At 36.6% G+C, this 72,089-nt stretch overlaps 3 protein-coding genes and 1 long non-coding RNA gene across 6 annotated transcripts in view; 3 read left to right on the top strand and 1 right to left on the bottom strand.

The window, feature by feature from the left end:
* Nucleotides 1-16,751: 16,751 nt before the first annotated feature.
* On the bottom strand, nucleotides 16,752-17,438 carry LOC104097430 (uncharacterized). The gene has a single exon (XM_009603984.1). The coding sequence runs from the start codon at nucleotides 17,436-17,438 to the stop codon at nucleotides 16,752-16,754; it is 687 nt and encodes a 228-aa protein (XP_009602279.1).
* Nucleotides 17,439-37,410: 19,972 nt separating this feature from the next.
* Nucleotides 37,411-41,271, top strand: LOC104103931 (ABC transporter G family member 1). The gene is made up of 8 exons (XM_009611899.4): nucleotides 37,411-37,757; nucleotides 37,972-38,051; nucleotides 39,056-39,514; nucleotides 39,602-39,688; nucleotides 39,771-39,896; nucleotides 40,009-40,200; nucleotides 40,300-40,386; nucleotides 40,483-41,271. The coding sequence occupies exons 1-8, from the start codon at nucleotides 37,541-37,543 to the stop codon at nucleotides 41,158-41,160; spliced, it is 1,926 nt and encodes a 641-aa protein (XP_009610194.1). The 5' UTR covers nucleotides 37,411-37,540; the 3' UTR covers nucleotides 41,161-41,271.
* Nucleotides 41,272-62,156: 20,885 nt separating this feature from the next.
* On the top strand, nucleotides 62,157-65,217 carry LOC104105082 (ABC transporter G family member 1-like). 3 transcript variants are annotated; one of them, XM_009613319.4, is made up of 8 exons: nucleotides 62,157-62,458; nucleotides 62,626-62,705; nucleotides 62,857-63,315; nucleotides 63,432-63,518; nucleotides 63,592-63,717; nucleotides 63,812-64,003; nucleotides 64,131-64,217; nucleotides 64,310-65,217. In XM_009613319.4, exons 1-8 carry the CDS (start codon nucleotides 62,185-62,187, stop codon nucleotides 64,985-64,987), a joined length of 1,983 nt encoding a protein of 660 aa, XP_009611614.1. In that variant the 5' UTR covers nucleotides 62,157-62,184; the 3' UTR covers nucleotides 64,988-65,217. The 3 variants fall into 3 exon arrangements, with proteins under 3 accessions (XP_009611614.1, XP_033514288.1, XP_070033706.1); XM_033658397.2 differs by lacking the exon at nucleotides 63,592-63,717; XM_070177605.1 differs by lacking the exon at nucleotides 63,432-63,518.
* Nucleotides 65,218-69,040: 3,823 nt separating this feature from the next.
* The window catches only part of LOC138893377 (uncharacterized), a 5,702-nt gene continuing 2,653 nt past the window's right edge, over nucleotides 69,041-72,089 (top strand). Inside the window, exons 1-3 of the long non-coding RNA XR_011408759.1 lie at nucleotides 69,041-69,143; nucleotides 69,743-69,795; nucleotides 70,398-72,089. The exon at nucleotides 70,398-72,089 is cut by the window's right edge and continues 2,653 nt beyond it. This is a non-coding gene — a long non-coding RNA (uncharacterized lncRNA). The remainder of the gene's footprint in view (nucleotides 69,144-69,742; nucleotides 69,796-70,397) is intronic.

A 72,089-nucleotide genomic window follows, 5' to 3' on the forward strand; every position in this document is an offset into this window, starting at 1 on the left:
GAGAAAGGTTGCACCGTACTCCCTTAGAATCACAAAATCTCACGTTGCTTAAAATGCTAAGAAATCTCGTTCAATTGCCATGAAATCATGTTGAATTTGTTGAAGATGTTAAAGTTCCCATGTTACCAGGATAGAGAAATCTTATAAGTGAGTTGAATTTTGAAGATTAACGTTACTGTTGAATGACTTCTTAAGTTTTAAGAAGTCTTATGATGTGGGCCCCACTTTAGGAATGATTTGGCCGCCAAATTCCTTAATGTGACACCTATTTTAAATGACTAAAGAGTCATTGCTTGGGCTTTCACGTTAGGCACCTCAAGCTTATCCAAAAGTTTTCTTTAATTAAGCATTAATCTCTTGATTAACTTAACAATCTTTCACTAACCAATAATTAACTAATTACCCACATAATTAAGAATTATCTCAAATTACTTAAAATACTACTCACTTTTAACACACTGTGTACACCTTACTATTATGGTCATGTGGTACCTTATATGACACTAGTCCATAAATATCGGGTATTATAGCTTGGACCGTATTTTATCCCCAAATTGCCAAACTTCGACGGAATTTATTTTCTTCGATTCGCTTAGCCTCTCACCTTCACAGATTTACTTATCACTTTTTTTGAAATAGTATAAATGCTTATAACCTCAAAATAATCTCATTCCCGAGTGTGCGTCGATCAACTTACGACGAAACTTCAACGTCCGAAAATGCGGGATATAACATCTCATTTCCGAGCATATATCGATTTACTTATGGCATACTTTTATGTACGAAAACATGGGGTGTAACAAAATTAATACCCTCTTTGGTAGATTTGGTTCATTTGTTACATCTATTAATTCCCCAATATCATGTAATTCATATATTTGTGAAGGAAATCTCAAGAATACTTCAAGAACTCAAATCTTCAAAATTCTAGGGTTTGACAAAGAGGTAATCTATTCACTTCAATCTTATGTACTATATTCTATGGGCGTAATAGAGTATATTTATGAAGATAAATTTGTATTTAAATATCTATTCATGAAACCCTAGAAGCTAGTCTTGAAATCAAAAAGTTGGTTGATAGGGATGATGAATAGTGTTGGGTCTTACTTGAACGATATTATTTTGAGTTTCTAGTGGAACGACTAGATCTATTCACAAGTTTAATGAATGAGTTGAAGTTAAAATTCAAGGATTGACCTTCAAATGATGAATTGAGGATTTTTGATAAACTTATGAAGTTGGACTTAAGTGCTAGACATTTAGTTGGCTTAGTTAGTATTGTTGTTTATGCGTTATTGAATTATGTGAGTTCATATATGTAGATTGTGACTCATTGGAATTATTGGATCATTTGGGGTAAGGTTGGAAGCGATTTAGGTACGTTGAAACTTACTACCCTTAGAGCTTTTCTCCAAACTCGTATTAAAACACGATTAAATAGAAATTCTAAATGTGAATCCTAACTTATGGGGACGAGCGAGTTGGGATTGTACTACTTCTTACATATAAAAGATTTAAGTGCTATGAAAATTATTTTATTGAAATGTATTATTTTAAATTTTAAAATTTAATGAAGGAATATAGCACTTGTAGTTTTTCTTAAATGAAAATGCATGAGTAGTGAAATATCTTAGATTTATCTATTCTCAAATATTTGATTTGGATGTGAACATCATCATTGATAAATGTAAAAGTTTTGGGAGTTACTTAAGTTCACCGAGATTGACCTTGAATACTTTTCCTCATTAAGTCATGAAACTACACGTGCCGGTGTAGGCGTAGAACCTACCTTACGGTTGGGAACTACGGTAGAGTACTTCCCATAGGGGGGGGGGTTACTATTGTGCTACTTTATTAGTATGGCTGAGTTGTTTCGTGCGGCACAACGATTAGACGACCTGAGCAAGTAGGGTATATGATACTTGCCGCTAGGTACATAACCTAGTTGACTTTCTTTCGTGTCGGTGATGGTATAGTGCTCCCCGTAAATAAAAAATCTAACATGATTTTGTAAAGATTATGCTAAAGGAAGACTTTATTTTGAAATATGTTTTACCTTATTTTATTTTCTAAATTATTAATTGATATAAATGCTTCTTTCTTATATCAATTGTTATTGTATATCTTATATCTTCTTAAGTCTTGTCCTATTTCTTTTTGGGAAGAGGTTCATGATTCGTACTAGGCATGTGGAGCGTAGGCCTTTTGGCCACATTTCCATTTCTGTTTCCAGGGACTGGACCCGACCAGTTTGGGCTGCGTGGTTAGGACATCTCTACATTTTCAGTTGACACTTTTTGGTGAGACTCTACACTTGTACTCGTGGAGGACTTTATTGTATTATTATTCTTTTGAGCCACCAGGTCATGCCCTTGGTTGACTATTTTATTCCGTATCATAGAGATTTCATAAACAATAGTAGTATTTAGTTTTGGGTTGTAATCCTATGATTACTCATACGGCATGCATGGATGAAACTTTTTTTTATCGTTATGAAGTTTTCTTTTAAATAAAAATAGTTACTTAAAGGCATTATTCATGTTTTGTTTTATATCTTAAAATGATTATATTTGAAGAGGCTTTTGCATCCCCCTATTAAGCATATAGATGAAAATTAATTTATGGGATGGTTCACTCGGGTCGGTAGAGTACCGATTGCCGGTCACGTGATTTTAGGGTGTGACAGTCGAGGTCTTTGTAGGGTTTAGTTTTCTTGATCATATAAGTCCTCAAATCAGCATCCTCTGGTCGGCGTCATCATCGTGGTCGGCATCAGAATCGTCGTCGGCTTCAGAATCGTCAACGTCATCATCCACTATTGGCTCATCCTCTTAGGCGAACAGATCTGGCCATGGCTACGTCGGAGAAAATTTGAGGGCAGGGTTTTTGTTCGTCTCCATTTTAGTTTTAATACAATGTATACAGTATTTTGCTTGGCCGGAAAATACCATCTCCGACGAACTTTCTTCTCTTCTTTGCTATTTAATCACATACAATGATACAAATACATTGTATTCTGTACAAATACACTCAAATATATTATATTTTTGTATAAATATATTATTTTTTGCCTATATTTATGTATTCCAAAAGTCTGTACTTTTTGAATACAGCTAAATATCACTATGTTTTGTGATTTTTTGTTGTTCGAATACAATCGAATTGAATACAGTGAATTGAATATAATGTATACGGTGAATTGAATACATTGTATACATGCGGATGGCCGCACTGTATTTATAAATACATTCACGCGAATATATGGAGTGCATAATGAAACAACTGTAATCCCTATTTTTTAGGCGGATTACCTCATAATATTTATAAATACAGTCGCGCGAATACATGGAATACATCACAGTAGCAGCAAAATTTATGTAGAACTGTGTAACGACCCGGCCAGTCGTTTTGAATATTATAATTCCGTTTCCCCATTTACTGCACAATTTATGTCTTGCAATTGATTTATGACTTATCGGATTAGTTGGTTCGGGTCCGGAAGGAACTCGGAGTGAAATGAGACACTTAGTCTCATAATTTAAAAATTTACGTTAGAAAAGTAGACCGAATATGGATCTATGTGTAAACAGTCTCGAATTTGAATTTTGATGGTTCCGTTAGCTCCGTTAGGTGATTTTGGACTTAGGAGTGCATCCAGAATGTGATTTGGAGGTCCGTGCTAAAATTAGCTTGAATTGGTGAAATTGAAAATTTGGCAATTTCGGTCGGCAGTGGAAAATTTGATATCGTGGTTGGAATGAAATTCTGGAAGTTGGAGTAGGTTCGTAGTGTCATTTGTGATGTGTGTGCAAAATTTGAGGTCTTTCGGACGTGGTTTGGTTGGTTTCGGCATCGGTTGCCGAATTTGGAAATTTAGAAGTTCTTAGGCTTGAATCCGAGGGTAATTTGATGATTTGATGTTGTTTTGAGTGATTCGAAGGTTCGACTAAGTTGGCATGTTGATATATGACTTGTTGGTATTTTTGGTTGAGGTCCCGAGGGGCTCGGGATGATTTCGGATGGGTATCGGGGAGTTTGGAAGTTGGAAAATGCAGCTGGAAGCTGTTGGTGTAAGGCTACTGGTGTGGCCGCACCTGCGGATGGTGAGCCGTAGGTGCGATGATCGCAGGTGCGGATGGCATATCGCGGATGCGAAAAATGGAGGCCTGACATTGAGAGCAGGTGCGGAAGAGAGGATCGCATCTGCGAGCCCGCAGGTGCGAAGCTTGGCGTCTAAGTGACTTTCGTAGATGCGCATCTAGGACCGCAGATGCGAGTTCGCAGGTGCGGAATCCCTGGGGAAGATCCTATATATCACACTTCGTGAATTGTGGTGCATTCTTTACCATTTCTATCCGGTTTTGGAGCTTTTGGGAGAGATTTGAAGAGGGAATCGGTTTCGTTGAGGTAAGTTACTTGAGCCCTAATACTTGTATATATGGTGATTTTCCGTTGTTTAATCATGGTAATTAGTGAAAATGAGGGGTTAGGGCTTGAAATATTTGGAGAGTAATTTAAGGATTTGAAGGACCAAACGATGTCGGATTTTTATGAATTTGGTATGGTTAGACTCGGGAGAGGTCAAGGTTTATTATTCTGTCATTTTTGACTGATTTCGAGACATGGGCCCGGGGGTCGGGGTTTTGGTCGATTTCGAATTTTTGGCATAATTTGATAGTTTTTCTTGTGGAATTCATTCCATTAGTGTATATTGATGGTATTGTACTGATTGTGAATAGATTCAGGGCATTTGGAGACCGAGTCCAGAGACGAGGGCATCCCGGAGTAGGATCTTTATGTTGTTAAGGTAAGTAACAGTTTTAACTCTGGCTTTGAGGGTATAAACCCGGAGATTTGACATCACGTGATGGTTTAGAAGTGATACCCACGCTAGGTGACGAGCGTGTGGGTGTATACCTCGAGGGATTGAGACTTGGTCCGTCCCATGAGGCCTCATGGCCATTATCTGTGTTTACGTAGTTACTTGTTGTTGAACTTGTCTGCCTTCATGTTAGAGATCATGCTTAGGCTTTATTCATGCTCATATTATTTGTACTCAGTCAAAGAAATTATTGTACATATTTACCTCAGTCTCTATTATTTGCTAATATGCCGTGATACTTGATGTGGGATGTGTTGCCTTATTTGTTGATGATGGTAAGGCTAGTGAGGTACATGATTGAGTGAGGCCGAGGGCCTGGTTGTGAGGATATTAATACCATAGCGCGTGAGTTATCCGCGTAGCACATGAGTATGCGGGTCCAGGTATTGATACCATAGCGCGTGAGTTGTCCGCGTAGCACCTGAGGTGACCGTGCGGATCCAGGTATTGATATTATGGCACGTGAGTTGTATGTGCTTAGCGCTTGGGCTTTGGGTGCCCCTCCGGAGTCTGTACACACCCCCAGTGAGCGCAGAGTATTGAGTGTTTTGAGTATTGATTGCTGAGTGTGAGTGATGAGTGATAGAGTGGCACTGCTGTGAGGTTGTATTTATTTGTGTTGTTGCTGCATTTATCTATTTAACTTCTTTGTGGCATTTGCTGAGTTATGGAATTTATCTGTTTATTTCTGTATATATTTTAAATTGTGAAAAATAAATAATTGGACTGTTTTACTTAGTTCGTCACTATTGCTCAGTTCCTTAGTTATTTCTGTTACTTGCTGAGGTGGTTGTACTCATGCTACACCCTGCACTTTATGTGCAGATTCAGGTGAGTTACAACGCGACGATCGTTGAGTTCAGGCCGGCTATCTGTGGAGATTGCAAGGTAGCTGCTAGCATCCGCAGGACCTTGTCACCCCTTTTATCATTTCTTCTTCTTAGATTGTATTGACAGTTAGACAGTTTCATTTCTTAGTTCATGGATTTAGACGCTCATGACTTAGTGACACTCCGATGTTTGGGGCTCGTTTCCGTATTTTCTATATTATATTTAGAGTTGATTTAGTTTATGAGAAATTCAAATATTGGTATTATTTTATTAAATTCTTATAATCGATTTAGTAGTAATATTTTGGGAAATAGGCTTGCCTTGTAACACGATAAGCGCCATCACGACCATGGTTAGATTTTGGGTCATAACAAGTTGGTATCAGAGCCTAGGTTACATAGGTCTCACGAGTCATGAGCGGGTTTAGTAGAGTCTTGTGGATCGGTACAGAGACGTCTGTACTTATCTTCGAGAGGTTGCAGAACCTTTAGGAAAAATTTCACATTCTTGGATTCTTATCATGCATTCTGTGTATTCTAGTAACTAAACATCTGTATTTTATTCTCTCACAGATGGTGAGGACTCGTGCTACCGGTCAAGAGGGTCAGCCACCAGTTCGGGCCGCAAGAGGCCAAGGCCGCGGTAGAGGCCGTGGTAGGGGCAGAGGTACAGCCCGTACAGCAGCTGGGACAGTACCTGCAGATCCACCGGTTGTCCTAGAACAGGACCAGATTACAGTTGTTGATGCACCAGCTCAGGCACCACCTGTGCCTATTGTGATTACAGGCCTTCAGGAGGCCCTAGCTTAGATTCTGACAGCATGTACCGGCCTTGCTCTGGCGGTTTATATTTCGACGGCCGCAACCACTTCTCAAGCTGGGAGAGGCACTCAGACTCCCGTCGCTCGCACACCCAAGCAGGTTGTTCAAGGACTTCAGACACTAGAGGCACCACCATCCCAGTCGGTTGTAGCTACACAGGATTATGTGGTTCTTGCTATGCCTGAGGATGATCAGCATAGGTTGGAGAGGTTTGAGAGACTCCAGTCGCCACCTTTCAGTGGCACAGAGAGAGAGGACGCTCAGGACTTCTTGGACAGGTGTCAGAGGATACTCCGTACTGCTGGTATTCTGGAGACTTATGGGGTCTCATTCACTACCTTTCAGTTTTCTGGGGCTGCACTCAGATGGTGGGAGACTTACGAGAGGCGTAGGCCTATTGGCACAACACCCCTTACTTGGCAGCAATTCTCTGTTCTCTTTCTGGAGAAATTTGTACCTGAGTCCCGTAGAGAGGAGCTGTGCAGGCAGTTTGAGCAGCTTCGCCAGAGTGAGATGTTTGTTACACAGTATGAGATGCGGTTCTTCGAGTTAGCTCGTCATGTAGTCTGGTTGGTTCCCACAGACCGAGAGAGGATTAGGAGGTTTATAGATGGCCTCGGTTTTCAACTTTGATTGCTTATGACTAGAGAGAGAGTATCTGGGGTTACGTTTGATGAGGTTGTCGACATTGCTCGACAGATTGAGATGCTTCGAGGTCAGGAGAGGACTGAGAGGGAGGCTAAGAGGCCTCGTGGTCAGGGTGGTTCCAGTGGTGCTCCTCAGGGAGGCCAGTTTCAGCAGAGTCAGTCATCATTCAGTGCATTGCCAGCACAAGGTTCTCATTATGTCCCGTCCACTCAGGTATCGTCGGGTAATTCTTTTGGGCATCAGGAGCAGCAGTTTCGTCAGAGGAGGGGTTGTTTCGAGTGCGGGGATTTTGGTCACATTGCGAGATATTGCCCTAGGATGTTGGGTGGGACTCCGCAGCGGAGTAATCAGCCTCTGACTACAGCACCAGTTACCTCGCCACCCGCCCAGCCAGCTAGGGGTGGAGTTCAGCCAGCTAGGGGCAGAGCCCAGTCAGCTATGGGTCGCCCGAGAGGGGGAGGCAGATCAGGGGGTGGACAGTCCCATTTCTATGCCCTCCCAGCCAGGCCAGACGCTATTGCTTCAGATGCTGTGATTTCAGGTATGTTCTTCTGTTAGACTCGTTCGAGGACGAACGTTTGTTTAGGAGGGGGAGAATATAACGACCCGGCCAGTCGTTTTGAATATTATAACCTCATTTCCCCATTTACTGCACAATTTATGTCTTGCAATTGATTTATGACTTATCGGGTTAGTTGGTTCGGGTCCGGAAGGAACTCGGAATGAAATGAGACACTTAGTCTCATAATTTAAAAATTTACGTTAGAAAAGTGAACCGGATATGGATCTATGTGTAAATGACCTCGGATTTGAATTTTGATGGTTCCGTTAGCTCCGTTAGGTGATTTTGGACTTAGGAGTGTGTCCGAAATGTGATTTGAAGGTCCGTGGTAGAATTAGGCTTGAATTGATGAAATTGAAAATTTGGCAATTTCGGTCGGCAGTGAAAAATTTGATATCGGGGTCAGAATGGAATTCCGGAAGTTGGAGTAGGTTCATAGTGTCATTTTTGATGTGTGTGCAAAATTTGAGGTCTTTCGGACGTGGATTGGTTGGTTTCGGCATCGGTTGCCGAATTTGGAAATTTAAAAGTTCTTAGGCTTGAATCCGAGGGTAATTTGATGATTTGATGTTGTTTTGAGTGATTCGAAGGTTCGACTAAGTTGGTATGTTGATATATGACTTGTTGGTATTTTTGGTTGAGGTCTCGAGGAGCTCGGGATGATTTCGGATGGGTATCGGGGAGTTTGAAAGTTGGAAAATGCAGCTGGAAGCTGCTGGTGTAAGGCTACTGGTGTGGCCGCACCTGCAGATGGTGAGCCGCATGTGCGATGTTCGCAGGTGCGGATGGCATGTCGCGGATGCGGAAAATGGAGGCCTGGCATTGAGCGCAGGTGCGGAAGAGAGGATCGCACCTGCGAGCCCACATGTGCGAAGGGGCAGCCGCAGGTGCGAAGCTTGGCGTCTAAGTGACTTTCCCAGATGCGCACCTAGGAACGCAGGTGCAATAAAAGGTCCGCAGGTGCGGAATCCGTAGGGCAGATCCTATATATCACACTTCGCGAATTGTGGTGCATTCCTCACCATTTCTATCCGGTTTTGGAGCTTTTGGGAGAGATTTGAAGAGGGAATCAAGGGGGTTTCGTTGAGGTAAGTTACTTGAGCCCTAATATTTGTATATATGGTGATTTTCTGTTGTTTAATCATGGTAATTAGCGAAAATAAGGGGTTAGGGCTTGTAATTTTCGGAGAGTAATTTAAGGATTTGAAGGACCAAACGATGTCAGATTTTGATGAATTTGGTATGGTTAGACTTGGGAGAGGTCAATGTTTATTATTCTGTCATTTTTGACTGATTTCAAGACGTGGGCCCAGGGGTCGGGTTTTGGTCGGTTTCGTTTTTTTTGCATAATTTGATAGTTTTTCTTGTGGAATTCATTCCATTAGCGTATATTGATGGTATTGTACTGATTGTGAATAGATTCAGAGCATTTGGAGATCGAGTCCAGAGACGAGGGCATCCCGGAGTAGGATCTTTACGCTGTTAAGGTAAGTAACAGTTTTAACTCTTGCTTTGAGGGTATAAACCCAGAGATTTGACATCACGTGATGGTTTGGAAGTGATACCCACGCTAGGTGACGAGCATGTGGGTGTATACCTCGAGGGATTGAGACTTGGTTCGTCCCGTGAGGCCTCATGGCCATCATCTGTGTTTACGTAGTTACTTGTTGTTGAACTTGTCTGCCTTCATGTTAGAGATCATGCTTAGGCTTTATTCATGCTCACATTATTTGTACATACTCAAAGAAATTATTGTACATGTTTACCTCAGTCTCTATTATTTGCTAATATGCTGTGATACTTGATGTGGGATGTGTTCCCTTATTTGTTGATGATGGTGAGGCTAGTGAGGTACATGATTTAGTGAGGCTGAGGGCCTGGTTGTGAGGATATTAATACCATAGCGCAAAAGTTGTCCGCGTAGCACGTGAATTGACCGTGCGTGTTCAGGTATTGATACCATAGTATGTGAGTTGTCCACGTAGCACGTGAGCTGACCGTGCGGATTCAGGTATTGATATTATGGCACGTTCGCTATCCGTGCTTAGCGCTTGGGCTTTGGGAGCCCCTCCGGAGTCTGTACACACCCCCAGTGAGCGCAGAGTGTTGAGTGTTTTGAGTATTGATTGCTTAGTGCGAGTGATGAGTGATGGAGTGGCACTGCTGTGAGGTTGTATTTAAACTTCTTTGTGGCATTTGCTGAGTTATGAAATTTACCTGTTTATTTCTGTATATATTTTAAATTGTGAAAAATAAATAATTAGACTGTTTTACTTAGCTCGTCACTATTGCTCAGTTCCTTAATTATTTCTGTTACTTGCTGAGGTGGTTGTACTCATGCTACACCCTGCACTTTATGTGCAGATTCAGGTGAGTTACAGTGCAGCGATCGTTGAGTTTAGGCCGGCTATCTGTGGAGATTGTAAGGTAGCTGCTAGCGTCCGCAGGACCTTGTCACCCCTTTTATCATTTCTTCTTCTTGGATTGTATTGACAGTTAGACAGTTTTATTTCTTAATTCATAGATTTAGACGCTCATGACTTAGTGACACCCCGATGTTTGGGGCTCGTTTTCGTATTTTCTGTATTATATTTAGAGTTGATTTAGTTTATGAGAAATTCAAATGTTGGTATTGTTTTATTAAATTCTTATAATCGATTTAGTAGTAATATTTTAGGAAATAGGCTTACCTTGTAACACGATAGGCGCCATCACGACCATGGTTAGATTTTGGGTCGTGACAAATTGATTTTATTGAGTTAAATTAGGAGCGATACATGCTAATTGATCCTCTATCCGTTAATAAATAGGTGGATTCTCCTATTTTTTAAGCGAATTTCGTTACTGTATTTATGAATACAGTAGCGCGAATATAGCGAACACAGTCGCATAGCTGGACTCCCCTATTTTTTAGGCGAATTCCGCTATTGTATTCATGAATACAGTAGCACGAATACATCGAATACAACCGTATAACAGCTAAATAGTAGCTATAGAAAGTAATTATATATTTGGAAACTATAGGAAATTAATACTTAATAGCCTCTTTAATTTAATAGTATTTGTTTTCAAGTTTTAATTTGAGCTAACCCATAAATATCAAGTGCGTTCTTCGTTTCCTAGGGATTGGCTTAGTGGAAGCATTTACTAATTCGCGTGAAGAACATCATGAGAAGAAGAAGTAGCGAATCGTTGTGAAAAAGGTGGATCTCTACCGCTCAAATCAGGAAGTAATTATATTTGTACTAATTTTTAAATTGATTATTGTTTAAGCAACACCATCGAAAGTAGCTATTTATGTAAATTGCCCTTTTTATTTTAATATTTGTTTTTCTGCTTTCAATTTTGGGCATACCCGTAAATATCAATAGTTATTTTCGTTGCTCCTTTCTTATTTTTGGTGGGAAATGCAAAACTAAGAGCATATTTGGTCAAACTTCTAAGAAATATATTTGTTTAAATAGCTTTTTAATTTAAGAAATATATTTGTTAAAATAGCTTTTTAAAGAAATATGTTTGAAGAGAAACAATTTGTATTTTCTCATTTTATTTGAGGAAGTCATATTTTTTAGTATTTGATAAACAAATTATGTTTGACCAATTTTTTTCCAAAATTGTTTGAGTATCAAATTATGAAAATGGATAATACTAAGGTTCAGTTTACAACAGAAATACTTTAGTAAAGTTTTTACTTTAATTATATATATATATATAATCAATATAAATATAGTCAAAACAAAAATTGAGAAAGGAGAAGAGGGTGGTATTTATATTTGAGATATATATAGGTAACTAACTAAATGAGAGGTAGTTAGTAAATTACGGAGTATAAATTTTTGGCAAAGATAATTTTGGCTTGAATTTTTTTTTTGGTAACTAAATTTTTTGTATTAATCACCAAGTAAATATTTACATGTCACGACCCAAATTCTAACCTGCCGTGATGGCACCTATCTCGAAACTAGGCAAGCCGAAAATCTCAGTAAATCACAATTTCTTTTAAGTTTGAAAATATAATATTTAAATAAAATTCACAAATCCTACAAATACCGATACAACCATTCCCAAAACCTGGTGTCACTGAGTACATGAGCATCTAATATGATTACAAATCTGGAAAATACGATCCATAATAGTCTGAGACCAAATACAATAAACAAGGAGATAGGGAAGGAGAGGCAAGGTCTGCGAAACACGGCAGCTACCTCAGAATCTCCGTAAAATTAGCTGTGCGAAAGAATCAACACCCGCTATGTCCGGGAACACCTGGATCTGCACACAAAGTGTAGGGTGTAGTATGAGTACAACCAACTTAGCAAGAAACAATAATAAATAAAGAACTGAAGATACTGACGAGCTACACAATTATAGTTAACTTTCAGTAATTCCAACAAAGAATAGACATGCTTTGTAATCCGACAGTTTAAGTCAAATCAATTTTATACAGTTCAAATTCATGTAATCCGGATATAAATCCTTCAGTGATTTCACAACAATGACAGATAGCAACCAAGTGCAACAACAAATGCAAAGCAAGTACAACCTCTCAGGTAACAGTCACTTAACTCATCACAACAGCCCAACCACTCAGCTCTCGGCCCTCAGCACTCACACTCAATGGGTACCCGCGCTCACTGGGAGTGTACAGACTCCGGAGTGGCTCCTACAGCCCAAGCGCTATAATCTGCACGGACAACTCACGTGTTATAGTATAAATATCTGGATCAGCACGGACAACTCACGTGCTATAGTATAATACAAGGATTCGCACGGATAACTCACGCGCTGCACGGACAACTCACGTGCTATAATATCCCGCACGGACAACTCACGTGCTATAATATAATATCTCACAATCAGGCCCTCGGCCTCACTCAGTCACAAATCTCTCCAGTCTCTCGGGCTCTCAATAATCAAGAAATCAGCCCAAACAACAATGATATGATTCATCAATAATGAACAATAGATACTGAGATAAAATAAACAAGTAAATTATGACTGAGTACAAAATAACAATTACGCAGGTGGTTCAACATGTACACGACCTCTGTGGGTCCCAACAGTACCAACATATAGCCTAAACATGATTTATAACATAATTTTCAGTCAAATCTCTATAACACAGAGAGAGCATATAGCTAGTAATAAGTTATACAATTTTACAGTTTCACGGAATGGACCAAGTCTCAATTCCTACGGTGCACGCCCACACACCCGTCACCTAGCATGTGCGTCACCTCCAGAATACTCACAAAATCCAATAATTCGGGGTTTTATACCTTCAGGATCAGATTTAAAACTGTTACTTACCTCAAATCGTGAAATTCTTTATTCTGCAATGGCTTTTCCTCGTGAATTGGCCTCCAAACGCCTCGAATCTAGCCACAAATAATTCAATTCAGTCAATAAAATTTATTGGAATTAATTCCATAAGAAAATTCTAATTTTCCATAAAAATCCTAAATTTAGCTCAAATATCGCCCGTGTGGCCCACGTTTCGGAACCCTATAAAAGTTACAAAATATAAATGCCCATTCAACCAAGAGTCTAACCATACCAAAATTACTAAATTCCGATAACAATTCGGCCCTCAAATCCTCAAAATTATCCAAGAGGGTTTTCAAACTTTTCCAACTTAATTCACCAATTAAATGATAAAAACAACCATGGATTCGGATAATTTAACCAATATTGAGTTAAGAACACTTACCCTGTTGTTTCCTCTGAAATTCTCCCCAAAATCGCCTCAATCCGAGCTCCAAATCATTAAAAATGGAAAAATGGGACGAACTTAAACTTTCTATCCAGACCTCTCTTCTTCAGGAACGTGATAGGTCCCTCGCGTTCACGAAGCACAACTCGACTGCCCAGAATTTAACCATTCGCAAACATGACCATGGCTTCGCGAACGCGAAGCTTTACTAGCTCAGACCTTCGCGAACGCGACCACAACCTCGCGAACGCATAGAACAAGGACCTGGGGTCTCCAATTGCCTCCCTCCTCTTTGCGAACGCGACACCACTCCTACGTTCACGATGCACACACAGACCATACCTTCGCGTTCGCGTCATCCCCTTCGCGGACGCGAAGAACAAAATCTCACCACTTCGAAAAATCTCTTCGCGAATAGAGGGCCCACTCGCGAACGCGAAAGAGGAAATCAGAAAAATGCAGCAGCAGATATCAGCAATCTCACCAAGGCCAAAAATGATCTGTTAACCCCCCAGAACTCACTCAAGCCCCCCGGGGGCCCAACCAAATATACCATCAAGTCCTAAAACATCATACAAACTTAGTCGAACCCTCAAATCACCTCAAACAATGCTAAAATCGCGAATCATACCCCAATTCAAGCCTAATGAACTTTAAAATTTCAAGTTTTCACAAACGACGCCGGAACCTATCAAATCAAGTATGATTGACCTCAAATTTTGCACACAAGTCATAAATGACATAACAGAGGTATTCCAATTTTCATAATCGGATTCCGACCCCGGTATCAAAAAGTCAACCCCCGGTAAAACTTTCCATAAATTCAACTTTCGCCATTTCAAGCCTAATTCCACTATGGACCTCCAAATAATTTTTCGGACACGATCCTAAGTCCCAAATCACCATACGGAGCTATTGGAATCATCAAAATTCAAATCCGAGGTCGTTTATACATAAGTTCACATCCGGTCACTTTTCTAACTTAATTTTTAATTATGAGGCTAAGTGTCTCAGTTCACTCCGAATTCTTTCCGGACCCGAACTAACTAACCCGGTAAGTCATAAAATAACTGTAACGTATAAATTGAGTAGTAAATGGGGGAACATAGTTAAAATATTCAAAACAACTGTAATTTGAGTTTCACAGTAGAGGGGATTGAGAGAAGAAAAATGTGGTCTTTCTTGGTAAGTTGCGTGTGAAGATGAATACTTGGATTTGTTTTTTGGGTCTTTTGCTGAAATGTTTTTGATTTTTTTTTAATAGCCACATCATCGCATTTTACTCTACCTTGGATAGCCCTAACAGAAGAGGGATATATTTGAACTATTGACTAACGTTAGGATTATTTTTGTACAGATAGTATAACAGAGGGTAAATATAGACTATATTCGATAGTACATGGGTATATTTGACCCTTTTCCCAATAAAAAAACTTGAACTAACACATAGCTAATAACAACAACAACGAACCCAGTGTATTCCCATAAATGGGGTCTGAGAAGAGTAGTGTGTATGAAGACCTTACCCCTACCTTATAAAGATAGAGAGACTGTTTCCGATAAACCCTCGGCTCAAGGAACAGTGGAGATAAGGCAACAAGTAACAAATAATAGTAACAACAATATATTAAGGTAACAAACACGAATGACACAACATGTAATAGTAAAAAATCATGAATAACAATAACAACAACAACAACAACAACAACAACAATAACAAACCCAATAGTTTCACAAGTGGGGTCTGGAGAGGGTAAGATGTACGCAGCCTTACCCCTACCTCTAGAAGGGTAGAGAGGTTGTTTCCGATAGACCCTCGGCTAGAGAACGACTCAAAAAAAAAAGGTAATTGCAACAAGTAGGAATAACGGCAAGATGAAATAAGTTTGAATCCAAGAATACAGTCAAACTCTAGGTAGTAATAGCCATCTATGAAAAAACGACCTAACTCCAATACTAGCGAACTGAGTAAGACAAAGAGAAATGCTCGACTACCTACGAACCTTCTACCCTAATCTCTGACCTTCACACCCTCCTGTCTAGGGCCATGTCCTCAGTCAGCTCCAGCTGCGCCATGTCCCGCCTAATAACCTCTTCCCAAGACTTCTTAGGCCTACCTCTGCCTGTCCTGCTACCCACCGAGGCTAATCGCTCACACCTCCTAACTGGGGCTTCTATACTTCTCCTCTTAACATGCCCGAACCATCTCAACCTTGCCTCCCACATCTTATCCTCCACAGGGGCCACTCCCACCTTTTTCTGAATAACTTCATTCCTAATCTAATCCAACAGGGTATGCTCACACATCCACCTCAACATCCTCATCTCAACTACTTTTAGCTTCTAGGTATGAGAGTTCTTGACCGGCCAACACTCTGCTCCATACAACATAGTCGATCTAACTACAACCTTGTAAAACTTACCTTTAAGTCTCATCGGCACATTCTTATCACACAAGACACCGGAAGCGAGCCTCCACTTCATCCATCCTGCTTCGATACGATGTGTGACATATTTATCAATCTCCCCGTTACCTTGTATTATAGATCCAAGATACTTGAAACTATCTCTCTTGGGGATGACTTACGTATCAAGCCTCACCTCTATATCCCCTTCCTGGGTACCGTTGCTGAACTTGCACTCCAAGTATTCTGTCTTGGTCCTGCTCAACTTGACACCCTTAAACTCTAGGGTCTTCCTCCAAACCTCCAGCCTCTCGTTAACACCACCCCGCGTCTCGTCAATTAAAAATATGTCATTAATAAATAACATACACCATGGCACCTCACCTTGAATGGGTCTCGTCAAAGCGTCCATCACCAAGGAAAAAAGGAATGGACTAAGAGTTGATCCCTAGTGCAACCCCATCATAACTGAAAAGTGTTCCGAGTTTCTTCCCGCTGCCCTAACCTGAGTCTTAGCTCCATCATACATATCCTTAATAACCCTAATGTAGGCTACTGGGACCCCTTTAGCCTCCAAGCATCGCCAGAGCACCTCTCTCGGGACTTTGTCATATGCTTTCTCTAGGTCAATGAATACCATGTGCAAGTCCTTCTTCATCTCCATGTACCGCTCCACCAATCTCCTCACAATATGAATGGCTTCCATAGTCGAACGCCCCGACATTAATCCGAACTGGTTCTTAGAAATGGACACACTGGTCCTCACCCTTACTTCAACCACCCTATCCTAAACTTCCATAGTATGGCTTAGAAGCTTAATCCCCTTATAATTATTGCAACTTTGGATATCGCCCTTGTTTTTATACAAAGGAATCATCGTACTCCAACTCTATTCATCGGGCATCTTCTTCGTCCTAAAAATGACTTTGAACAGCCTAGTGAGCCACTCCAAACCTGTCTTACCCGCATTCTTCCAAAATTCCACAGGTATTTCATATGGCCCGGTAGCTCTACCCCTGTGCATCTTACGCATAGCCCCCTCGATCTCCCATACACTTATGTGCCTACAATACCCAAAATCCCTGCGCATCTGGGAGTGCTCTAAGTCGCCCAGCACAATGTCCCTATCACCCTCTTCATTCAGGAATTTATGGAAATATGTCTGCCATCTTCGTCTAATATGAGCCTCTTCCATCAAAACTCTACCTTCCTCATCTTTGATACACTTAACTTGATCCAGATCACGGGCCTTCCTCTCGCTTACCTTGGCCAGCCTGTATAACTTCTTGTCCCCGCCTTTAGCCCCAAGCTCCTCATACAAACGCCCAAACGCCGCAGTCTTAGTCGCAGTAACCGCTAACTTCGCCTCCTTCTTAGCCCTCCCATACCCCTCCATGTTCATCCTCTTCGCCTCTTCATCCATGCTCTCTATAAGCGTCAAGTACGCCGCTTGCTTGGCTTTCACTTTCTCTTGTACCTCCTCACTCCACCACCAATCACCTTTGTGTCTGCCAGAGAAGCCCTTCGAGACCCCTAACACTTCACTCGCAACTACTCTGATACACTTCGTTGTCATGGTCTATATACAGCTCGCGTCCCCATTGCTCCTCCATGCTCCCATAGCCAACAACTTTCCCCCCAACTCCTGCGCTTTGTCACTAGTCAAAGCACCCTACCTGATTCTGGGCTGACCATACACGACCCTCTTCCTCCTCTTCCTCACGATCTCTAAGTCCATCATCAATAATCTATGCTGAGTCGTGACATTCTCGCTTGGTATAACCTTGCAATCCATGCACAGACTCCTATCGCATAAACTCCTGGGTTGGCATATGCACAGAAAGAATCATGAATAAGATAACACAAAAATAGTCCTAGTACTACTGGTAAGCCTATATGTCAACCTACAACTCTAATGTGCGAATTTATAATTTAAGTCTATGAACAACATTCTTTCTTCTAGGGGAATCTCTAACACTAAAAACTATTACAATCTCCCTTGCGATGCTCTCCCAACTTTTGCTTTGTTTCTCAAAAATTCTAGGATTCCTTTCTATCCATATGCCATGTACAAATTCAACATATAAACGTTTAAAAATCTATGTAGCTACAATGATATTGTGAATGTACCGATCCCATCCAGCAACAATCTGATCTTGCCTCTGTGCCCACATCATCAACTTGGACCATACTCTTTGTGCAAATTCACATTGTCTGAATAAATGATCAACTGTTTCATTACAGGTCTGACATAATACACATTTAGTTTCCACTTTTAAGCCCCATCTGGTTAGTCTATCAGTGGTTAAGAGCCTTTGTACTTGGAGTCACATTGTGAATTTCGCTTTTGGTCTGGCATCATTCTTAAACATGAGGCATTTCTTTTCTACTTTGATTTGAAAAATTTATTTTTCAAGAGCCTACGTCTCCTATTTAGAACTTCTCACCAACAGTAGAAAACACTTTCCATTTCTTGCCAAATACCTCAAATCTCCGCCCACAAAAGTGCGTTTAGCTTTCTAAAAACTTGATCAAACAGGTTATAAGCAAATAAGGAGGCATGACTTCATATGAAGAGTTTCTTGTTTAACAGTTGACCTATTGCCTCTGGTTTTCAATATTATTGCAGCCTAGAGTCTAGGCTCATGTCTGGGTCTTCACTTTAGAGATTAGACATGAAGGTGAGGCAATTCTTTGACATGTCATTACTTGATTCAATCAAAAATCTCTCCCAGATAGAAGATCAAATGACAGCTTTATCTAACGGAATTAACTAAGTCATACAACAAATAACATTTAAGAACGTTACTCTTTTATTATTAAATCTATAATTTCACCCCTACACCCAGTTGTGCATACCATATTTTCAAAAAGATTGTCCTAATTGTTATCTAATTATTGTCTACATTTTCAAATATGAAACATTTTCATTCACATTTCATTGTATTCTTAGACTACACATAGTAGCTTACTATTTTTATACTAATAAAAATATAAAAATAAATAATTAGACTACATCAAGAAGTAATTAAGGAAAATATTAAAATCACTAGATTATTTATTAAAACTTAAATTAATAGAAAATATATTTTTATAAATTTTCTTTTTCTTTTGTAAGTAAAAACAAAATTTATATCTAAAATATGAATTTACTTTTTTGAATATTTTTTTCACAATAAACATTCGCTAAAAATATTATAAACATTAAATTATTAAATTTAAGGTTAAGTATTTTTTTAAAAGAATGGACTAGTCCTCTATGATACCCTGACAATATATAATATATATCATGTGAGTATCATAAAGGACTAATGAGTATTTTTGAAGGGATAAATCAGTCCTCTATGATACCATGTCAGTATATAATATATACCAGTTTGCTATCATAGAGGACTGAGCTCTTTTTTAAAGAAATAAATCAGTCCTCTATGATAACCTATCAGTACATGATGTATTGTCACGACCCAATTTCACTTATAGGTCGTGATGGCGCCCAACACTACAGCTAGGCAAGCCAACTTAATAAATTAAGTATATATTGACAAAATTTAAAACCAAAAAAATAATAAAATACCAAATTCTACTAATGTGTATGCCAAGACCTGGTATCACAAGTGTATGAGCATCTAGTAGATTATACAAAACCTCAAATACTGTCTGAAATAAAAATAGACAGAATGAAAAATACAAGGAGAGACACTAGTAGTTGCAGAACGGCTCAGAAAGGCAGCTCACCACTATGTCCCTGGATAACGTGGGTGTAAGACGATAGGTCCCCCACTAGTACTTGCCTCAGGTCCTGCACAAAAAGTGCAACAAATGTAGTATGGGTACGTAAACAACGTGTACCCAGTAATTATCAAGCCTAATCTCGAAGTGGTAGAGACGAGATTGCCGACTTTGACACTCACTATGGTTCAATAATAATAATTGAAATACAACTAGGATATCTAAATCAGCATGATTCACAGAATTTACAATAATTTATTTAACCACCAGAAATAATCAAATTCCTTCAAATGCAACAATTCTCAATATATTAATTACATTCCTTCAATTCAAATAATTTTTAATTTATCAATTAATCTCATTCACAGGAATAACAATTAATTACTTAACAAGCAGGAATAATAATTCATTAAATTTCAAGGGTTCTCAAATTTATCAATTAACTTCACAAGCTGAAATAACTATTAAAGTATCGTGTAATTATTATTATTAAACACAATTTCTGCCGAGGACGTACGACCCGATCCAGAGTGTCGTGTACATTGCCGAGGGACGTGCGGTGCGATCCATAGATGCATCTATCTTGCCAAGACGTTCGGCCCGCTCCACAAGAAAGGATGACATTTTCTTATGTACCTTCGGAAGGAGAGTATATTTATTATAAGATAAATTCGGGAGGAAGAACAATTTTTTTTAATAATTAATTAATTAAAATAAAAAATAAGCATATGAGATTTTCATCTTTTAATATCTTTATCTAACAATTCACAATATATTCATATATATATATATATAAAATCACAATATATATATATATATATATATATATATATCAATTAATATTAGTTAAACAAAGAATATAATTTACACAAGTAATTCATGCTTTGAGTCCTAAACTACACGGATTATAGCATTAATAGTAGCTACGCACAGACTCTCGTCACCTCGTGCGTACGTAGCCCCCGCAATTAGCAATAATTATTCAATTTAATCCCTATGGGGTAATTCTCCCCTCACAAGATTAGACAAGAGACTTACCTCGTCTCAAAGTCCACTTTTTGATTACCACGTCGCGTTGAATTCTCGATTCGACGACGAAAATCAAATATTATACAAAATAATTAATATATGCTAAATGATTCGAAATTTATCTATTAAATAAATTACCTTATCCAAAATAGTAATTTTTTTAAAATTCACCCGAGACCCACGTGCTCGAATTCTGGAAATTTTTCGGATGAAAACGTTACCCATAATCTCAAGAACTTAAATATATAATTTCTACCCAATTCCATAACTATTTTCGTGGTTAAAATCTCATTTGTTTTATAAAAATCTAGATTTTTTACCTAAACCCTTGATTTCTAAGATTTACTAGTTATTATCTACCTATAATCTATGTATTTAACTAAAGGGGTGTGGAATTAACTTACCTTCCAATTGCTAGTTGAAATCCCCCTCTCAAAAGCTCTGAAATCGCTCGGAAATGGAGGAAAAATGGGCTCAAACTGTCTGAGCTCTGACTTTTTAACCATTCTGCCCAACAGGCATTTGTGCACCTGCGGACAGTGTACTGCACCTGCGGCTTTCGCACCTGCGGAAAATCCTTGCAGGTGCGAGTTTCACTCGCCTGGGCCAAGGTCGCTTCTGCGCACCCTTCTTCGCACCTGCGCGTTCGCAGGTGCGCAAATTCTCCGCATCTGTGGTCCACTGCCCCTCCCCCTTTTCCGCTTCTGCGCACAAGGACTCGCATCTGCGAGGTTCGCTCCTGCGAGCTACTGTCGCACCTGCGAATGTCGCACATGCGGCTGGCAAAGCGCAGGTGCGATTCTGACAATAGCTGGGAGCTTCAGTTTTGGCTCCCAACTTCTAACTTGGTCTGAGCCTCGTCCGATTAACACTCGGGACCCCCGGGGCCTCGCCCAAATATACCAACAGGTTTGTAATCATAAAACGGACTCGCTCGAACTCTCAGAATGCGTAAAACAACATCAAATTTAAGAATCATACTGTAAACCAAATTGATTCAAACTTAAGAATTTCAAGTTCTTCAATTTACTTTCAATGCGCCAAAATATACTTAAACTACTCGGAATGACACGAAAGTTTGCGTGCAAGTCTTAAATCACTATACGGAACTATTCCCAAACTCCAAATTCCAAACGGACTTCAATTACTCAAAATCCTTTTCCAAACCAAATTTTAAAAAGTTTAAACCTTTAAATAGTTGATATTTTTACTATTAAGCGCCAAAATACTCCCGGGTTATTCAAAACCCGATTCGGACATACGCATAAGTCCAAAATTATCATACGAACCTATTGGAATCGTCAAATCCCGATTCCGAGGTCGTTTTGACCGAAGTCATACTTGTCCATTTAAAGCTAACTTAAGGAACCAAGTGTTCTGATTTCAACTCACACACTTCCAAATCCTGAACCAACCATCCCCACGAGTCATAAATTAATAAAAGCATGTTCGGGGAGTTTTATTTTAGGGGATGGATTTTTAAAAGTTAAAATGACCGGTTGGATCATTACATGTATACCATACGAGTATTATGGCGTATTGATGAGTATTTTTCTTTTAAGGAATGAACCAGTCGTCTATGATACTTTATCGGTATATTATATATACCATGTGGGTATCATAAAGGAGTGATGAGTATTTTTGGGAGGAATGAATATGCCCTCTATGATACCCTATCATTATATGATATATACCATATTGGTTGAGAGGACTGATGAGTATTTTTAGGAGGAATGAATCTGCCCTCTATTGGTATATGACATATACCTAATTGGTATCATAAAGGATTGAGTATTTTCCCGGAAGAAATGAACCAGACTTTTATGATACTCTATTCGTATATGACATATACCATATGGGTATCATAGAGGACTCATGAGTATTTTTGAGAGAAATGAATATGCCCTCTATGATACCCTATCAGTATATGATATATACTATATTGGTATCATAGAGGGCTGAGTATTTTGCTTGGAAAGAATGAACCAGGCCTCTATGATACCCTATCTGTATATGATATATACTATCTTACTGATATATTATATAGTTTACTACTATATTATAATTTAGTATACATACAATAGTATTTCTACAATAATATACAATATACTATAATAGTATATAATATAATGCAATAATATATTGTATAGTATATAATATACTACAATAGTATGTAATATGCTGCAATAGTATATCGTTATAATTGGACCATTTTTTAGATTTTTAAAATTTTCTGGTCCTTGTTGAAATTTTAGACGATGTTTTCATGGTGGAGATTTTGCAGTAAATATTTTAAATTTGGGTTAAAACTGAGTTGAACTGGAGAAGAAGAATTTATACTGTATACCAAAATGATATATTATATACCATTTTGGTATACAGTTTATTCCAATGAACAATATACTATTACAATTTGGTCCTTTTTGAATTTTTCAAATTTTTATTGAGTTCTTTTTCAACTTTTCAATGGAATTCTCATGTTTTATCAATTGTTTTATTCAACCAAAATATTTAGTTTTAAATATTTGATTGAAAGTTGTGGCTAAAGTTTGAGTCAATTTGGTAGAAACTCTAGAGTAGATTTTTGAAATTGAGTTGAACTAGCGAAGAAGACTAATTTGTACTATATACCAAAATAACATACTATATACCATTTTGGTATATAATATTTAATTTCATAGTGTATAATTTATTACAACCGTATACTATTACTGTATATGATATAATATAACAATATAATTAATAGCTAGTCAGTATATGATATGCCCAGTCAGTATATGATATATATCATGTGGGTATCATAATATGCTGCAATTATATACTTTAACTGCTACTAATATATTATATTTGATATACTATATACTAAAGTAAGTTATTTTAATAATTAATGTATAAAAAATATAAATAAATAAAAGAACAAAAATAAAGGTGCCAAAAACTTGAGTAGAATTAGATTATGAAAAAAATGATTTGAAATAATGATAAATAAGAATTAAAAAAAGAAAAAAAGCAAAAAAAAGAGAAGAGAAAATAGTTATAATGTATAAGTTTCTAATAATTGAATTAAAAAATTAAGAAAAAAAGATAACATGTATATTATACTAGTTATATTAAAAAGGGTGAACAAAAATTTACTTTATCAGTTATCTTTTCTTATTGTATAAAAAAGAGAATAATAAAAAAGTGCAAAAAAGTCAATGAAATTAGATTACGAAGAGAAAAATAAAATAAAAGAAAAAAGGAGTCGAATGAAATTAGAAAAAGAACAACAAATAAAGAAAATAAACAAAAGAAAAAAAAAAAGAAAAAATAAATAAAGAAGGAGCCAAAATTGTGTGTGAAATTAAATTATGGTAATAATAATAATAATAATAATAATAATAATAATATAATTTGGGCAAAAAATAAATGAAAGAAAAGAAGAAAAAAGAAAAAAATATGTAGAAAACGAGAAAAAAAGAAAAGAAAGAAAAGAAGGAAAGAAGCAGAGAAATAAAAAAGAAAAGAAAAAAAAGAGGAAATTATCCACAAAAGCTACCATGGGTAGGAAATGTAATTAGTTTGATGGGTAGAAAAGTAAATGAGTAGGCACTGGTAAATAGTTTTATTTTTGTGGGTAATTGTGTCATTCACCATTTTATTAAAACCAAATCAAACTAACTATATCGGTTTGGGTTAGTTCGATTTTGTCAGATTTTTCGGGTTATTTTTGTTACATGAACAATATGTCAATCTTACTTTGTTAAATTTTTTATAAGTAAATCTATGTTTAATAAAAATTTAAAAAAATTGCCAAACATATGATGTATTAAAATATTCTTATAGGAGAATTTTTTTCATGATAGTTATTTTTTTAGTTGTTTGACAATAAATTTTCGTTGATGTACACTTTCAAAGTTAACCGAATTTAATAATTAAACATAAAAATCAATATGATACCTAAATAATAATATATTTTATTTAATTTTCAATTATCGAAATATCACTTCAAATTCAAAAAATATACAAGAATCTAATAGATCAATCTTGACATATAAATATGAAAAAACAAAGAGTGGCTCATTTCAATAACACTTGATAAGAAAGTGATCATACGATACATTATTTAAAGTTAATAAAAATGGAGCACTTCATATTCTATTAAATATTATATTCCATAAGAGAATCCCAAATATTTCTAGACATGTTTTTAAAGAAAATTCTATATAAAGTCTTAAAAGTATGCATAAAAATTATATATTTATATGTCGGTTTGACTCGCATTTTTTTATTCAATATCAAACCAAATTTTATCGAATTTTTTAATCAATTTGGTTTGACTTTTCGATTTGGTGCGATTTTCCGGTTCGACTTGTACTCTACTTTCACCTTTTGATCAATGTCTCTCTCAAACATCTTCTGTTAGAATAAATTGTTAATTTCGTCCATTTTCTAAAAGAAACCAGTCATATGTATAGGGTAAATAATTCATAAAGACAAGCGTCTCATTAAATAAAGTTCACGAATAGATCATAAATTTGGGATATCAAAATGTACGTATTTGTCAAAACCAAGAATGTATTTAGCAAATCAACAAGGACTCTAATAAATTCTGCAAATTCATTTCACATGATATTCATTTGCTTTGAAATCAAAAGTTCCTTTGATAAAATACATCGTTTCAAAATTCAAATTTATTGAAACACTTGTTCCAACATTATGAGACATCCTACCCGACAATATGCCAAAGTTAAGTCCTGAAAACTTTATTATTTGTTCTTATACTACAAACCATGGCTATATATAGTATAGCGGGTGTGATGATCCAAAATGTCATCTTTAAATTTAATGATTAATTATATGATCTAAGTACTATTTACCATTACTCGACTTGCGTGTGCAGTCCGTAAAAAATTTTCGGAAAGTTTTCAGGTGAAAAATGGATTAAAATGTGAATTAGATGTTTAAAACATAACTGAGTTGACTTTGGTCAACATTTTGAGCAAACAGACTCGGATCAGTATTTTGACAGTTTCGGTAGGTCCGTATCGTGAATTGGGACTTGGGCATATGCCCATAATCAAATTCCGAGGTCCCTAGCCCGAGATATGGAATTTTGATAAAAAATTTAAAGTTTAAGTTCAAATAGTGACCGGATGTCGAATTATATGCAAATGACCCCGGAATAGAATTTTGATGATTCTAACAGCTCCGTATGGTGATTTTAGACTTAGAAACGTGATCAGAATTTTATTTGAATGTCCGTAGTGGAATTAGGCTTGAAATGCCGAAAGTTGAATTTTTGAAAAGTTTGACCGATGGGTTGACTTATTGATATCGGGGTCGAAATCTAATTTTGAAACTTTTTATAGCTCCGTTATATCATTTATGACGTGCGTGCAAAATTTGAGGTCAATTGGACTGGATTTGATAGGTTCTGGTGTTGTTTATAGAAATTGAAAGTTCAAAGTTCATAGATTTTGATTTGAGGTGCGATTAGTCGTTTTGATATTGTTTGATGTGGTTTGAAACCTCGACTAAGTTCGTATTGTATTTTGGGACATGTTGGAATAATTGGTTAAGGTCCCGAAGGTCTCGGGTGGAATTCGGAAGGTAAACGGAATGGATTTCAGACAAACAAGGTTGCTGGAAATTTGCAGAAATTTCTAGTATGTGGAGCCAATTTTGAAAGCTTTTATCTCGTAATTCATAAGGAATCGGAATATTGTCAAAATATAAAAGTTGTAGTCATTTGTTTCTAGTTTTCAGAAAGCTAAACCATTCATTATTTGGACATTTGTACAGAAAGTTATGATGGATTGAATGAAGGCTGGTAGAGCAGTTTCGCCAGAAATTCTGATGCATGGAGCCAACATTGGAAGCTTATATCTCGCAATTCATAAGGAATCAGAAAAGTTACAAAACATGAAAGTTGTAGTCGGTTGATTCTAGTTTCCAGAAAGTTAAATCATTTATCATTTGTACATTTATACATAAAGTTATGAGAAATTGAAGGAAGACTGGTAGAGCAGTTTCTGGTGGACTTTTAGTGACAGAAAATGGACTTTTAGTGACGGATTGGCAGAAACTTAAGTCGAGTTGTTATCGGATTTTGGTAAAATTGGTATGGGTGGACTTGTAATTGAATGAGTTATCGAATTTTGTAAGTTTCGTCAGATTCCGAGACGTGGGCCCCACGAGCGATTTTGAGCTAATTTTGGATTTTATTGAAAAATGTAGTATTTTCTTATGAAATTAATTTTTATAATTTTTGTTGACTATATCGAATTAATTATGACTAGATATGAGTTGACCGGAGTCAGAAAAATCGAGGAAAAAGCACAATACTTGGTTAAATTGGAGTAAGTCGAGGTAAGTGACTTGTCTAACCTTGTGTGGGGGAAATTTTTCCTAGAATTGATATTAATGTGATTATTAAAATATATTGAAAGTCGTGTACACGAGGTGACGAGTGTGTACACGGGCTAAATATGAAAGATTATATTTTTAAATTGTGTAGATCATTGTTGCGCATTTATTAAATTATTTTATCTTGTTATATTCTTCATCATTGATGTGAGATATATACTTTAAATTTGTTTGATCTTTTCTTACTAATTGTTTTACCTGTTTAGTTGAAACTTGGTTTCTTTTAAGTGCATTATTTAAAGGTTGATTTTCTTTTAATTGAAGTATTTGACATTTTTAAATTTGATATTGAAGTAACATATTAAAATTTTGAAATATTATTTTTCTGAATTATTTATTCTTGAATATTTTCGTAAGATTTTCTTTGGATTATTCTGGCATGAGCCATAAGCTCTTTATTATTGAAAAATACTGTTGTTGATTTTTTTGGTGAAAAAATTGAAATATTTGGCACTTGAGGTGCAAATTGTGATATATTGTGATATTGATACGCATGCTGTGGTATAAGATCTGGGTGTTAAAACGCATGCGGTGAGATAAGGGTGGCTTGATACGCGTGGCTAGTAGGGGTGACTACTAGAAGTCATACGGTGTGATAAGGGTGGCTAAAACACGGGATGCTATTTCGAAAAAAAATATTTTCTTTAAATAAATTGTGAAGGCTCCCGCGGTGATATAAGGAAATGAGATATTGTGAAATTATTTATAATTTGATACTACGAGGCGGTACCTCGGTAGTGCCCTTGTTGATATTGATTTATGGCCATAGTTGTTTTTCGATTAATTGTTGTGATTTTCATAAAGTTGAAGAAAATTCTATTTTGATTCCACGAGATATTATTTGCAATTATTTGGTGTCATTAAATGTGACATACTATTTGATTCATTTCCAATGTCATTTTATTTTACTACATTGATAAATATTTTACCATGTCATTATTATATTCCAGTAGGGCCTCACCTGACCTCGTCACTACTCTACCGAGGTTAGGCTTGGCACTTATTGGGTACCGCTATGGTATACTCATACTACGCTTCTGCACATCTTTATGTGCAGATCCAGGTACATTTTACCAGCCTAGACGTCAGTGAGTTATCTGCGCACGGAGACTTCGAGGTATATCTGCCAGCGTCCGCAGACTCCGGAGTCCCCTTCTATTATTTTATGTTGCTTCCTTATATTTTATTTAGACCTTGACTTATAGAGACATTGAGAATAAATTCTTAGAAGCTTGTAACTTATTTCTACCGGGTTTTGGGAGTTGTAATCATTTGAATTGTAGATTATTTATTTTCAGATATTTATGATTATTCTGCATTGATAGGCTTACCTAGTCTTAGAGATTAGGTGCCATCACGATACCTTACGGAGGGAAATTTGGGGTCGTGACAAGTTGGTATCAGAGCTCTAGGTTCATAGGTGTCATGAGTCACAAGCAGGTTTAGTAGAGTCTTGCAGATCGGTACGGAAACGTCTGTACTTATCTTTGAGAGGCTATGGAACTGTTAGGAAATATTCACTTCTTTGACTTCTTATCGTGCAATATTGATTTAGCTTGAAACATATATCTTATATTCCTTTGTATCCACTCGTGTATGACATTACGCACTCGGTATCAGTTGTGCGTCGACGGTTCGTGATGCCGCAGATGGACTATGAGGGAGCCAGAGATGCTCAAACATTGCCTCAATGTGTGGTTCCGACTGAAGATGCAGGCGTATTGACTCACCTAGTGAATCATGTGGGGGTGCAACGGACGTTGGCGTCTGGTTGATTTATAAAAGCTGTGAAAGTTATGATTGTGGATCATCGGACGTTGTGACCTATGACTTTGTGTCGAGTGGGGGGAGTCCACTATCAATGGGTGGATTGCGGGGTCATGAGTTATATCAGTTTTGGCCTGAAATGTATATATGTGGTACTGTAAGGTTCCCTAAAATTTACACATGTTTAAGGACTGAGATTTTGTGGAGGATAAGGTTGATATTTGCGTTATAGAAATAACTCTAAATTACATAAGGTCTACTCAGCGTGCACATTACGGTTGCGGATTTTGGGGTGATTCGGAGGAAGTACACTTGTTGACGAGAGTCTGGACTATGTGGTTCGTGACAAAATTTGTCTGTATGGAGCTCTACTTTTGTGATCGTTGTGTATAAATAGGGGTAAGGGTTACCCCAAAGAAATATCGAAGAGTATATTAAGAAATGGGTCAGCTCAAAAGTGTTGAGTCAACATAACAAAAGAAAATATTTGCCTTGGGAGAGATAATTCTCCACTAGTGTTCATGGAAAGCCTATGAAGAGGGCAGACCAGCCAATGCAACACCGCCCACTTGGCTCAGTTCTCATAAACGCTTTTGAAAGAGTTTGTTTTCCGAACTCTCCGTAATGCGTGGCGCATAGGGTTTGAACGGTTGCGTCAGGTTACCATTGACGGTGTCAGAATATGCCATCAAGTTCAACAAGTTAGCCCGTCATACTCCTACTTTGCTTCCTACAGCCAGAGGGCGAGTCCACGGACTCATTAAAGAACTCAATTATGATCATAAAATTTTGTACGACTCGGGAGCTACAAGCTGATACTTCATTGCTGCTAGTTGTACAAATTACCAAGATATTAGAATGTGTTCGGGGTGAGGAAAAAGAAAACTAAGGAGACCAAGACGTCTCGAGGTTCTGGGGGATTCAGTGGATTTTACTCCGCAACTATAAATCATTATGGCAGGGGCTCGGGCAGTCGGCCAGCCCAGTCCGCACATCAGATTACTCGGGGTGCTCCAATAAGTTCTTTTAATGCACCACCGACATGAGTTTCTACAATGGTTATTCCAGTTATTTGGCATAGACTCAATATGAGCAGGCAAACCCGCAAAGGGGTTGTTATGAATACGGTGATACTAGGCACATCATGAAAAAATTATCCCAAACTTGGGAGAGTCATATTTCATCAAAGCACTCAGGCTACATGCTCCATTGAAGTTACTACACCACCCACACGACTAGTTAGAGGTGGAGGACAGGCGGGTAGAAGGCGTCTTAGAGGTGGAGACCCAGCCGTTGATATATTTTTATGGTATGGCGGAGGTCGCTACATCAGTTGGTGTCGTTACAGATACGACCTTGATATAATATAAAGGAATAATTTCCTTAATTTGATTCGGTTCTCAGTATCGAAACGAGTCCTTCTATGATGCTCCAAATTGAAGCAACGTATTAAAAATTTAAAATATTATTTTCCTGAATTATTTATTCTTGAATATTTTTGTAAGACTTTTTTTGGTTTATTCTAGCATGAACCGTGAGCTCTTTATTATTGAAAAATATTGTTGTTGATTTTTTGTGGAAAAATTGAAATATTGGGCACTTGAGGTGCAAATTGTGATATATTGTGATATTGATACGCATGCGGTGGTATAAGGTCTGGGTGTTGAAACACATACGGTGAGATAAGGGTGGCTTGATACGCGTGGCTAGTAGGGGTGACTACTAGAAGTCATGCGGTGTGATAAGGGTGGCTAAAACGCGGGATGCTATTTCGGAAAAAAATATTTTCTTTAAATAAATTGTGAAGGCTCCCGCGGTGATATAAGAAAATGAGATATTGTGAAACTATTTATAATTTGGGACTACGAGGCGGTACCTCGGTAGTGCCCTTATTGATATTGATTTATGGCCATAGTTATTTTTCGATTAATTGTTGTGATTTTCATAAAGTTGAAGAAAATTCTGTTTTGATTCCACGAGATATTATTTGCAATTATTTGGTGTCATTAAATGTGACATACTATTTGATTCATTTCCAATGTCATTTTATTTTACTACATTGATAAACATTTTACCATGTCATTATTATATTCCAGTAGGGCCTCACCTGACCTCGTCACTACTCTACCGAGGTTAGGCTTGGCACTTAATAGGTACCGTTGTGGTGTACTCATACTACGTTTCTGCACATCTTTATGTGCAGATCCAGGTACATTTTACCAGCCTAGACGTCAGTGAGTTACCTGCGCACGAAGACTTCGAGGTATATCTGCCACCGTCCGCAGACTTCGGAGTCCCCTTCTATCATTTTATGTTGCTTCCTTATATTTTATTTAGAACTTGACTTATAGAGACATTGAGAATAAATTCTTAGAAGCTTGTGACTTATTTCTACCGAGTTTTGGGAGTTGTAATCATTTGAATTGTAGATTATTTATTTTTTAGATATTTATGATTATTCCGCATTGATAGGCTTACCTAGTTTTAGAGACTAGGTGCCATCACGACATCCTACGGAGGGAAATTTGGGATCGTGACAGAGGGAATCGCAGCAGCTTTCAAAGAATATATGGTAATCTAACGGGATGGATAATTCCAAGTTGATAGAACTTGCAATCTTGTTTGGGATGACATAGTTCTTTACAAATATTCTTTTTTCAGTTTTATCAAGATATAGGTGAGAAGGTAAATCAATTTCCAGAGGTTTACCATCTATATCTCCAGAAAAATCAAAGCAAATAAACCTCTTTTGCATTTGAGAATTATTGATATGCTGATAGTGAAGTAGCAAATTAATCTCCAATTTATACACAAGCTCTAGATACATGTGATAGTTCTTTAAATTTTCATGACCAAATTAAATTAATCACGTTTAAATCATCTCGAGTAATGAGAAAGCAATAAATCTCACCTAACTGATAGAAAGTCGCAAACAAATTTGACAGAAAAGAAAATGAACTAGTACTTGAAAAGACTTCAGCGTTTATCCCTTCCATCCGTCCGCGTTTGGATTTCGAGACTTAAAATAAATTATTTTTTGATGGTAATTTTTGTTAGTCCCGCCAATATTGCTGTATTTGTAAATAATAATTCTGTAAAATATAAGTTATCATAATGAAACAGTAATTAATTCGAGCCCACTGAATTCACAGTGTTTCCTTAAGGAATTTAATTTCCTCCACTCAAGGTAATGGATTATTTCCTCCCAGGATAGAACGAATCACACACTGGTGTAGCGGTACTTCAAACCCCAGTGTTTCAGCGAACACAAAGTTCGGTAGCAAATCACACTTACAGTTGCTTTGTTTGAAGTTAAAACAATGCAGAACAAAGGAGTAGAAACTCAGAAAATCGTATGGAAATGCTGAGAGGAAGGAGTGCAATGTATAGCCAAAGTTGAGCATTTTCAGTTTGGTGTTTGTGTTTCGTTTTTGTGTGGTGTCTTTCTTCAACAGCTGCTGCACATATATATAGCAGCCAGCTTTGAAGATGAACGACCCTCCATCCTCCATGGTGGAGCATGCACTAGCTTGTTTGTGGAGCAAGCACTTGGCCATGGTGGGAAGAGCATTAGGCGGCTGCTATTGCAGCTGGTGGTCAATACACGGATTGAAAAATATCCGTTACAAATGCGGATAATCTTACGTTAATATTTACTATTAACAAATAAATTTGGTCCAAAAAATTAATCAATCGATCGAAGCCGAGCGAGCGACGACGACGACGCGAGGCTTGCTTTCTTCTTAACTCTTTAAGAGCTACAAGAAGAGCAATTATATATATACCCACCAAAATTTTTTTCTTCTTCCAATATGGGACAATGTCTCATTGTCAAGAGGGGGAAACTTAAAATTTTACTCAAAAATTTTATTTTCCCTCAATTTCCCATTCACCCTCATTTTAAGACTATTTCATCTTAAATAACAAAAACCTCAACAATTTTTTCAAAGACTTTTTAGATATTTTGAATTATTAATTATTGTGACTTATAATACTTTTATGTAGTTTTCAAATATAAATTTTATTTTGAAAAACTGAAAAATTAGATGTCCATTACGTATATAAATCCAGTGACAGAAAAAGTACTATTAGCCTATTACATGTCACAAAGAATGGGAAAATTCTTTCTCCATCATAAATTAGTCGTGTGGCGCGTAACTGCATTTAGTACTTCAGTGGATTCTGTTGTCTATATTGAGCAAAAGAAAATCTAACTCGCTGAGAAGAGTGGGAAAATAATAAATAAGTAGAGGCTGATATTTTCCTGGATCTGGAAATAAATGGTTGAAAATATGCATGAAAACAACATAGCACTCAACAAAGACCAGAAATGTGCTAACCTCCTATTTGTTCTCAATTTAATTTATGTGATGCATTTTTTTTAAAAAAATATTTTTCAAAAGTATAAAAAGTATTTATTTTTTCTTAAATTCTGTATTCAGTCAAAATACACCGGGGACGATTAATAAAGATGGATCCGATGTACAACAGAGTCACCGTGTTTTTCATGGTCCAAGACTCATTTTCCATGTGAAAACTGCCTTAGCCGTGGTTATTGCATGTTTTTAGCCTTTGCAATAAGGTTTCTTTCGTCCATTTATTGTTTGCACCCTAGTTGGTCGATATTCATTTAGTATTAGTAATTACTACTATACTTGCGTAACAACTTCATTCTTGACTTCAATCTTGCTAATTTTTTCAGTTCAAGAACTTAATTACATAATATAGAATAATCATCTTTTCATTTAAAATTATTTTTTTATTTGCCTGCTAGCAAAATTTTGATCTTATACAAGATTTTATGAGAGGCCTTACTTTTTTTTTATGAGAGGCCTAAGACAAAATTTTGATGAGAGGCCTTACTTTAAAAAATAAAAAATAAATAAAAAATAAATAAATATATATATTTTTATTATTTGAAGTTTATTTTCTTAACTTTTTTAGATGCAAAATTATTAGTAATAACTTTCTTATAATCGAGTTATTCTAATAAACTTATTTCAACTGACAATGTTGCTTATCCAATCCATTTAGCTTCTCGTGAGACATTGTTGATCCTATACAAGATTTTATCAATTTTAATTTGGAAAAACTTCTTTCCTTGGATGCAACTGGTATAGTAATATATTTCCTAAGGAATATAGGAATTTGAAAAAAAAAAAGAAAGTTTTATTATCTTATTAAGTATATCGATTAGAGCCTTATCTTCTATTACGCTATGTGATTTGAAAAATAAGTTTAAACTATCATCACGTCAAAGTTACCATTATGTTTTAATCGAGGTTAAGTCAATATTTTTTCAGATTTTTATCGTCTAGTTGTTAGGATCGAGAACCCGGGTAGTGCGGAATATAACCAAAGAACGGTATAATGGCAATAACAAAGACAATGGAAGTTGATAACAACGACAATTAAAGTAGATAAAGAAGACACGAATTTAACGTGGTTCGGTCAAAGTGACCTACGTCTACAAGCGGAGAGGAGCAATTTTACTATACCAATAAGAGTACGAAAGAGAGTACAAAATTAGAATAAATACTCTAATTAATCCCAAATACCCTAAGAGAATAACCTCACAAGATCACTCCAAAGAAAGGGTTCACACAAGTGCTTCCCAACACTTAACTCTCATACAAAACACTTTTAATAAATGGAAGAAAGGAAGAAACAAGAAATGAAGACTCAAGTCTTGTTGGTGTGTCTAAAATGAACTAATGGCATTCCCTTTTATAGGCAAAAAAAGTCTTAGCCTCTTAGGTGTAAAAGAAGAGATACAACTTGTACAAATGATGTCCACCACACAATGCAATATTTTTGGGTCCCAAAGAATATTGCCAACAAAGTCTACACTTTGCACAGATACTTATACTTATGTGATATGGACTCCATTAGCCAAAATAATTTTCATATTACAAATCTCCACCTTGGCCTAATTTTGAATGATATAGTAAATTTGCTCCACCTTTTTCGCAAAAGCCCCAATGGGCATATGTCAAAATTTAATGCCATCAAAATCAGACACTATCAGACAAGTGTCTGATACCGAAACTGTAGTAGGGCCTATAACAATGAGCCCAATAAAGTATACAACGAACTAGATCTGTGTGCTTTCATGATCACATGAGCACCTTGAAAAAATTTCAGAACTCCACATTCACCAGTGAATTTGCACCCAAGGGATTCTAAAGTGCCCAAACATATGAGATTTTTCTTCAACTCAGGAACATATCTAACATCGGTGAGAGTTCTCACCACATCACCGTGCATTCTGACCCGAATTGTACCTTTGCCAATAATATTACAAGTAACATTGTTACCTAATTGGACAACTCCACCTGCAACTGAATCATATGTAGAAAACAAGTCCTTGCTAGGACACATATGATATGAACAACCGGAATCTAAAATTCACTCATTGTTTAATCTGAAACTAGTTTCAATTGCTAAAAATATAGTTCCCTCAATCTCATCAGTTGTTACACTAGCTTAGGCGGTGTCAGTATTTTTGTGCTTATTTTTTCTTTCCTTATGCTTTTCTTTATTTTTCAGCTTATAGCATTCGGAGATAATGTAACCTTTCTTATGACAATAGCGACACTGTAAATTATTGTATCTGGATATGGAGTCGGATTTGCCCCTAACAAACAAGCCAACTTTCGCTTGAGTTCCACTAGCTTCCCCAGTAATATCACTATCTATCTGTTCTTTTGATTTTAAGATAGATTTAATATCCTTATAAGAGATATTATCCTTTGCATAAAGCATAGTATCTCTTATATGCTTAAAAGATGGGGGTAGAGAACAAAACAGTAATATGGCTTGATTCTCATCTTTAATTTCAGCATCTATATTACTCAAATCCATAAGAATGGAATCAAAGGTGTCAAGATGATAGAGAATAGAGGTACCTTCACCCATACGAATTGTATAAAGCTTTTGCTTCAGGTAAAGTCTATTTTCCACCGTACTCTTCATATATAAGGTTTTCAATTTTTTCACATGCCTTTGGTTGTGGTTTCTACAGAAACTTCACGTAAAACCTCATTTGAGAGATTTAAAATGATACATGCTTTTGCCCTTTTGTCTATGACGGCAAAATCCTCATCCGTCATTTTATCCGGCTTCTTCTCTTTTCCTTGTAACGCCAAGTCTAAGTCATCCTGAATTAGGATAGCTTCTATCTTTAATTGCCACATTCCGAAATTTGCACTTCGATCAAAATTCTCAACATAAGTCTTTGTTAAAGTCATATTGGCTACTGAAACAAACCCAGCTAGATCCGGCTATGATACCAATTTGTTAGGATCGGGAACCCGGATAGTGCGGAATATAGCCAAACAACAGTATAATGGCAATAACAAAGACAATGGAAGTTGATAATAATGATAATTAAATTAGATAAAGAAGACACAAATTTAACGTGGTTCGGTCAAAGTGACCTACGTTCACAAGCGGAGAGGACAATTTTACTATACCAATAAGAGTACGAAAGAGAGTATAAAATTAGAGTAAATACTCTAATTAATCCCAAATGCCCTAAGAGAATAACCTCACAAGATCACTCCAAAGAAAGGGTTCACACAAGTGCTTCCCAGCACTTAACTCTCATACAAAACACTCTTAATAAATGGAGGAAAGAAAGAAACAAGAAATGAAGACTAAGTCTTGTTGGTGTGTCTAAAATGAACTAATGACCTTCCCTTTTATAGGCAAAAAAGTCTTGGCCTCTTAGGTGTAAAAGAAGATATACAACTTGTGCAAATGATATCCACCACACAATGCAATATTTTTGGGTCACAAAGAATATTGCCAACAAAGTCTACACTTTGCAAAGATACTTATGCTTATGTGATATGGATTTCATTAGCCAAAATAATGACCATATTACAGTCTAGTGATCTCAATTTTTATCCACTAAATAAAAAATTAAAGATATTTTTATATGTATCGGGTTATTTCAATCTCAACGGTCAACATCAGTAACAAATTAAATTTTTTGTTTGTTGTATTAAAAATTACACTTTTTCAAAATTTGGGGGCCTAAAGTCACTGCTTGGGCTGCCTTAGCTTTCAACCGGCGTTGTCTGCTAGCTATGTGAGCCTTGCAAAACATAACCAGTAAGGTGAAGAATTGTTAAACATACGGTAGGTTGATAGCCAACATAAAAGTCAAATCATGATAAATCTGCTAAATAATTAAGAATAATGAAGCGGAGTGGATTTGGAAGAGATTGATCCAGGGTTTGAACAAGTTCTAGTTCGGAATACTATCATAGTCCATTTGATTTACTTACTAGATTAGGTTTGAAACCTATTATTTGTACTTAGTGAACATATATACAGGATTCGAACCAAAGATACTAAGTTTAAAGAACCCACAAGTTCTTTTCCACGTCCGTCCCTGAAATTTGGAAAGATTTATATGACTAATTTGAACGAGGGTACGTAGTTTATGAGTGATATTGAATAGCAGATATTGAATAAGTCAAACACACAACAAACTTCAACAAGAAAATTACTAGTCAATAAGAAAAGTACTGGACTGGATATGTGTCTTTATAAATTGAGCAGTGTGACCAGAACAAACCACAACTTCACTCTTTTTCTCATTTGTTTAGTGCTTCTCTTAGCAAATCCATGCAGACTCATGTTAGTAAACAATAAACTAAAATACTTTTAAAACTTCCTCAAATAATATTCATCATCCAGAAACCAAAGATTACAAAGTTGAATACTAATATACCAATGCCAAATCAAGGAACAAAAAACGTTGTGGAATTATTACCAAAAAATGGAGGAGTTTTCTTGACATGGGAAGATCTGTGGGTGAGGGCTTCAAACATGAAAGATGGCGGCAAAGCCATTCTCAAAGGTTTAACAGGCTATGCCCGGCCTGGTGAACTCTTGGCTATCATGGGTCCTTCTGGTTGTGGCAAATCGACACTTCTCGACACAATAGCAGGTAGTATTTATTTCAGTATGGAAATTTTATATACACTGACAACATATATAAATAATTTTAAAATTATTAGTACTTCATATTTTAACATGTTATAGCAGGTAAACAAATTCCACTTTTTATATATCCTTTAGGTGATTTGATAGTCACAATTTCTTTCATACAGGAAAACTGTGTGTTATTTTGATTAGCTCCTTATGTATGTTAATGTTATCAGGGAGGTTAGGATCGAGCACAAGGCAGAGTGGAGATATTCTAATCAATGGCCGCAAACAGACACTGGCATATGGAACTTCTGTGAGTAAAATTTAATCCCATTTAAAAATCAATTACAGATGATCTCTTAGCTTACTCCTGAAACACTCTACCAGCAATGATCTACTGGAGGTCTTCAAAACAAAAAAGTTGTGTAATTGAGAAAGAAGAAGGACAGCTTTAGCGCACGTTGTGATGATATTTGACTGGACACGTAATTTAAGGTGTTAACTTAACTATTGATTATATTAGTTTTAGAGGTGACAATATTAGAGTAATGGATGAAAGTTTGATAAAAGAAAACATCACATTATACTTGATTCGAATCTTGACGTTGTGAAAGTTGTATCGGCTTATTTAGTCGAAGCATTTCCAATATTTGAGAACATTACAAAAGGAAAAGGGTGTCATATAAATTTGAACAGATAAAGCGCCCTTCTAGGCCACTTTATAAAGGCAAACTCTTGTATAATAAGTTGTTTCCTAATATGGTCATGACTCATGAGAAGGCTTACCTTAAAGTAACTAGTAGTCTTATTTTCATATATTTGCTTGTAAACAAACTCGGACAATTTAATGTAGCTAATAAATCAGAATTAACAATTTCTCAGTTTAAATTTTTGAAATATTTGTCTATGAACATGCATAGTCTTTGAGTCTAGGAAGAGGTGTTATAAACAGACGTGGCTTCTTGGCTAATAAAAAGTCAATAATGAAAAAACACTATACAACCTGATACAACAATTTATCTCCATCTGCCTTTTTAAATGTATTTTGAGCGCACATTCTACTCAAGAAATTAGGTTAGATTCCTGTAATCTTCTCTGTGATTGCTTTGAATTCTAGTTCCATTTTTGCATAAGGTGATTACACTGTATCTGTCATGTTCACATAACATTACTTTCACGAAATTTCAGGGGTAAATTTACTGACAAAGAGACATTGTAACTTACCTATTACTACTGTTATTTCCTTTAATTTTTTACATGAGTACCTGCATCTTTTGTACTAAACATAAGGTCAATACTAACATTTGATTCAATCAGGCCTATGTGACTCAAGATGATACTCTAATAGCAACACTAACAGTAAAAGAAGCTATATACTATTCTGCTGAACTGCAACTCCCAAATTCCATGCCAAAATCAGAGAAAAAAGAAATAGCAGACATTACTATAAAGGAAATGGGGTTGCAAGATGCAATGGAAACAAGAATTGGAGGATGGAGCGGGAAAGGAATAAGTGGAGGACAGAAGAGGAGAGTCAGCATATGCATGGAGTTTTTAACGCGCCCAAAACTTCTCTTTCTTGATGAGCCTACTAGTGGACTTGATAGTGCAGCGTCTTATTATGTCATGAAAACAATTGCAAGCCGATGCAAAGGGAGAACCATTATTGCCTCAATTCATCAACCTAGTGCTGAAGTTTTCAGTCTATTTCATTCTTTATGTCTTCTGTCTTCTGGTAGAACTGTGTACTTTGGTCCTGCTAGTGCAGCAATTGAGGTGAGCAAATAATTTGAGTTCTTGAAATGACTCGCTTTTAGTTTCGAGCAAGCTCGCTAAATGACATTATCTTATAAATGAGTGCAGTTTTTTGCATTGAGTGGTTTTCCTTGCCCCACTCTTCAGAATCCATCTGATCATTTTCTCAAAACAATAAACAGTGACTTTGATCAGGTAAGAAAAGTTTTGATCTTTTTGTATTAGAATATAATGTTCTTCAATCGCTTTAAATGAAACTTTTGGTTATGAATAATAGGACATTGAAGAAGGTTCAACTGGAAGGAAATCAACAGAAGAGGTGATTAATATCCTGGTAAAGTCATACAAATCTTCTGATAAGTACAGAGCAGTTCAAAGCCAAGTTGCTGAAATCTGCAAAGAGGTGCAAAATCTGAAACACTTATGATTGATCATCACCTGATATATTTCTGCTACCAATTTTGATGTTAATTTCATGTATGGTCACTGAACTTTACCTAATATTACGAATACAGGAAGGTGAAATACTGGAGAAAAGAAGTCATTCCAGCTTCACAACCCAAAGCCTTGTTTTGACAAGAAGGTCATTTGTGAACATGTGCCGCGATCTTGGCTACTACTGGCTACGCTTAGCTGTTTATGTTGCCATAGCTGTAGGTCTCGGCACCATCTACTATGATGTTGGATTTTCTACTGCTTCAGTTCAGGTAATTGAGGAGTATACTCATAGCTACTGTTTCCTACCTAATGCAATTGATGTTTGAACTGCCAAATTAAAGCATTTACACTTTACATGGTGAACACAGGCAAGAGGTACCATGCTTATGTTTGTGGCTTCATTCATCACTTTTATGGCCATTGGTGGATTCCCCTCTTTTGTGGAAGACCTGAAGGTAGAAATACATAAGCGTTTCATTTCTTGTTTCTCCTTTCTTGATCTCATGCTAATAAGTAGTAAGAGGTTACTAAAACAGAAATCAAAATGGCAGGTATTTCAGCAAGAGAAACTAAATGGTCATTATGGATCTGGTTCATTTGTCATTGCCAATACACTTTCTGCTATGCCATACTTGCTACTAGTATCTTTGATTCCAGGAGTTATTGCTTATTTTCTAACTGGACTACAAAATGGACTTGAGCATTTCATCTACTTTGTACTAGTCCTCTTCACCTGTATGATGTTGGTTGAGAGCCTAATGATGATTGTAGCAAGCATTGTCCCTAATTTCCTCATGGGAATAATAACTGGAGCAGGAATACAAGCGCTTATGATACTAAGCGGCGGATTCTTTCGATTACCAAATGATTTGCCTAACCCATTTTGGAAGTACCCTTTACACTATGTAGCTTTTCATAAGTATGCTTTTGAAGGACTGTTCAAGAACGAGTTAGAAGGGCTAAAAATTCATAATGAGGACAAGCTGGGTAAAGTTCAAATGATCAATGGGGAAGATATTCTGAGAAATACATGGCAAATGAATATGGATTACTCAAAATGGGCGGATCTTGCTATTTTACTAGGGATGGTTGTTTTATACAGGCTATTATTCTTGCTATTTGTCAAGGCTGGTGAAAAAGTTAAGCCAGCTATAAGAAGAGCATTCATATCTACCTCGCCTAACCAAATCAATACGGCAGAAAGACCTTTCGATGAATTTGCTACCTAAATTACACTGATTGAGTAAAAATTATTTACAGTGTCAGTGTATGTAAGTTTAATCATTTTATGATATTTCAAAGCTCATGCTAATAAAGTGCAAAGATAATTGGCTCGCAAAGAGTTGGCATACCTTTCACCTCCTTTTTATTTTCTTCTCATCGAGCAGACAACGTCATATGCTGGACAGTGATTGAAATTTGACAGTTAAATCAGTAATAAAAGTTGGGAATTTAGTTGGATCACGTTATATAGCAAACTCATTAAGATCTATGTTTCAACTCAAAGAATACTTCATTCTTTGTTGGACAAAAAGACGGTCATAATAGAAGCTTTAAAAAACTAGCTGCGAACATTTGCCACACCAAATTTATACGTATTAGGAGTATATACTCCCTCTATTCCATTTTAGTTGTATTTCCATTTTAGTTTGCTAAAAGAAAATGATGCCTTTTTATATGTAAATTTTTTTTTAACTTTAAATTTTCTATTTTTCCCTTAATAAAATATGTTATTATAGCCGCACATAAATACCATGACATGTTTAAGACCACCAATTTCAAATGTAATTTATTTTTCTCGTAAATTTCAATGCATAGTCAAGCAATATCACATAAAATGAAAGGGAATGAGTAATAATTGTATACTCTTATAAGAAAAATTAAATTATGGTGGATGTCTACTCTTTCTCAATGATCTTCTCAAATGCTTAATGACATTCAATGACATATTTCTATGCTTAATGACATATTCAATGACATATTTTTCTTCACTTTTCATACCTATATAAATGTCTTGTAATAGATAAGAAAATACATACAATTGAAGAAGAAAATCTCTTCATTCTCTCTATCTCCATTTCTTGTTCGTGTTTTACTAAATTGCTTTTATTTCATAACAACATGTCTTGTTCATGTTTTACTAAGTTGCTTTTATTTCATAACACGTTATCAGCACGAGTCTCTACAAATTGAGATTATGTGCTTTAATCGAATTTTATCTTCTTTCAACCAGAGTTAGTCAAATTTCTTTTCGGTCTAGTAAGCTTTACTTTTAAATTCTTATGTCAACATATGTTTGCTAATCCATGTCTAGCTTTGAGTTTACACTTATATGCAATATGACAACATGGTAATCAAACCAAAAATCTTAATCTGCATATATGTGTGACACTTAGCTTCAATTATTTTTTTATGCCTACATGGTTAGAAAAGGAAAAGAATTCCTAACACTTGTGTTCCATATATATCTGATTAGAACACTGTTGTCTTCTTATATCAAAAGTAGCTTTAATGTTTAGTAAAACTTATTTGTGGATTGAGTAGGATAAGTAAAAAATTATTTTTCACTATTTTAATGATTCATGCCATTAAAATATAATAATAATAATAATAATAATAATAATAATACTCGTAACTATTTTATTTTAATAAGATAAAATATTAGTACAAGAAGTATGTACTACACCAAAATTTTCATTTGAGATAGTTCTTATCAAATTAACACGTTGAATCATTTCTATATGGAAAGCATATAGTAGTAGATAGTAGACAGAGATTTATCCCCTAATTTTTCTTTGATTCCCTGATTAACCTAAAGGTTCTACTATATCTCTTTATTTTTCTAGAGAGCATAATACTTAGTTTCCACAAAAATGTATGGTAACTAGTAGTACTATATTATTCTATTTGATACATTATTTTTCTTTAATGTTTTGGTCATATCACTTTCATCTTGAAGTAAGCTTATTGCAGCAAAGACCACATGTGAATTTTCAATATTATTTTATATTTTCATATATCTTTTTGACACTAATTACTTAGCTGATTTGAGTAAGCGAAAAGTCTATTGTTGAGAATTATATCCAAATGACATTATGAAGAGTTTAACTCAAAAGGTAAGCATTTCTTTCGTATTTGAAATTATTTTTGTCCTTTGCTATTAATGATATCAACTTCAATGAGTTCAAGTCGCAATAAACCATGAGGGTAAGACATCATGATCAAGTCTTGATGCTTCATGATGATAAGATATTAGGTTTGAGTCCCAATATACCATATTGATGATATAATAATGACTAAAGAAAAATAATATATTTTTCATGAAAAGGCATGAATATTGCCCCACTTTATTTGCTCCATTCTTGAAGTGAATGTGGTAGTGGCGCATAACAAGTCTAAATGAAGGCAAATGGTTGAATAATGAACGTGGGTGTTCCGAAGATCAGAATAATAATAATTATCACTATGATTATAAAAGGAGAACAATAAGGGTTCTCAAAATAGTCCTTCAAAATGTGAAGGCAATGTTTACCATCAAATTGATATGAAAAATAATAAAGCACGGCGCTAATTATGATCCAAAGAGAATGTGACTTGTGATAAGCATTGAGAATGCAGACTCATTCCTAAAGGTGAATGTGGCAATATATGATAAAATAATTAATAAAGACATACAATGCATGATTAGATGAATACCACATAACTCACCTCTGAGGGAGGTTTGAGTGAAATAAAGAGAATAAATATTATTGTGTGGTTACATGAATATGTCATTGATCGCGTACATGTGATACGCCAAAAAATATTTTGGTGTGCCTTTTTTTTTTTTTTTGAATAGTAATTTTTTTTTTTTTTTGCATGAAGCTACTAGCTATTAAAAAAAGATAGAAAAGCTAAAATCTAATGAACTAACTATTACAACATGATAAGTTGAATGCTTCCTTCTCCTATTAGTGTATGTGAATCCAATTGTCATTGGCAAATACCAAGCATCACCTATCAAGCTCTCACCGGGCGCCAGGGTATATTGTCCATAGGCTAAAATAAATTCCAAACATCTCCACCGCAGAGTTGAAGTCCGCATCGTCCTCCAAGTGTCGCTACCATATGATCTCCATATGCAGTGGATTGATTTTGTTCAAGTATTAATCATGTGCTCACTCATCAAGATTAATGTGTAGAAGAGGAGCCTGGCTTTAGGCAGGCTTTGCAAGGCAAAAGCCAGGCTTGAGCTGGCTTTAGGCAGGCTTTACAAGGCAAAGGCCAGGCATGCGCTGGCTTTAGGCAGGCTTTGCAAGGCAAAAGCCAGGCATGAGCTAGCTTTAGGCAGGCTTTACAAGGCAAAAGTCAGGCATGAGCTGGCTTTAGCCAGGCTTTACAAGGCAAAAGCCAGGCATGAGCTGGCTTTAGGCTGGCTTTACAAGGCAAAAGCCAGGAATGATCTGGCTTTAAGAAGACTTTGCAAGGCAAAGGCCAGCCTGTGCCTTTTTGTGATCTTGTAAGCTCAGATCCTTCCCTACTAGAACCTTTAATGTAGAAATCATTCAAAACATTGCTAAACCATCCTCAGATTGAGCTTGAAAGCATGCTAATACCACTGAGAAATGATTCAACAATCTCCAAAAATACCATATGATGGGTTCAGAATCTTCCTTAGCATTTGGACATATCAGTTTGTTCAGAGTCCAATCTTGTGAAGCCATCAGTCTGGGGTTCTTCTCTTTGCTATCCTAATCCTAAGGTTAGGTGATTGAGATTTGTCTAGATTGATCAACCTCCTCCCTGCACTAGGCAGTTCAGAGAATGAATGAAACTCAGATGTACCTGCAAAAGAGAACACAATGTTAGCTATAAAATCCGCCACTGAGTTGCCTTCTCTGAACACATGTTGAAAGATCACATTGAAGTTGTCCTTCATCTCTATAATTTTCTTCACATCCTGTGCAGTTACCCAAGGAGGATCCCATTCCCCTTCTATCGCCTTCTTCATCACCAATGAATCAGTCTCCAGTATGAGAGGGTGAAAATCATGCTCCATACAACATTCCAACCCTTGAAGAATAGCCTTAGCTTCAGCCACCACATTAGTTGTAACTCACAGGTCTACTGCCCTAGCATACACTTCATCATCCCCCACACAAAAGCCTAGGGAGCTAGGTCCAGGATTGCCCTTTGAAGCTCCATCAGTATTACATTTGTACTAACCATGACAAGGAAGCTGCCATGTTACTCTTGTAGTGATCAATATAGGTTTATATCCTTCAAAGTATTGAATCATGTATGGCCATAACAATGGAATATTAGGGATCCAAGCATACCTCACCCTTCCCAGTTGATGCAATGTCCTATTTATCTCATGAATCACCCTATTTGTGCACATTGAACCACCATGTTTACCTGCATTTCTTCTCTTCCACAGCTCCCAAGTGATGATAGCTGGTATTGCTTGAAATAGTGGCTTTAATTTCGGACAACACTGAGCATACCACCAATGCCTTATAATCTGCTTCAATTGAATCAATTGTACAGAAATTCTAGCAACCCCCATGAACAAGTTCCATACCTTAGAGGCAGTAGGACTTGTGAAAAATATATGCTCAATGGATTCTTCTTGGGGCTGCTGACAACACCAACACCTAGACATCACCATTTGCTCTTGCCTCCTCCACATGTCATCGGTGGCTATTTTCTGCCTCCACAATCTACACAAGAAGAAGGATATCTTGAATGGCCAACCTTTAAACCACATTAACTTGAATTCCTGATTAGGATCTGCCTTATGCCTTAATATTTGCCAAGCACTGCTAACACTGAACTTGCCTGAAGGAGTTGGCATCCAGTATGGCTTATCCCAATATCCCTCACTGCCTTCATAGTGCACATTTAGCCTTATATGTTCTGCAATTTCCTTATTGAAAGTTTGATCTAGCAGCTGATCATCCCATGTTTCCCCTTGCCGCAGTTCTGCCACCTCCTGAAGACCTTCATTGATTGGAAAGTCTTCAGGCAATACATGATAAAGTGCACCAAATCCAGTCCAATTTTCATGCCAAATATTAGTTGTTCCACTCTTCAATTCCCATACGATCTCATGTTCTACTTCTTCCCTAGCATTCAGCATTTGTCTCCAAACATGAGACCCTCCCCTAAAACGCACCACAGTTGGTGGCTCCTTCTTGCAATACTTATTCCACATGAAATTAGACCACAAAGATTTTGTGGTCCTAAACCTCCACCATAGTTTAGCAAACAGTGCCCTTGAGACATCATTTAAGGACCTAAAACCTATCCCCCCTTCCTCTTTAGGAAGGCAAAGATTTTTCCATGAAGCCCAGTGTCTGCTTCTCCCTTCTTCCTTTGTGCTCCAAAAGAACCTAGCAAAAGTCTTATGTAGATGCCCCAGGATGCTGTTTGGTGGATCAAGGACTGATAACATGTGAACTGGCATACTTTGCAACACACTAGAGATGAGTGTTGCCTTTCCTCCAAATGACAGCAGTTTTCCTTTCCATGAATGCAATTTAGCCTTCACCTTCTTGATAAGCTCCTCATAATAGTCCTTCCTCCTTCTAGTGTAAAAAATAGGACACCCTAGATATGTGAAGGGGAGTTTACCTCTTGCAAATCCTGTAATAGCTCCAACTGCCTGAAACAATCCATTAGCAACCTTTGAATACCTGTAGTATGAACTCTTATCTTTGTTGATCATCTGACCTGATATCTTCTCATAGTTCCCCAACACTGCCATAATCTTGCTCAAAGAGGGAGGATGAGCAGATGCAAAGATTATCGTATCATCAGCATACGCCAAGTGGTTTAAAGAATCAGACCACTTAGGCATACCAAATCCCACAAATGACTTGTCTTCAAAAAGCTTATTCAAAGACCTGGAAAGTACCTCAGTTGACAGAATGAACAATGCTGGAGATAGGGGATCCCCTTGTTTCACAACCCTTGTCGACTTAAAGAACCCTGAGGACTTCCCATTCACCAATACTGAATACCAGTTATTTGACATCAAGTTCCACACCATGTTGATGAAGTGTTCAGAAAATCCCATCTTCCTTAGCACATACAATAAGTACTTCCATGAGACCCTATCATAGGCCTTAGCCATATCAAGCTTGATCACCACATTAGCTGGCTTTCCCCTTAACCTTATGTCAGTGACAATTTCTTGAGTCAATAAGATGTTCTCAAATATACTCCTACCCTTTACAAATCCAGATTGATTAGGAGCTATTAGAGATGGCAAAAAAATCTCCAATCTATCATGTAACACCCTAGACAAAACCTTGTTAATGAAGTTGCTCAAACTAATAGGTCTTAAGTCAGAGAAGGTCTCGACTCTAGGTTTCTTGGGCAGCAACACTAGATTGGTGTGAGTGATGGATTTAGGCAATGCAGCTCCTCCATAGAAGTGTAGCACCATGTTGTGTATATCAGCACCAATAACATCCCAGCATGTTTGATAAAACAAGCCAGTGAATCCATCAGGGCCACTAGCACTCTCCCCACTAATCTCAAAAATTGCTGCCCTTACTTCTTCAATTGTTGGCAATCTGTTAAGTTCCAAATTCTGATCCATAGTGACCATTGAAGGTACATTATTGAGCAAGGGAAATTCAGAAGCATCACCTTCATTTGTGAACTGTTTTTGATAGAAGTCCACTGCAGCTGTAGCAAATTGCTCCTGGTCTTTAATCCATACCCCACTGCCACTTTTGATCCTCTTCAGTTGCAATTTCTTTCTTTTGTCGTTGACATGGTTGTGAATGAAACTTGTATTCCTATCTCCTTCAGCAAACCAATTCATCCCATCTTTTTGCTTCCAATACTGCTCCTCAATATTTAAGTATTTCTTCAATTCAGATTGAGCCTTTTGAAGCACAATCCTATTCTCAGTTGTAGGCTCTTCTTCAAACAACATCTCCTTCACCCTAACAATGTACTCCAAAATAGCCAATTACTTGAAGATATCACCAAATGTTTCCCTATTCCATTTTGAGAGTGCTGCCTTCACCCTCTTGATATTCTGCTTGAACATCAGAAACTGATCCCCTATGAAATCAGCTTCCCAATTCTGCCTCACCACATCCATAAATGTAGCATGCTTTGTCCAAAAGTTCAAGAATCTGAAAGGCTTGACAAACTTGGTTGTCTGCACCCCATATGTCATTAGCAATGGTGCATGATCTGATCCAGTTCTGATTAGATGCTCAACTTCAATAGTTGGCAACATGTTCTGAAATGGCAAATTCACAAAGATCCTATCCAATCTCTTGAATATACACTCAGCATTGGATCTCCCATTCCACCATGTGAATGGACTTCCTTTGTAGCCTTGCTCAAACAAACCACAAGAGTTTACACAAAATGCAAAATCCTCATATTCAGGAGGGTGTACTCGAAGTCCCCCTATTTTCTCATCTTCATGCAATAACACATTGAAATACCCTCCTACCAACCATGGTAATTCCATATCACTTGCTAAATAATACAAGTGATCCCATAAATCCAACCTCTCCATTGCTGAACATTTTGCATAAACAAATGTCATCATCATGTGCTGCCCCAGGTCATGGTAAAACACTCTCACAGTCACATGTTGCTCAGTATTCTCCACTAATTCTCATTCCACCACTGCATCGAAGAACAACCATATTTGCCCATTAATATTTGTATAAGCAGTCTCCATATTCAACCTCTTTTTATATCTCTCAATGAGTCCATTCTTTTGAAAAGGCTCCATCAATGAAACTACACAAAAAATATTCTCCCTATTCATATTGATCACCCTAGGAAAGACCTGTTGTGTATTCACAGACCTTATGTTCCATATTAATGTTTTGATCATCATCTAGATAGAGAAGCTGCCCTCCTGGGCACTATTCTTGAAGGTTGTGGTGGATCTTTACTCTGATTCTTCTTAGTTTTTTTACCTCCTTTAGCACTAGTTGTGGGTGATAAATCCCCTTCCCTAGCCACTTGTTTGAAGTTTTCGGCAGTTGATTCATCATCTCCTTCATCCTCCATTGGATTTTGTCTCAATAAGTCTTCATCAATTGGTGTCACATTGTGTGTAACTAAATCATGTAAATGTTGTAGAGGAGTCTTAGTTAGAACATTAAGATCTAGTTGCATGGTTTGATCAGTGCCAGATTCCATAGGCACTTCCTCTATTTCCCCGGATGCTCTTGGAACAATTGCCTGCTCATCAGCCTGTTCATACTCCTTGAATTGTAGCTCATGGACATACGCCATAACACCATCTACATAGGCTAAAATATCTCCAGTGGCTCTAAGGTTGGGGTTTACTGTAGCTGCCTCATCAGGTGAACCTGGTTTTAGGCCTGGCGTCGCCAGGTGAGCTTGGATTGTTGTCTTTCTTCACCTTGTCTTCTATTGTCTTTGTTTTGCCCAGCTGATCATTCTTAACCTCAACTGCATCGCTCCATAAGACCTTTGTAGAGTTCACCTCATCAAGATCCTCCATCCGCCCAGAATCTTTAAAAGTTTGAGATGGAATCGCATGACAAGATTGGTTTGTGGTCACATTGAGTTGTTTTAGCTCCTTTTTGCTAGTCCCAAACCTTCTATGAACCTAGTCGATTGTGGATTGAACCCCAGAAGGAGTAGGACCATCTTTATAACTGAAGACTGGTTTTTCCCCTGCCAAAACCAGTTGGTTGTTCTGGTTTTATCACTTTGTTCCTACTCTAATACTGCAAATTTATTCCTTGTTTGAACCTTGTTTGTCTGATCTTCTTCGACCTCCATCAGTGCAAAGTTATTGTGCACCTGCTGTACACTAGAATTCACTGGCATGATTGCATTGCCAGTTTTCCCTTGTACCTGGGTTTTGTTATTTTTGTTGGTTCCCTGATTATCCCGAACTTCCTTCCACTGTGCACCTACGTTCCCGACTACTTTTCCACTCGTGAGAATCATTAAAGGGGTAATGTGATTTTTGTTTTTTCCTTGATCATCAGCAGCAGAATTCCAGTTGTTTAACTCAGCAAGATCATTCCTTTTCTTGCTGCTTCGATTCTCAATAAGCTCGGGGTGCAAATGCCAACATTCAATTTCATCATGTCCTTGTAGTTTACACTCCTTACAATATTTTGGTAGCATGTCATACTGAATTCTCACCCATTCTGTTCGAACACCACCAGAAGCTTCATCATCAATATCCTATCGCACCTTTTTAGGTAGTTCGGCCAACAAATCGACAAGAACTTTTACTCTTGCGCAACTCGGCCTAGTTTTGTTTGTAGTTGCCGCATCAAGACACACTAGCCTTCCCACAGCTGTAGCCAAAGAAAACAGAGTTTCCTTTACAATAAGGTAGGCAGCAGTCCAGGAAAAGAAATACATGCCATCGCCATCGGAGTTTCTTCACCCGCCTTAAATTTTGCATCGTAGATAAGAGTACGCAATTGGTATTCGTACCCATCTTTGGCTTTGATGTAGTACGTACTCTTCGATGTAAAATCGAGGAAATCTTTCCATAGAGTTAATCTAATTAACACATGATGATCTCTAAGGAATCCGATATTAGACTCACATTTGATACCACATTGAGTTGGAATTATTCGGCGCAACTCATGAATCTCCGGAGAACCATATGAAAGCTTGCCAACGACAGCATATTGGAGGCCTTCAATCACGTTCATTCTATCTACTTCTGCCTCTGTGAATTTAACCACTGGTTGGCCATTCAAATACACTGCTCGTCGTAGTGGAATGGGTTGAATTGAAGCTGCAGCAGTAGCCATCGCCGGAGGATTTAAAGAATTTGGTTTCAAAATCTTCGAGTAATCTAGAAGAGTTTGGTTGGAGTTAGTTGTTGTATGTTGTTGTGCAACGCTGGGGGAGGGCAGACCAGCCGGAAAAGCTGGTTGGTCGCCGGCCATTGTGGCCATTGAAGCCTAAAGCTCCAGCTTTGTCCGCGATGAACAGTGACGGCAGACAGGTACGGTACTGTTTGGCCTTTTGGTGTGCTTTATAAAAGGTTATTAAAGGCAAAATTAAAGCAAGAAGTGATTTTGCTTATGATAATTTTAACCATGACAATTTATTAAGATATAAGTTTCTCTGTAAATGAGACATTTACCATATGAATGGTGTGACAAAAGATCTTGTAGTACAAAAGTTGTTAAGAGCTCCGGAAAAATTAATTTGTTACTATCCAGATGAATAAAATTATTCATGACATTGATATTGTAAAGTCTCAAAAGAAACTTTTTGAGTTTCAAATGTATAAGTCAAAGTGGTTGGCATTTTGAGACTATAAATGAATGAAATGTTGAATATCTTCATATTTCTATAATCATAACGGGTAAATATGAAAGATTACCCGATTTTCTTTCTATTTGTACTACACAAATATAAGTATGATGATGGAATCATATGTCACAAGTAAACTAGAGGTTTACTGAAATAAATATTAGTTGGCATAACCGGTTGACCACTCGGTTCAATTATGATGCGAAAAATTAATTGAGAATTACATTGGCATATATTGAAGAAATATAAGATTCTTCAAGAATTTTCCTGTGCTTCTTTTTCTCATGATATACCAGTTAAAGTTGGGATTGAATCCCTTGATTTCTGGAACGAATAAAAGGTGATAAATATATGGGTCCAGTCACCTTCCACGTGGACCGTTTATTATTATATGATTTTAATATATGCATCTATTCTATGGGCACATGTGCATTTGTTATCAACTTGCAGTTTAGCTTTTGCAATATTGATTACTCAAATTATTAGAGCACGGTTCCAGAATATAAATTATGATGATTTATCTTGATAATACTGGTTTAAATCCAAGTTGGTTTAGCAGAAATTGTATGCCTCCAATTATATCTAAACCATTAGTTATGAGAACAAAACTGCCAAAATAAAATTTGATATGTGATGTATTATTTAATATACAACAGCACTTGTACGCATCTAGCCAAGTTATGATAAGTTCTCCCTATCACAATCAGTTCAGGGTCAGGAACCAAAATAATTTCCATCTAGAAATATGAATGTGCTATATGATTTAATTGTTCCACCACAATGCACAAAGATGGATCCCCAAATAAGGTTAGGGATATGTGTTGGTGATACCAACAATAGGGGGAGAAAATGGGCAGCTGAAAAAGTAATGCATGTAATGAATTATTATGAGTACATCTAGATCCTCGTACGACAAAATGTGAATTTGAAGTTCAAGTGATAATTCATTTGTAAAATATTGCCAGGCGTATTTGCTGACCCAAAGCTAAATGTTATATTCAGCTGCTAATACTCCAAATAAAATAAAGTTCATAATGAATAGAGTCTATAACATGCGTGAAGCATAATAGACTAATCGGTTCCAAAGATAAAACTCGTTGAAGAAATAAAGGAGCAAATGTTCAAGATGGTCATAATAAGGAGGCAAGTGCTCCAGAAGAGCACCACGACATAACACTTTATAAGACCTCGTGGGAGAGGCTCAGATACCTGAAAATAATAAGATAAAGAGATCTTAATAAGTAATGTCTTTATTGGGTAATAGTAGAACCGATATAAAATGATCGTCGACGATATTGTTAATATAATGTAGCGCTCAATATTATTAATATTGACGAGGATCTTGAGTTCAAATCTGTCATGAAATTTGGACAGATAAATGATTGGCCAAATAAAAAATACGCAATAAAAATTGATTTCACCTGAAAAATATGAAGTTGGACGGATAGTCCCAATACCTGAAAGTATAAAGCCAGTGGAGATATAAATGTGTTCTTGTGCGAAAAAAAGAAGAAGGTCAAGTCGATAGACATAAAGACGACTTGTGTCATAAGAAGATTTGTAAATATCCTGAGATTGATTATATAGAGACATGTTCTCCTGTGGTGGATATCGCCATTTCAAGTTTTAATCTGGCAATACAAGAAAAATGTAATATGCGTATGGACTTATGATTAACTATTAACTAAATTAGACTATCCTAATTATCTAAACAAGAATTAAACCTAAAAATATTTGATTCTAAACTAATAAAATAAAATAATATAAATAATGAACTTTGAACAGAGAAAGAGCAGATTTTTATGATATCAATGTAATGAAAACGATCTAAGGTTATGGACTATCTAACAATCCTATTGTATTCTTCAATTGAATTGACCGACTAATTTATCTAGCTTATTGGTTGACAGGGTTAATATTGCTCATAAGAATCTGTCGAGTTCTTACTCGCTTATTCAAGCTAACCTAACGCCTATATGTCTATGGAGTTAGAATAAACAAAAACGCATTTATAATTCCTATAAATCAACCAAGCAAGGCAATTAGGTATATGTCTATCCTAACTACGAATCTGTTCCCCGATGCCCGAGTTCAAGAACTTGCCCTACTCAATCCTGTATGCAATATAGAATTCCCACTTTCGAGTTCAATTCTAGATTCGTAGATAATATTCAATTGGTGATCAAGCAATCAAATAATTAAGCGCAAGATTGAATAAATAAACTAATATGATAAATCAAGAAGTCAAAATCAATATCCGAATAACAATAATCATGAAAGAACCACAACCCTAGAACGTGAAGTTTAGCTCCACATAGACATGGTAGCCAAACAACAAATCATACAAAGAAACATAAAAATTACTAAGTTTGGTGGGAGAAAGATGGAACTTGATGAATTCCGGCCTCCACAGCTTTGTCGTGGCTTTTTCCCCTTCCCAATAAGTTAGATGCCCTAAAAGAGGCATTTTTGGCTTATATATTGCGTACAAAAGTCGTGGGCCAAAGTTCTCCTATTTCTAATCCAAATCAGCTTCAGGGATTGATGGTAGGGTGGATGCTTCGCATCCACCTCGTCCTCCACTTCTCAGCTTTGCCCAGGTGCGGATGCTAAGGCGGATGCTCTGGGCCGACTTCACTGCTAAGGGTGTACGAAATCTGATTTTTTCTAGATTGGATGCGACACATCCAACCCCTCTTCCTCTAGCTAGAGCACCTTTTCTTCATATTTTTGCACTCCAAACACCCTAATTCATCACACACAACTCAATTAGTCATAAAACCAATAATTAAACCATGTTGGGCATTTTAAGGATCAAATAGTATCAAAAAGCGGTTAAAACATGGGTAAAGTAACATCAACACATATCGAAATATGCCCAACATCACCACCCCACACTTAAACCTTTGTTCGTCCTCGAACAAACCATCAATATAGTAGACGAAACAAAATTAAGCTCTTATCATTCAAACCACACTACACATATGACCCTGGTTATTTGCTACAATTAGGCTCTAGAATGTGCATCACATACACTTCCCTTTACTTATGTCATTCTTTAAAAATATTCAAACAAAGACAACATGTTCACAACAACCCTAACCTCAAAAACCAACTCAATGTCACTATGCAATCATGGCTTGAATACCCAACATCATAGAGAAGTCTAATAACGTTACCTATCCCTCGTGAAACCATGTGCCCTCACAACAAGAATAAAAAAGCGAGTTCAATCCACAAATTCGAATCTCATGATCAAATATATTTTAATGACTCACATATATCAAAGAAAATCGCTCACTCTAAAAAAGAAGTCACATGCATGAAATTGATACCATAGGCTTGCCCTTAATGTAAATCTCTACTAATGTAAGCTCGCTCGATCTAAAATCAATTAGGACTTTTTTATGGTTGTACTGTGGGCTAAGGGATGGGTAGGATATATTTTAGGAATAGTGACTCAACCTCCTAAGCACTTTAACACATCATCAAATAACTTAAGCGCAAATTCTTCAACACCACTTCAATTTCACAAATAATATCACCCCAATAATATTTTCTCTTTCTTTAAGCACTACTTTAATTCATACCCACTAGCAAGAACAAGACAACAATTTATTCATCTATATTTTTCTTTTCTTTTTTTTTTCTTTCAATTTTTTTCTCCTTTTTTTTTCTTTCAATTTCTGCTAGTGGTGTATTATTTTACAAAATAAGTGCACCCTTCTTTCTTTCATTGGTTCCACTCAAAAGTCACCCTACACTTAGTCCCTTCTTACTTCTTTTAGCGCTCATCTAACAATTAAAGTGCTTTAAGAGGTAAAAGGATCAAAACAATGTCAATTAAGAATAAAGAGGGTATAGGCTTGTAATGTGGGTACCAAATAACAGGTCTACAGGCTCAAAAGGGTTAACTAGGGATAGATTTTATTTGTGATAAGCAATAAGCTCAAAAATATCAAAGAAAGCCTAAAATCATTTTTCAAACCGAGCATCACCTCAAATTTCGCTTCAACTCATATACCGGGCAAGTTCTAGACACAAGTACAATACATGGACTACACAAAAACCTCATCACACATGGCGCATGACTCACTAAGGATAATCACATTCCGACTCTCAAGCAATGCAAGTATTCACGGAGCCACGAGATATTAAGTATTAAACACAAGGTGAACATAAGTCATGTAAACGAGACATAGGCGGCACAAAATATGCTATCCAATTTAACAAGGCATCAAGATTAATATCAAAATATAGGGGAGATACTACACATGCCAAAGCATAAATATGCTACTATGAAATAAGTCAAGGGCGCTTAGGTTCATCATTCTTCCTCCTTTTATTTTCTAAATTCCTAATCTACTCGGAAAGAAAAAAAACTACCCGGTTCAAACTACATCCCATGGAAAAGAACCGAGGCACAAAGAAAAACCATAGGGGATTATTACTACTTAAAGAAAGCTAAAAGACATTTTTTGGATTTTTTTTTTTTTGTTTAGACTTTAATCCCTCAAGAAAACTGTCTAGGAGATCAATCGTCGGGAAAAGTCCAATTTTTCTACTTTTTTCATTTTTTTTTCCACAAAAGCTACTACACTTAAGAATGAGTACTACAACTAAGCTAAAATAGCACAGAAACTCATCCAAACGATCTCCTCACCCCACACTTAAAATTTTGCAATGTCCTCAATGCACACTATAAATAATAAGAGGGTAAACGAGACTCCCTGGTAGGCCAAAGGCCGAAGCAATAGCGGCTCACGAGGTACTCAGACTTCCCCCAGGCATCGTCCTTTGTGTGGGAACCCCACACTTAGTCCTCACCATCTAGCTCGCTTTTGAACAAAAATAAAAGAAAGCAGTAACGCTGGGTTGCCTCCCAACAAGCGCCTGATTTAACGTAGCGGCACGACGTGAACCACTTTTTGCCTCCACCTCGAACTTATGAATTGAGCCCCTAACATGGCATCCAGTTTGCGGCTATGCTCCAGTGGTGGGGCTACAAAGATAACCAGGCCAAGTAATAAATTTTTCACTCTACACTTCTCGGCCTTTAGATGAGGAATGTATTTTTTGCTTTTTGGCATGACAAATTCAAAAATATAGGCATCATGTTCCTCTTCCATTGACTCCTCCAAAGGCTTAGATGACTCGATTTCCATGTCATCATCCAAATACAATGTCGAAAAATATTTAGAATGAGGACCAACACGCCCCAACTTTAGAATTGTATTACTATTTATATCCTCATATGTGCACACACTCAAGTCTTCCAAAGTAATGTTATCTATTCCCTCATATGACTCTAGAGCATTCTTCTCAATATTGGCATCCTCAAGAAAAATATGGTCTAATGATTGGTATTCTCGTTTTAGCTCCTCAATTTGGTCTAGAAGATTTTTTTCAGCCTCACACAACTCATCATTTAATTGTTGGTCATTACACGCATCAACCTTTTCATTCAAATTTGCATCCAAGTTATGCACAGCCAAGCCAAAATTATCAATTTTATGTGCAAGATCATCTCTCTCCTTAGACCAATCATTCACCAAAGTTGTCAAAAGACAACGTCGTTCCGCATATTCCCTTAATCGAGAATATTCGTCCCAATACCAACCCTTACTCCCATATTCAAATTCAGCTTTCCAAGAGTTCAGGTCATGACAAGCCCAAAATGACGGGTCATATAAGTCTTTCGTCAACCAAGAGTCTTCATCAATAACCTTACCTCCATATATTTCATCCCCAGATGTCATGGTGAAAGAACTAGAAACACACTAAGAGAAAAATCAAATAGTTATAAAAATAAAATATTTACAAAAAGAGAAGAAAAAAAAAACTTGTAAAGATAAAAGTAAAAGCCTACTGTAGAAAAATGGTTAATTTCTAAGTCCCCGGCAACGGCGCCAAAAACTTGTTGGGACCAAACACACTCGCAAGTATACGCGGTCGTCAAGTAATAAAGTGACTAAAAGTCGGATGTCGAACCCACGAGGACTTATGATTAACTATTAACTAAATTAGACTATCCTAATTATCTAAACAAGAATTAAACCTAAAAATATTTGATTCTAAACTAATAAAATAAAATAATATAAATAATGAACTTTGAACAGAGAAAGAGCAGATTTTTATGATATCAATGTAATGAAAACGATCTAAGGTTATGGGCTATCTAACAATCCTATTGTATTCTTCAATTGAATTGACCGACTAATTTATCTAGCTTATTGGTTGACAGGGTTAATATTGCTCATAAGAATCTGTCGAGTTCTTACTCGCTTATTCAAGCTAACCTAACGCCTATATGTCTATGGAGTTAGAATAAACAAAAACGCATTTATAATTCCTATAAATCAACCAAGCAAGGCAATTAGGTATATGTCTATCCTAACTACGAATCCGTTCCCCGATGCCCGAGTTCAAGAACTTGCCCTACTCAATCCTGTATGCAATATAGAATTCCCACTTTCGAGTTCAATTCTAGATTCGTAGATAATATTCAATTGGTGATCAAGCAATCAAATAATTAAGCGTAAGATTGAATAAATAAACTAATATGATAAATCAAGAAGTCAAAATCAATATCCGAATAACAATAATCATGAAAGAACCACAACCCTAGAACGTGAAGTTTAGCTCCACATAGACATGGTAGCCAAACAACAAATCATACAAAGAAACATAAAAATTACTAAGTTTGGTGGGAGAAAGATGGAACTTGATGAATTCCGGCCTCCACAGCTTTGTCGTGGCTTTTTCCCCCTTCCCAATAAGTTAGATGCCCTAAAAGAGGCATTTTTGGCTTATATATTGCGTACAAAAGTCGTGGGCCAAAGTTCTCCTATTTCTAATCCAAATCAGCTTCAGGGATTGATGCTAGGGTGGATGCGTCGCATCCACCTCGTCCTCCACTTCTCAGCTTCGCATGCTAGGGTGGATGCTTCGCATCCACCTCGTCCTCCACTTCTCAGCTTCGCATGCTAGGGTGGATGCTTCGTATCCACTTCGTCCTCCACTTCTCAGCTTCGCATGCTAGTGCGGATACTAAGGCGGATGCTATGGGCCGACTTCACTGCTAAGGGTGCACGAAATCTGATTTTTTCTAGATTGGATGCGACGCATCCAACCCCTCTTCCTCTAGCTAGAGCACATTTTCTTCATATTTTTGCACTCCAAATATCCTAATTCATCACACACAACTCAATTAGTCATAAAACGAATAATTAAACCATGTTGGGTATTTTAAGGATCAAATAGCATCAAAAAGCGGTTAAAACATGGGTAAAGTAACATCAACACATATCGAAATATGCCCAACATCAGAAATCATTGAAGGATTTAAATTGTTCTAAAGCATATTAAGGTTTCCAAGAAATTTATTAAATAAAGCTTCAAAAATCCTTATACGGATTGAAATAATCAGGGCGCATGTGGTATAATCGACTAAGTGAGTACCTGTTGAAAAAAGGGTACATGAATGATTCAATTTGTCCTTGTGTCTTTATAGAAAGATCTGGATCTGAATTTTGTTATAATCGTCGTGTATGTTAATGATTTAAATATCATTAGAACTCTTGGGGATCTTCCTAAAGCAGTAGACTGTTTAATGAAATAAAAGATCTTGGAAAGACAAAATTTTATCTTGGTCTACAAATTGAGTATATGAAAGATGAAATTTTTGTCATCAATCAGCGTACACTAAAAAGATTTTAAAGTGATTCTATACAGATAAAGCACATCCATTGAGTACCCCGATGGTTGTGAGATCGCTCGATATAAATAAAGATCAATTCCGACCTCATGAAAATAATGAAGAGCTTCTTGGTGTTGAAGTACCATATCTTAGTGCAATTGGTGCGCTAATGTATCTTGCTAACACTACACAGCTTGACATAACTTTTTCAGTTAATGTCTTAGCAAGATATAGTTCTGCTCCTACAAGGAGACATTGAAATGGAATCAAACACATATTGCGGTATCTAAAAGGGACTACCGATATGGGCTTATTTTATAGCAATGATTGCAGTCCCGATCTTGTTGGTTATGCCGATGCTGGGTATTTATTTGACCCACACAAAGCTCGATCTCAAACAGGATATGTGTTTACATATGGAGGCACTGTCATATCTTGGCGATCGACTAAGCAATCAATCGTGGCTACTTCATCTAATCATGCTGAAATAATTGTTATTCATGAAGCAAGTCGAGAATGTGTATGGTTGAGGTCTATAATACACTTTATTCGAGACACATATGGTTTGAAGTGTTACAAACTACCCACAATTTTGTATGAAGACAACGCAGCATGCATAGCACAATTGAAGGGAGGATTAATAAAAGGGGATAGGATAAAGCACATTTCACCAAAGTTATTTTTCACACATGATCTTCAAAAGAATGGTGATATCAACGTGCAACAGATCCGTTCAAGTGATAATATGGCTGATTTGTTCACCAAATCTCCACCGACGTCAACCTTCAAGAAACTAATGTACAAGATTGGGATGCGAAGGCTCAAGGATGTGAATTGATGCTCTCATCAGGGGGAGTTAATACGCGTTGTACTCTTTTTTCCTTATAAGGTTTTGTCCCACTGGATTTTCCTTGCAAGGTTTTTAACGAGGCAACCAAAAGGCGTATTTCTAAACATGTGTACTCTTTTTCCTTCACTAGTATCTTTTTCCCATAGGGTTTTTTCCTAATAAGGTTTTAACGAGGCACATTATCTATGGACATCCAAGGGGAGGTGTTATAAGAAAAATCAAATTATGGTGGATGTCTACTCTTCCTCCATGATCTTCTCAAATGCTTAATGATATATTTTTATGCTTAATGACATATTCAATGGCATATGTTTCTTCACTTTTTATGCCTATATAAAGGCCTTGTAATAGATAAGAAAATACATACAATTGAAGAAGAAAATCTCTTCCTTCTCTCTATCTCCATTTCTTGTTCATGTTTTACTAAATTGCTTTTATTTCATAACAACATGTCTTGTTCATGTTTTACTAAGTTGCTTTTATTTCATAACATATACATCATATATGTAATAGTTATTGTTTTTTATAGTAGTACATATTACGGAATTTGCATAAAATATGGTATAAAAAATAATCAGAGCAAGATAATGTCGAACTGCGATGGCTGTTTATTGTTTTGCGACTGATGTACGAGGCTACTGCAGGTGTTAAAGAATTACTCCTAATTAAAGCAGTGTAGACACTTAGAAAGTTTTTCTTATATATGTGAGTAAATAATAATTTTCTAATTAGTAAAAGCTATGTATACTCACAAAAGAAAAGTAAATTAGGACAAGAAGTACCACGATGATAGACTCAAATTCATTTACAAGTCGAATTGTGACAATAAATAAATCGACTTTACTTGCATAAATCTTGGCTGTTGTCACTGAGAAATCTAAGTTTCAGATCAGATCTAACTTAGTTTGAGTTGTCGCATTGAATCATTGAGTTCCTACTCTGACTTGGTAGAGTGAAGCATTGGTTGGGAACTGAATTACGGTGCTTCACTATAAGAGCAATTAATATGAGTTTGTCTGTGCAATTGTGGCCACTTATTGGGTCCATTCTGTGCTTTAGCTATTATTGGGTAAGGCCTATCTTTAGTACTCAATAGTGTATTTCTCAATAGCCCATAACATAGTTAATACATTCTCAGAAAGCTCCATACCAGGTATACTTAAAAGCATTTAATTCTCCCATGTGATTTCAAAATAATACTTGACGGTTGACAATCAGGGATGGGTTTTTTTCTCTTTGTTTTGACTTTATAATTTAGTTCCCAAAATGTGAAAGAAATTGGAAAAACAATAAATGAGAAAATAAGAAACATAAACAATAAATACGAAAGTGTCCCAATTTTACTCGTTATCTCTTTGCTTCTCGCATTCTCTAGTTCTCACTGACAGTTGTAATGGTGATATTTAAATTCATGTTTTGTGATTTCTAGATTCGCTAAGTGAGATTAAGTAATTACGGTCTTAGTATAATTTAGAGCCCATTGTGAGGGGGAAAAAAAAAAAGAAATGGCCACTGGCTGGAAATGGCTGGAGGGGTACTTTTGCTAACCTCCTTGTGCCCTTGACTTGCAAATAAAGAGATTTCAGCACGTAATAAACAAAATTTGCTCTTGAATTTGAACTTTTCAAGTGAAGTTGTGGTTTCACGTGCATGCCATTTCATGTCAAGTATTTCAAATTAATCTTAAACTTCCACTCACATATCAATTCATATAATCTATTTTCAGAAAGAAACTACAGTTAAACGAACACTAGATCAACTCCCACAATTTTTTCCAGCTTTAACTTCAACTAGTTTTGTTTTCTAATTTCAACTTGTCCAAACCATAACAATTCTGTTTGTTAACGCATATGACACTTATATAAGAGTACAACACTGTTTTTGCTAACTTTACCAGTTTACCACATACCTAGTAGCTCTTACAACAATCATCTAAAGAAAGCGGCTTCGTTCTAACTTTGCTTAAACACATTTACCTAGTTATTGCTCAAAGTATGTAAACGAAAGTGGCTTCTACACTGATCGTAACCACATACTTGAAAATTGCTAGTGATAATTGAGCTAGCTATACGTGCATGGTCCCTGTTCTCAAATCAAACAAGCTATCGTGACAAGGAGAAGAAGAAAAATGGGAGTTGAGTTGGACAGAGGAATGCTTGGGAGGTGGGGGGTTAGGATAAGAAGAACGAAACTAGACATTAAAAGCTGAAACTTACAAAGAGAAACATAAATGTGTTGCCTGAACTGTCCATTATAACTGTATTCTTTTGACACATCTAATTAATGCCATAGCTGCCCAGAAGTTGACAAAATAGTGTCTCACACTACAACGTCCTTAAATACCCCACGCTTTTTGCAAGAATAAGAAGGTAAAACCACTTTTGGCTTTCCGTTCCTTCTTCTGGGCATGCAACTATGGCTTCTGTAAATTTGGAAATGCCACCTATGGAGTATGAAACTAGAACTGGAATGCAAGAAGCAGAATTGAATGCTGTGAAGGGCCAAATGGGATCAAAAACTAGAGGAGTTTCCTTGACTTGGAATGACTTATGGGTTACTGTCTCCACTAGAAAAAGTGGCAGAAAAGCCATACTTCAAGGTCTCACTGGTTATGCTCGTCCTAGTGAGCTCTTGGCCGTCATGGGTCCTTCTGGCTGTGGCAAATCTACATTTCTCGACGCATTAGCTGGTAGGAGCAAATATTATTAGTATATCGATCTCTTAGCAAATGATGCATATAATTTCTTGAATGGGCCCAAAAATAACAGCAAAGGCCAATAGGGGGATAGGTTGTTAAATAATGCTCATGAGATAGTTTTATTTTTAAGTATGACTCACCTGATGTCCACTTCTCAGGGCGACTGGACTTCAGCACGAGGCAGAGCGGGGATATTCTGATCAATGGTCACAAACAGAAACTTTCTTATGGAACGTCTGTAAGAGAATCTTCACCTGAATGCCGCTTGGCGCGCATCACTACTTATTTTCTTTTCCTTTTTTGCAATCACATCTCTTTTACTTTTCCATTAGTAAAGTACAATATTTTTATTAGCATGCATGGTAATGTGTTTTATCCTATAAAATCAGGCATACCTGACTCAAGATGAAACTCTGTTGGCAACACTAACTGTTAAAGAAGCTGTTTACTACTCTGCACAACTCCAACTGCCAGATTCCATGACAAAATCAGAGAAAATACAAATAGCGGAGCAGACTATAAAGGAGATGGGATTGCAAGATGCCATGAACACAAGAATTGGAGGATGGGGCAATAAAGGAATTAGCGGAGGAGAGAAGAGGAGACTTAGTATTTGCATGGAGATTCTAACGCGACCAAAACTTCTCTTCCTCGATGAACCAACCAGTGGCCTCGACAGTGCTGCATCTTATTATGTGATGAGCGGAATTTCACGCCAAAAAGAGGGAAGAACCATTATTGCATCTATTCATCAGCCAAGTGCAGAAGTTTTCAACCTCTTCCACAGCCTATGTCTTTTGTCTTCGGGAAGAATAGTATATTTTGGACCTGCTAGTGCAGCAATTCAGGTAAGCACATGATTATTGGATTATTAACTAGTCAAGTAACGGACATATAATACAATTATATATATGTAATGATTTGATTAGTTTATATGTTTATTAAAACTTTTTTATTATGACAGTTTTTCGCGAGAAATGGTTTCCCTTGCCCAACTCTTCAGAATCCGTCAGATCATTTTCTTAAAACAATAAACAAGGACTTTGATGAGGTAAATACTCTTTTCTTTTTCGAAGAGAGACCAAAGTTTGCCTTTTATTGAATATCTTGTTTTCTATTAAAAGGATATTGAACAAGGCTCAGCTGGAAGAATACCTACAGAAGAAGTGATTGACCTTCTCGTAAATTCATTTAAATCATCTGAGGAATATCATGAAATTCAGAACCAGGTTGCAGAAATTTGTGAACAGGTAAGAGAGAACTCCCCAAAACGGAAAGGATGGAGGAGGATTGCTTGCAGGGTGATGAGAAGGAATCTCTCTAACATCCATTATATATTTTCAGGGTGGTGAAATATTGGAAAAAAGAAGTCATGCCAACTTCACTACGCAAAGCCTTGTTTTGACAAGGAGGTCAAGTGTGAACATGTTTCGTGATCTTGGCTACTATTGGATGAGATTCGCTACCTATGTCGCCATTGCTTTAGGCCTTGGTTCCATCTACTATGATCTTGGCTCAAACTATCGTTCAATCGAGGTATATAGACTGTACGGATAAGGAATCAGCAAATAAGTTTCAAACTTTCTTAGTTCTCCAAGTGTTTTACTTTTTGAGTGCACACAATTTATGGATCATAACACAGTCTAAAAAATTGATTTTGCAGGAAAGAGGTCTAATGGTTGCTTTCGTTGTTTCATTTATGACATTTATGACAGTTGGTGGATTCCCTTCATTTGTAGAGGACATGAAGGTATCTTTTTCTCATCCAAAATAACTAACAAATGCTATGATTTATATAGTATCATGACTAATTAATTTAACTGCTTCGAGAAAATATTGCAGGTATTTCAACGGGAAAACTTAAACGGGCACTATGGATGTTGTACTTTTGTCATAGGCAACACACTTTCTTCTATACCATACGTGCTACTAATATCATTCGTTCCAGGTGCCATTGCCTATTTGCTTTCTGGATTTCAGAACGGATTTGGGCATTTCATCTACTTTGCCTTGGTCCTCTTTACCAGTATGATGATAGTGGAGAGCCTAATGATGAACGTTGCAGCTATCGTGCCTAATTTCCTTATGGGCATTGTAGCGGGTGCAGGAATACAAGGACTACAGATATTAAGTGGTGGTTATTTTCAATTACCTAGTGAGTTGCCTAATCCAATTTGGAAGTATCCACTGTACTACATGTCCTTCCACAAGTATGCTTACCAAGGTATGTTTAAGAATGAATTTGAAGGGCTAAAGTTTACAGATGATCTATTCGGAAACAATCGGACAATGAGTGGAGAAGACATCTTGAGAGAAAGATGGGAAGCAGAAATGGCATACTCAAAGTGGATAGATCTTGCCATTCTGGTAAGTACATTAATTTTGTACCGTCTGGTTTTCCTACTTATTATCAAGACAAATGAAAAGGTTGTGCATGCAAGAAAGGCATCCACATCAGTTCTATCAAACCGAAGTAGTCAAATCATGGCCAACTCCCTACCTGCCTCGCCTCTCCATTGACTCACTTCATTTCATGACAGTCCCACCAGCAATGGATGAGTTAATAGTTCATTCCTTACGATTTTTAACACTATGTTTGGTTAGTCGTTTCACGTTAGTTTCATAATGTATTTTTGTATTGTATTATATTTTACAACATTGTTCTGTGAATACAATGTTTAGATGAACTGTACGTTTGATGTGGTTTGATACAGTGTGGTATTGTAAAATAACTTATAAGTTTATTTAAATGTCTTTAACTACTGTAAATATTATATTTATCAACAATTACTTATAATGATAATTTAATAACAATTTTTCCCTAAATTTATACAATTTTACTTTGTAAACAGTAAGCTATTAAATCATACAACTCACGGTGAATTTAATTTAAGCACAAGTTAATAATATTAACAAGAATATATTAAGTCCATAACTTTCATAAATTAGATCATAAAATAATGTGTCCAAGCAACATGACATAAGCCCAAAAAAAAAAAAAAACAGATACAGCTATACTAGGAGAGAAGCATACACAGCTAAAGAGCTCACTATTAAATCTTTCTTGACATTGATTTACCTTATATGCTTTCTACTATTAAAAAAAAAGTTCAACGACTTAAAATTTTACTTTTTTCTCGTTTTATCATATAAATACACAAAATATACACCATATATAAGTATATAGAAATTCGCAAGAATTTCTATGTGACATGCAATCCAGAGCATATCCATATTATTCTATTAATTCTAAGAAAAGAACCTAGAAAGCTGAATCTAAATTAGTGTGGTCGATCTAGTACCTACAATATCTTCGAATCGCGTACACACACAAATATATATAGAGATTATATTTTCAAATCGTACAATCTCGAACATACCTGATTAAAATTTACATATTTAATAATTTTTGTATTTTTAATAAATTTTTAAAGACAAATATAAAGTTTAGACCAAAATTATTGGGTATTCGCATCTGAAGCTCTAGCTCTACCCCTGATTGTACGACTAACCGATATCAATGAGCGAACCCAAAAAGTGAAAAGCTTTCCTGTTGAAGAATGAGGCAAAATCTCAGCGTTAATTCCATGATCCAATTCAAAGACAACTGCTTAAAAGGGTAATGCGAAGGGGGGATGGAGACAGAAAAGGGAAAGAAGTATGGGCAGAGGCGGATCCAGGATTTAAATCCTAGGGGTTCAACTTTTAAAATTTTTAGCATTGAATCTATTATATATTTAAAGTTATGGGTTCATATCTACTATTTTTGTAATTTTAATGAATTTTTACGAAAGTTATGGATATGGGGATAGAGAAAGGATAACAAGGGCCTAAATGCACAAGGAGTAATAACACGAAGGGTAAAATTGTCAAGGAGCAAAATTGTTTACAAAGGAAATACATAAAGTTATTTCTGCGCCAATATGATTGTTCTCTCAAATGCAAAACTACTCCCTCCGTTCTGAAAAAAAAACGTCACTATTTTTTATTAGTCCATTGATTATAAATTTAAAAACAATATAACTTGGATATCTTGTTTTACCTTCAATGATAAGGTTTATTGGTGCCTAAATATTATGGCATATTTAACATTATAAACTTTTTAAAAATAGTATAGTCACACAAATATTATAGTATTTTTAAGAATATAAATTTATTTTTCTTTTTAATTCTTGTGCTCAATCTAATCCGACCCACAATTCCAGTAAGCTTTTTGCTTAGTGATTACTCACGAGTCACGACCCACGAATTTCATGTGGCTTTGTTATTAATTTGTGTTTGAAATATATATTCTGGAAACTAAAATAACGTAAAAAAAAATGTAGAAGAAGCAGAATTATATATGAGCTCACTGAATTCAGAGTGTTTTCTTAAGAAACTTAATCCCCTCATAGTACCTGAGGTTTAGGATTATTTTCTCCAAGAATAAAATGGATAACTACACTGGTGTAGCGGTACTTCAAACACCAGTGTACAACGAACACAAATGGCGGTTATAAATCACAAATTGCTTTTGTTTTATAAGAAGAAAAAAATACAGAAAGGAAGAAGAAGTTTCAGAATTTTCGTAAGAAAAATCTTAGGAAATGGTCTGGTATTTATAGCCAACAAATTGGATTCAATCTGTCACGACCCAAAATCTAACTAGCCGTGATGACACCTAACCTCACCCGCTAGGTAAGCCAAATAATAATAATCCGATTTAATTAATATTTAACTGACTCTAATACACTCCCCAAGAACCGGTAGTACAAATCATGAGCTTCTAAGATTAGATATTACAAGCTGGTATGAAATAAATACATCATCTGTTCGAAATGTACATAAACAGATTTTTATAAATCTAAGGCTACCATGAACAAGAGACAGCTATGACTGTAACACAGGTACATCTTCAAATCCAACTCTCGTCGATCACAGCAACATCAGCATCCAATATGTGCACGCAAGGTGCAGAAGTGTAGTATGAGTACAACCGACCCCATATACTCAATAAGTAACAAACCTAACGTTAGGTTAAAAGTAGTGACGAGTTGGAACAAAGGTCAGGGTCCAACACCAATAGCCAACAACAGTTCATAACAACAGAATAGAAGAAATAAAAGAAGTAGCTCAGAGATACAATGCTCAGCTCGTTCACAGTTCCAGAAAAATAGACTTGCTTTTCAAGTATATTAGTGAAAACCCAAATCTTTTACCGAAATCACCAAAATATGAGTACGTTTTGTAAAACTGTGATTTTTTCCAAAAAATTTTCAACAACAGATATGATGTTTCATTTTCAAATGGCATGAGAAAAATACATCTCTATGCCTACATGTCAATGAGTACGTGAAGTCATGAATGACGCAATATCGTACATCATGAGGAAAATGCATATCTATGCCTGTATGTCAAGTGTGCATGTCAATGCGATGCAACTCAGTAATAAAACTATATGCATACTCTCAGAGTATCAATTCACTCACTCCTCCCGGTCACTCAGTCCTCACAGTCACTCAATCCTCCCAATCGCTCGGCACTCGCACTCAGTAGGTACCTGCGCTTATTGGGGTGTGTACAGATTTCGGAGGGGCTCCTTCAGCCCAAGCGCTATAATCTGTACGGACAACTCACATGCTATAGTATCAACATCTGGATCCGCACGGATAACTCACGTGCTATAGTATCAATATCTGGATCCGCACGGATAACTCACATGCTATAATAAGCCAATCTGGCATGTTGTGGCGTGCATTCCGATCCCATAATTATCCTCACAATCAGGCCCTCGGCCTCACTCAGTCATCAATCTCTCCAGTCTCTCGGGCTCACAATATCATGAAACTAGCCCAAAATAATGATATGATGTATCAATAAATAACAGCAGAGATTGAGATATAATATGCAATGAATGAATATGACTCAGTATGAAATTACAGTTTAAACATATAATTCGACAGTAAAAATGACCTCAGTGAGTCCCAATAATACCAACATTTGCCTAAGCATGATTTATAATATGAGTCACAACTCAGTTTCTCTAACACATAAAAATATATGGAAGAATACAAGTTAATTGACTAAACAGCTCTACGAAATCAACTGAGTCTCAATTTCTATGGTGCACGCCAACACGCCTGTCACCTAGCATGTGCGTGTTACACCCTGTGCGTTCCAAGATGATGTAATAAATATGAGACTTGTTAATCATGATTTAAATAATTTTAAAGTCATAATATGGCTATATATGATGTTTGGATAGAAAATATGAAGTTTGGGAAAAATCGGATTAAAGTTGCGGAAACACCGACTAAGGATTTGCCTTATAACAGAGACTTTTGAGAAATAAATTTCGTGTGCTATATGAGGTCTTTTTGGGACATATTATATACCAAATTGAAGATATTTGAATGTAGTTTCCAAATCTCTTAACTATTCATTCATACGATACCCGGATAAAAAGTTATAAGGCGTTGGAAGAAGGACCAATGCTAGGGTGCCAAGTAGCACCTTTTGACTTTTCAAACAAAATGGATATTTATATCCTTATCTCATTTCTTTCTTCAATTTTCCAGAACACACAACCAAATAAGACCCCTAACTATACTCTTAATCTCTCTGCAAGATCTTCAAACAAGATTATCATCCCGGGCATGGAATCAAGAAACGATAACATTAAAATGATCCTTACGACGTAAGTATCGCTATATCGCCTCTCTTTTTCTTTGTAGTTTGAGTTTTGGAAGGTACTTCATAGTTAAGAAAATATGTATTTTCTGTATTTAAGTGTTTAAATATCAAGGAAGGTTGATAAATTCGTTTCCTAATAGTTAGAACTCACGGGACGGTGATCGAAAGTCGTGAGTTCGAGTTATTCATTTGTAGCGGACTGTTTTGTGAATTGTTTTGTGTTGCTGTTGGGCTGCGTGTTTTACTACTGTTTTGTAGAGTTTTGGAGGAGTAAGGTTATGGAGAAACACCATATAAATGCAGGGTGGTAGGCTGGTTGTTTGTCGTAATATTTTCAGGCCGTTTGACACTACTACGGTGGTCGTTTTGTGTATGAAGAGATTGAGGTGTGTTGGGCTATTTTGTAGTATTTTGTGGTGTATATAAGGTTGAAAAATAATATATACATGTTGATATTGTTGTGTTTGGTGTTATCTTTAATTTGAAGGAAGTAAGGATTATAAGGGAGATGCTGCCCGTTTTAATACAAAATAAGTTTGTCGTTCATTGTGCGATAGTTGTACCTTTCGTAACTTAATGATAGTATTATTATTGTTGTTGTAGATTAAGGTATAAAGAGGCGAGTTCAACTTGGTGATTGGAAATATTGTGATAAGGTATGTTAAGGCTATCCCTTCTTTCCTTTTGGCATGATCCATACGATACAAAAGAAACGAGCAAATGCACAACTTTCATAAATGACTCTATTCATAGAAGTACTAGAAGTGCCTATGTTCTTGATTCTCCATATGTCCTACTATCATATCGTCTATTCATGGGTCTTATGATATTACGAGAGATCTTATAGATTTACTTCCTTATACATTGCATTCATTTATACATGTACATTGACCCATGATCAGATGACGTTATATATGTGTATATTATATATATATATGGGATATAGAAAAGGTTATGGCGTTATATACGCACCACCACCTGATCAGCTGGTATACGTTGATGATTTCGCCCACAGTGGTTGAGATGATATGATGGGATACCCTCAGAGGTTTGATGATGTTATGTACGCATATACTTATGCATAGTATGGCATTTATACGCACATGCATAATATTATAAATATTTTCATGATTCACAGAGCTATTCAGACTTACAGGTTGAGTTCCTTACTCTATAATTTTTTCATGCCTTACATACTCGGTACTTTATTTGTACTGACCTCCCTTTTTTCTGGGGACGCTGTGTTTCATGCTCGCAGGTCCCGATAGACAGGTTGAGAGTTCTCCTAGTAGGCTATCAGCTCAGCAGAAGGTGTTTGTGCACTCCACTTGCTCCAGAGTTGCTTATTTGGTCAGTATGATTTGAATATGTATTGATTGGTATGACGGGGCCCTGTCCCGACCTTTATAATATTTATTCGTCACATTCAACCCATCTGAACACATCCCACAGTCACATCATACTTATCATATAGCCATTCAATCACTCATCGAGCCACAAATTTCACTCGTGGGGACATTACCGGACATATGGGTCCAAATGTACAAGTTCTCACAACCGAAACTGCCGAGTCTAAGCTGTGGTCTAAACCTGGCCTCAAGTCCTCCAGACTGCCTATCACCAAAACACAGAATACACATCTTGCACGTCATCCCTGAAATCATAAGCCGGCGATGCACAACTGATACCGAGTGCTCATATGCGCACATGAATATGTGGAAAGAATTCAAGGAGTTATGCTATAAGCTAAATTAAATCCGCACGATAAGGAAAGAAAGATGGAAAATTATCCTAAATGCCCTATAGCCTCTCGAAAATAAGTATGGACGTCATTATACCGATCTGCAAGACACTACTAGACACTTGCTCATGACTTGTATAACCTATGAACCTGGGGCTCTGATACCAACTTGTCACGACCCAAAATCCAACTAGCCGTGATGACACCTAACCTCACCCGCTAGGTAAGCCAAATAACAATAATCCGATTTAATTAATATTTAAGTGACTCTAATATACTCCCGAAGAACTGGTAGTACAAATCATGAGCTTCTAAGATTAGAATTTACAAGCTGATATGAAATAAATACATCATCTATTCAAAATGTACATAAACAGATTTTTATAAATCTAAGCCTACTATGAACAAGAGGCAGCTATGACCGGAACACAGGTACATCTTCAAATCCAGCTCTGTCGATCACAGCAACATCAACATCCAATATGTGCACGCAAGGTGCAGAAGTGTAGTATGAGTACAACCGACCACATGTACTCAATAAGTAACAAACCTAACCTTAGGTTGAAAGTAGTGACGAGCTGGAACAAAGGTCAGGGTCCAACACCAATAGCCAACAACAGTTCATAACAAATAATAGAAGAAATAAAAGAAGTAGCTCAGAGATACAATGCTCAGCTCGTTCACAGTTCCAGAAAAATAGACTTGCTTTTTAAGTATATTAGTGAAAACCCAAATCTTTTACCGAAATCACCAAAATATGAGTACGTTTTGTAAAACTGTGATTTTTCCCAAAAAATTTTCAATAACAGATAGGATGTTTCATTTTCAAATGGCATGAGGAAAATACATCTCTATGCCTACATGTCAATGAGTATGTGAAGTCATGAATGACGCAATATCATACATCATGAGGAAAAATACATCTATATGAATGTATGTCAAGTGTGCATGTTAATGCGATGTAACTCAATACTCTCAGAGTATCAATTCACACATTCCTCCCGGTCACTCAGTCCTCACAGTCACTCAATCCTCCCAATCGCTCGGCACCCACACTCAGTAGGTACCTGCGCTCACTAGGAGTGTGTACAGACTCCGGAGGGGCTCCTTTAGCCCAAGCGCTATAATCTGCACGGACAACTCACGTGCTATAGTATCAACATCTAGATCTGCACGGTCAACTCACGTGATGCACGGACAACTCATGTG

This window comes from Nicotiana tomentosiformis, chromosome 1 (genome assembly GCF_000390325.3).
Source record: "Nicotiana tomentosiformis chromosome 1, ASM39032v3, whole genome shotgun sequence".
NCBI classification, from domain to species: Eukaryota; Viridiplantae; Streptophyta; class Magnoliopsida; order Solanales; family Solanaceae; genus Nicotiana; species Nicotiana tomentosiformis.

Coding starts and splice junctions, on each gene's coding strand:
- LOC104097430 (XM_009603984.1), bottom strand. CDS start 17,438: ATGACAACGAAGTGTATCAGAGTAGTTGCGAGTGAAGTGTTAGGGGTC.
- LOC104103931 (XM_009611899.4), top strand. CDS start 37,541: ATGCCAAATCAAGGAACAAAAAACGTTGTGGAATTATTACCAAAAAAT. Junction 37,758..37,971: donor ACTTCTCGACACAATAGCAG/GTAGTATTTATT, acceptor TAATGTTATCAG/GGAGGTTAGGATCGAGCACA. Junction 39,515..39,601: donor CTGCTAGTGCAGCAATTGAG/GTGAGCAAATAA, acceptor AAATGAGTGCAG/TTTTTTGCATTGAGTGGTTT.
- LOC104105082 (XM_009613319.4), top strand. CDS start 62,185: ATGGCTTCTGTAAATTTGGAAATGCCACCTATGGAGTATGAAACTAGA. Junction 63,519..63,591: donor TAAACAAGGACTTTGATGAG/GTAAATACTCTT, acceptor TTCTATTAAAAG/GATATTGAACAAGGCTCAGC. Junction 63,718..63,811: donor TTGCAGAAATTTGTGAACAG/GTAAGAGAGAAC, acceptor ATATATTTTCAG/GGTGGTGAAATATTGGAAAA.